At 39.3% G+C, this 51,301-nt stretch overlaps 4 protein-coding genes across 6 annotated transcripts; 1 reads left to right on the forward strand and 3 right to left on the reverse strand.

Moving 5' to 3' along the window:
• Positions 1-827: 827 nt before the first annotated feature.
• Positions 828-3,667, reverse strand: LOC140309504 (nuclear factor 7, ovary-like). Its single transcript, XM_072387395.1, has one exon. The coding sequence runs from the start codon at positions 3,512-3,514 to the stop codon at positions 2,105-2,107; it is 1,410 nt and encodes a 469-aa protein (XP_072243496.1). The 5' UTR covers positions 3,515-3,667; the 3' UTR covers positions 828-2,104.
• Positions 3,668-10,199: 6,532 nt separating this feature from the next.
• Positions 10,200-12,541, reverse strand: LOC140309505 (nuclear factor 7, ovary-like). Its single transcript, XM_072387396.1, has one exon. The coding sequence runs from the start codon at positions 12,519-12,521 to the stop codon at positions 11,112-11,114; it is 1,410 nt and encodes a 469-aa protein (XP_072243497.1). The 5' UTR covers positions 12,522-12,541; the 3' UTR covers positions 10,200-11,111.
• A 2,170-nt stretch (positions 12,542-14,711) lies between these two features.
• On the reverse strand, positions 14,712-17,372 carry LOC140309508 (retinol dehydrogenase 14). The gene is made up of 4 exons (XM_072387400.1): positions 16,978-17,372; positions 16,535-16,777; positions 15,408-15,710; positions 14,712-15,216 (listed from the first exon to the last, which is right to left on the reverse strand). Exons 1-4 carry the CDS (start codon positions 17,096-17,098, stop codon positions 14,957-14,959), a joined length of 927 nt encoding a protein of 308 aa, XP_072243501.1. The 5' UTR covers positions 17,099-17,372; the 3' UTR covers positions 14,712-14,956.
• Positions 17,373-17,442: 70 nt separating this feature from the next.
• Positions 17,443-35,442, forward strand: susd2 (sushi domain containing 2). 3 transcript variants are annotated; one of them, XM_072387398.1, is made up of 15 exons: positions 17,443-17,762; positions 17,861-18,059; positions 18,605-18,753; positions 19,154-19,502; positions 19,957-20,158; positions 21,112-21,197; positions 21,299-21,567; positions 22,136-22,279; positions 22,579-22,632; positions 22,833-22,985; positions 24,415-24,666; positions 24,882-25,160; positions 25,435-25,611; positions 32,557-32,653; positions 34,250-34,804. In XM_072387398.1, exons 1-15 carry the CDS (start codon positions 17,621-17,623, stop codon positions 34,287-34,289), a joined length of 2,592 nt encoding a protein of 863 aa, XP_072243499.1. In that variant the 5' UTR covers positions 17,443-17,620; the 3' UTR covers positions 34,290-34,804. The 3 variants fall into 3 exon arrangements, with proteins under 3 accessions (XP_072243499.1, XP_072243498.1, XP_072243500.1); XM_072387397.1 differs by lacking the exon at positions 34,250-34,804 and adding an exon at positions 34,812-35,442 and having other exon boundaries at positions 17,446-17,762; XM_072387399.1 differs by lacking the exons at positions 22,579-22,632; positions 34,250-34,804 and adding an exon at positions 34,812-35,442 and having other exon boundaries at positions 17,449-17,762.
• Positions 35,443-51,301: the final 15,859 nt, after the last annotated feature.

The raw sequence follows: 51,301 nt of genomic DNA on the forward strand, positions 1-51,301 counted from the left end.
CATCCAAATATGTGTCTTTTCGCAGAGATCTCACACCCTGTAATGGTGTCTCAGCTCCGTTTAACAAGCTTGAAAATGACCTTTGTCCTCTTTTATCTCTCAGTGACGTGTTAACAGTCAGACAAACTGCTGTGATATTTTATCTCCAGCAGATATTGCTGTCAGGACATGTTTCACAGGTGACCTTTTACTTCTGTTTGATGCAGAGAAACTGAACAGATGTTAAACTTAACTGCATTTGATTATTTTCATTTTCCTTGTTTTGTTTCATTTGAACACAGAAACTTTTTTTTCTATTTGTTGGCTACAAACATGAAAAATTTGAAAAGTTTGTGCTTCAGTCCTCCAGTGATCAGGAAACATTTCAACAGGTTGTTTCAAAGCTCACCTTCAACTAGTCGAGCAACATTTTTTTCTTCATGAGCTGTAACAGGAAACATGTTCTGCCATCATATCAGTGTGAATGTGCTGATGACGTCATATCATTTAGTTTATTGTGTTTAATAAGTAAGTGATTATTTCATTTGTATTTGCAGCATGTTTCATGTTAAACATTACACAGACTTTTCAGTTGTTATTCAGACTGCAGTATTTGGATGATTGCCACAGTGGTTCCTCCCTGTCTTTGTTCACAGAGGGACAGTTTTCAGTGGGACACACGCTGCTGTAAGTAGTGAAGCCAGTTGAGTGACTGCTGCTGGCATTTAATAAAGAAATTTACAGAGAGAACAACTGTAGCCCACATTTCAGGTCCAGTCTGTGAGACTGGAGAAAGCTATCCAGCAAGAAAACACAGTTACAGAAACACAACAAGACTGTAGAAAATGTTGTTCAAACAGGTTTTTAATAGGTTTAAATTCATGTAAATCATTTAATCAAACAGTTTCCAGACAAGTAATGAATCCCAGCTGATTGCTGCCCTGAACTTAAATGATCAACAGTGCTTGAACACACATTGATCAACAAAAAGGTTACTATGGGAACATTCAACATGACCCGTCTCTTATTGTGTCTCACAAGAAAATTACATCAAATACAAAGATTTATTCTCAAGGATTCGAATGTGTTGATCGGTAAATTAAAACAAGAACAATCTCATAAAATATAATAAAATATAGAAATATGTTTTGTGTAAGTTATTTGTTTTCCAGTTTCCTTCAAAAATCACCTTCAGATGCTTTTTAAAACCCACAAACAACCAAAGATATCAGTGAAAACACAAGTTCATCAGGTAAGAAAACAAAGTTTAAATGAACCCACTGGAACAAGCAGCAGCTCAGAAGTGGGAAAGATAAATGTTGCTGTGCACTCACTGAAACAGACGTCCACAATTTAGATGTTTAACTGCGAGACTGAGGAGAGAACAATGAAGCATTGAAATCATTTTTACAGCCAAACCTCCAAATGTTTCCTCTAATGTGAGCCTTTGCTGTTTTTATCTGGTCTTCTCTATAGTTTCTGATATTTAAATGACTTAAAGGAGCCACAAATTCATCAGAAAGAGTCCAATTGTTGCTCTGTTCAACACATTCGGACAAGTTCTTAGTCGCAGTCATTTGGAATGAACTTAGAGCAGAAACATAAACCGTCTCACATTATCAAGAAAGTTCTACAGATGATTTTCAGAGTCGACTAAACACAGGAATGCACTTTATGTTGTGGGCTGTTTGCTAAATGAATTGAATGTATAGAACACAGTATTCCCAGTTCAACAGTGATCTTCACTGACGCCAGATAAGTAAATAACAGCTTCATGAGGAAGTAAAGCGAGTTTTAAAACTCAAAGGATTCATATCAGTGATTCACTCTGAGACACTGAGATAAAGAAGCTGTTAAAGTAAAAATAAAAACATGATCAGAGAAGCTTTTCTGTGGGTGGATTTAACATTAAAGCCTTTTTTTTACTTCTCTGAACCCTATTGCTCAAACGTGATGTTTCACTTTTTAAAAAGATGTAAGAACTACATTTATGATTTAACATCTTTTGTTGGTGCTTTAAGGATACATTCTGTAAATTATACAAGCTGATTTTCTTTTATTGGACTTAACCAAACTATTAAGAGATCCTGATCATGATCATTAAAAAAAATACTTCTCTCAGATCTTATTTTTTACTCATTTTGATTTCAGAAGTTTTGGCATCACCAGCTTTTCCAATGCTGAAATATGGGAAGAGCTTCTCAGTGAAAGTGTCTCTGTAAGTGTAGATGTGAGTCTCGCCTTCAGAGTTGTAGAAGGACACCTCCCCCCTGTCATAGTCCAGCTGGACTCTGATCCTCTGGAGACTCTTCTTCACTGTGACAGTCTCACCAACACCATTAGTGTATTTTCCATCACCATGCAATAAACACCAGATTCCATATTTTGGTGAAGCAAACACCTCTCCCTTCCTGTCAACTGACTCTTTAACCAAACCCACATTCCAGTCAGGATGATCTCCCACCTCCACCTCCCAGCTGTGTTTCCCTGAGCTGAAGCCCTCAGAGCCAAAAACAGTGGTGGATTCAGTGTTTCTCTCTGGATTGTCAGGAAGCTGCCGCTTTAAGTCTCCATTTCTAACACTGGTCAGATCATCAGAGAGACAGAGACGGCCGTGTGCAGTGTTTGGATCCAGAATGACAGAACTGAAGTGGACCTTCTCCCTCATCTTCTCCCACACTCTGAAGGACAGGTTGCCCAGGTGTTTGGCCACATCTGGCAGCGCTCCTGAGAGCAGCTGTGGATCTGACAGTGAGCACTGGGCTCTGGCTCTGCTCTGAGTGGGTTTATAACTGCTGAGGAATGGCACGTTGTCTTTCTGCAGGTTTTCTTCAACAGCACAGATACTGTCTGACAGAGAGGAGATCTGCTCCTGAATCCTCTTCATCTCTCGGCTGACAGTCTTCCCCTTCTGCTCCTCTTCCTCCCTCAGAGCTGCCAGTCTGGACTCCTCTTCCTCTTTCAGGAACTGGTGGAGCTTGTTGAACTCTGCTCTGATCTGCCTCTCTGTGGACAACAGCTGCTTCTTGGAGTGTTGAATCACATCATCGTATGTTTTCTCCACTTGTTTGTATTTGTTCCTCTTGTCCTGCAGAGACTTTAAGTCAGATTTCAGCTGCTCCTTCAGGTCACCGACTGCTTGTTCTATAGGAACCACTTTGTGACTCTGGTGGAGAGAAAACTCACAGACAGGACACACAGCTCTCTGCTCGTCTTCACAGAACAATCTCGGCTCTTCTTGATGTTTACTACACACCACCATTAATTTATTTTCTCTTTGTTCTGTCTCAGATGATTTCACTCTGCCAGCAAAAGAATCAGCCAGTTCTTTCAGTGAAAAGTTCACCCGTGGAACATCCTTTGAGGATTTTCTTTTACAAATGGGACAGTTTTTGTTTCCAGCTTGTTGCCAGAATTTCTGCAGGCAGCTTGAACAGAAACTGTGGCTGCAGCTCAGAGACACAGGATCTCTGAAAGTCTCTGAACAAACATGGCAGCTCAAGAAACTTTCAAAAAGTTTCGTTTTCTCAGCCATTTCTGCTAACTACGATTAAAGAATAAAATCTATGATAAAAAAATATAGTCGTATCGACTTACAGTTCCCCTTTAGTCTGTTCTTCAGTACAGTTTCAGCTCTTTTATCGAACTTCGTCTCCGCCTGATCGATGCTGTTAATATTTCAGTTTCGTTTTTTAGTGTCATGGGTGGAGCTGATAGAAATAAAGTGACATTTGACAGAGACACCACTGGGTGGGGCTGTTTGATTATGAGGGAAAAGATCCAAGTACTTTTTTGCAGATGTTGTAGCATAATGTGATTCCATTTTAAATATATCTGTTGTAATTACTCGTTTTTAGTTAGAAATGTTAGCTTAGCTTAGAAGAAGCTAATAAAACACTTCAGACAAATCAAAAACTAAATGTGACATCTTTTGATAAAAATGACAGAATCAAACGACCATTCAGAAACAATTTAATATAATGAATAGTTTTAATCTGATTAGGTCCGAACTACTTTCTGGTTCTGTTGTAAATTTAAGCTAAATTCAGCTGCCACCGTCTGAAATCTAGCTTCACTGTTTACAAGCTGTTAAAACCACCAGGAGATGAGTATTTGACAGACAGTTACTTCAGCCTTCTTTGGAACAACATTTTATTGCATTAATAACTGTGCACAGTGTGTTAGCTGCACGTGTTTAACATTTCGGGCAATTCTGTTTGTAAAGGAAAAAAGATTTCTACTATTTAAAGAAAACAAAATTGAAAAACTTGTTGCACGTCAGAACCAGTCAGACCAGAGCCTGATTGAGAGAGTTACGACACTCTTTGAACTAACCAACACACGGTCACGTGGCTAACGAAGCCCTCAAAAGCTCCAAACAGCTCAGCTGTCAATTGGTTTGAACGGGATGCAGCACAAAAACGATTATTTTCCCCACCATTTTCAGTAAATTTTTAGCGATAATGTGCATTGATTACTACTCTGACTTTATTTTGTCAAAGCATTATTTTTGGGAGCAGCAGACACATTTATCACTGTTCTAAATTTTAGGAAGCGACACTGCAAACACATCATTGAATACATTTACAGATTCTATTTAGCGATGAAAAATAAAAGTTAGTTTATGCAATATATTCATCAATATAAGCATGTCTGCAGTGGATTATAATAAGGTTATACACACAGAGGAAAGCAGGCACAGGAGGTATAACACCCATTTTAAAGCTCTTTCTGTTGTTCTCTGCATGCCAACACGGGAATGCTATAACTTGTCCTCATATATACTTAAACATGTCAGTGGTTCAGTGCTCTGCTCAAGCTTACCTTCAGATCTACATCCTTCGACAAAGCAGCGATATTACCGTCTGTCCCCTGGATTTACTCCTATTGTCCCAAACACCCCATCTGTAGAAAATATCATTCAGACTGTCTGTTCTCTGCCTGGTGTCAGATGGAAAATTAGCTGAATGGCAAAGCTGAGATAGATAAGTTATTCTAAAGAAGCTTTAAACGACTTGGAGGTAAATATGTGGCTGTAGCTGCTTTGACTGATCAGCTGGGATTAATTCTTCTTTTCTGTATAAGACATAATTATTCAATATTTCATGTTTTGCTTTTAATTTGAACTGAATACATGTATCTGTAACCCTGTTTATTGTGCTTCAAGCCAGAAAACTAATGTGAAATATTAATTAACTGATTTAAATTTTGATCTAAATCAAACTTTTTCTGGATAAAACGATATTAAAAGAAAATATAAGTGTCAGTTCTGCAAAAAGAAGCAGCTTTAAACCAAACATTTTATGATACAAAGTCATCATGGAAAATGTATAATAAAACTTAATAAAGAAGTTATTTTACTGCTATTTATGTTGTTGAGTAGTTTAATCTGCAACAATGAACTGTATTTGATCAAATTAAAGGGTTTTCATTGTAGAATCCATCTGCTGACCCCACTGACAACAACAGAGAAACAATTCATTATCACAGGTGCAAAGTCATGCTGAAAAAAAGTGGCAACATGTGTTGCTTTGAAGGAATTAACTCATGTAATCAGAAGAAAATTAAATACACTTATTAAAAGGGAAACCTTTACAATTGTGGGTCATTTGTCTCTATAAACTGATAGTTTCATAGCTTTTTTCTTTCCCCCAAAGGTGATGAAGCTTTTCAAATTTCTAGCATTCAGGACAAACATCTAAGTTTTAGTCGTGTCTCCATCAGTAGTTTCCAGGATCCATTCTTTAAAATCCAACATTCAACTGACTGAACCTTGAAACAGGATGAAACAGCTTTACGGTCCAGTCCAACATCAGGCAAATGTTTCTGCTTTATTCCCCCTGTTCAGCTACAGATGTAGAGGTCCCCTGAAGATGTTCATGCTCAACTCATTCAAATGAGAGAGCACGCAGTACACAGCTCCAACCAGCTAGCAGCACAGCTGGAATTATCCTTGTATGATCACAGGACAGGTGGTTTGGGGATTTTATTTCTGAATGCTGGTAAACTCAACCTTTCTCTATTTTCTCAGCTTTTTAAATGCATATAACTATTTTTGTCTCAAGAGGATATAATGAAAATGATTATGATGATGAGGATTATTGCATTAATGACTGTGGCACTAAGGATGACTATGAGGAAGTCCACTTTGATGATGGCTGTGGCTGCAGCTCAGAGACACAGGATCTCTGAAAGTCTCTGAACAAACATGGCAGCTCAAGAAACTTTCAACAACAGCAATTTTCTCAGCCATTTCTACTGACTGATATTCAAAAATATTTAACAATCACAAAAAAATAGTCGTATCGACTTACAGTTCCCCTTTAGTCTGTTCTTCAGTACAGTTTCAGCTCTTTTATCGAACTTCGTCTCCGCCTGATCGATGCTGTTAATATTTCAGTTTCGTTTTTTAGTGTCATGGGTGGAGCTGATAGAAATAAAGTGACATTTGACAGATACACCACTGGGTGGGGCTGTTTGATTATGAGGGAAAAGATCCAAGTACTTTTTTGCAGATGTTGTAGCATAATCTGATTCCATTTTAAATATATCTGTTGTAATTACTCGTTTTTAGTTAGAAATGTTAACTTAGCTTAGAAGAAGCTAATAAAACACTTCAGACAAATCAAAAACTAAATGTGACATCTTTTGATAAAAATGACAGAATCAAACGACCATTCAGAAACAATTTAATATAATGAATAGTTTTAATCTGATTAGGTCCGAACTACTTTCTGGTTCTGTTGTAAATTTAAGCTAAATTCAGCTGCCACCGTCTGAAATCTAGCTTCACTGTTTACAAGCTGTTAAAACCACCAGGAGATGAGTATTTGACAGACAGTTACTTCAGCCTTCTTTGGAACAACATTTTATTGCATTAATAACTGTGCACAGTGTGTTAGCTGCACGTGTTTAACATTTCGGGCAATTCTGTTTGTAAAGGAAAAAAGATTTCTACTATTTAAAGAAAACAAAATTGAAAAACTTGTTGCACGTCAGAACCAGTCAGACCAGAGCCTGATTGAGAGAGTTACGACACTCTTTGAACTAACCAACACACGGTCACGTGGCTAACGAAGCCCTCAAAAGCTCCAAACAGCTCAGCTGTCAATTGGTTTGAACGGGATGCAGCACAAAAACGATTATTTTCCCCACCATTTTCAGTAAATTTTTAGCGATAATGTGCATTGATTACTACTCTGACTTTATTTTGTCAAAGCATTATTTTTGGGAGCAGCAGACACATTTATCACTGTTCTAAATTTTAGGAAGCGACACTGCAAACACATCATTGAATACATTTACAGATTCTATTTAGCGATGAAAAATAAAAGTTAGTTTATGCAATATATTCATCAATATAAGCATGTCTGCAGTGGATTATAATAAGGTTATACACACAGAGGAAAGCAGGCACAGGAGGTATAACACCCATTTTAAAGCTCTTTCTGTTGTTCTCTGCATGCCAACACGGGAATGCTATAACTTGTCCTCATATATACTTAAACATGTCAGTGGTTCAGTGCTCTGCTCAAGCTTACCTTCAGATCTACATCCTTCGACAAAGCAGCGATATTACCGTCTGTCCCCTGGATTTACTCCTATTGTCCCAAACACCCCATCTGTAGAAAATATCATTCAGACTGTCTGTTCTCTGCCTGGTGTCAGATGGAAAATTAGCTGAATGGCAAAGCTGAGATAGATAAGTTATTCTAAAGAAGCTTTAAACGACTTGGAGGTAAATATGTGGCTGTAGCTGCTTTGACTGATCAGCTGGGATTAATTCTTCTTTTCTGTATAAGACATAATTATTCAATATTTCATGTTTTGCTTTTAATTTGAACTGAATACATGTATCTGTAACCCTGTTTATTGTGCTTCAAGCCAGAAAACTAATGTGAAATATTAATTAACTGATTTAAATTTTGATCTAAATCAAACTTTTTCTGGATAAAACGATATTAAAAGAAAATATAAGTGTCAGTTCTGCAAAAAGAAGCAGCTTTAAACCAAACATTTTATGATACAAAGTCATCATGGAAAATGTATAATAAAACTTAATAAAGAAGTTATTTTACTGCTATTTATGTTGTTGAGTAGTTTAATCTGCAACAATGAACTGTATTTGATCAAATTAAAGGGTTTTCATTGTAGAATCCATCTGCTGACCCCACTGACAACAACAGAGAAACAATTCATTATCACAGGTGCAAAGTCATGCTGAAAAAAAGTGGCAACATGTGTTGCTTTGAAGGAATTAACTCATGTAATCAGAAGAAAATTAAATACACTTATTAAAAGGGAAACCTTTACAATTGTGGGTCATTTGTCTCTATAAACTGATAGTTTCATAGCTTTTTTCTTTCCCCCAAAGGTGATGAAGCTTTTCAAATTTCTAGCATTCAGGACAAACATCTAAGTTTTAGTCGTGTCTCCATCAGTAGTTTCCAGGATCCATTCTTTAAAATCCAACATTCAACTGACTGAACCTTGAAACAGGATGAAACAGCTTTACGGTCCAGTCCAACATCAGGCAAATGTTTCTGCTTTATTCCCCCTGTTCAGCTACAGATGTAGAGGTCCCCTGAAGATGTTCATGCTCAACTCATTCAAATGAGAGAGCACGCAGTACACAGCTCCAACCAGCTAGCAGCACAGCTGGAATTATCCTTGTATGATCACAGGACAGGTGGTTTGGGGATTTTATTTCTGAATGCTGGTAAACTCAACCTTTCTCTATTTTCTCAGCTTTTTAAATGCATATAACTATTTTTGTCTCCAGAGGATATAATGAAAATGATTATGATGATGAGGATTATTGCATTAATGACTGTGGCACTAAGGATGACTATGAGGAAGTCCACTTTGATGATTGGCTGTGGCTGCAGCTCAGAGACACAGGATCTCTGAAAGTCTCTGAACAAACATGGCAGCTCAAATAACTTTCAAAAAGATCACTTTTCTCAGCCATTTTCTTCTGAACTTTTTTTTTAGTCAGAGGACTCACCAAATTCTCCACCCTGTCAGTTAAATTCCTTGAAATGTGTTTTTCAGCAGAGATCTCACACCCTGTAATGGTGTCTCAACTCCGTTTAACAATCTTGAAAATGACCTTTGTCCTCTTTTATCTCTCAGTGACGTGTTAACAGTCAGACAAACTGCTGTGATATTTTATCTCCAGCAGATATTGCTGTCAGGACATGTTTCACAGGTGACCTTTTACTTCTGTTTGATGCAGAGAAACTGAACAGATGTTAAACTTAACTGCATTTGATTATTTTCATTTTCCTTGTTTTGTTTCATTTGAACACAGAAACTTTTTTTCTATTTGTTGGCTACAAACATGAAAAATTTGAAAAGTTTGTGCTTCAGTCCTCCAGTGATCAGGAAACATTTCAACAGGTTGTTTCAAAGCTCACCTTCAACTAGTCGAGCAACATTTTTTTCTTCATGAGCTGTAACAGGAAACATGTTCTGCCATCATATCAGTGTGAATGTGCTGATGACGTCATATCATTTAGTTTATTGTGTTTAATAAGTAAGTGATTATTTCATTCGTAGCTGCAGCACCTTCATGTTAAACATTACACAGACTTTTCAGTTGTTATTCAGACTGCAGTATTTGGATGATTGCCACAGTGGTTCCTCCCTGTCTTTGTTCACAGAGGGACAGTTTTCAGTGGGACACACGCTGCTGTAAGTAGTGAAGCCAGTTGAGTGACTGCTGCTGGCATTTACTAAAGAAATTTACAGAGAGAACAACTGTAGCCCACATTTCAGGCCCAGCCTGTGAGACCGGAGAAAGCTATCCAGCAAGAAAACACAGTTACAGAAACACAACAAGACTGTAGAAAATGTTGTTCAAACTGGTTTTTATTAGGTTTAAATTCATGTAAATCATTTAATCAAACAGTTTCCAGACAAGTAATGAATCCCAGCTGATTGCTGCCCTGAACTTAAATGATCAACAGTGCTTGAACACACATTGATCAACAAAAAGGTTACTATGGGAACATTCAACATGACCCGTCTCTTATTGTGTCTCACAAGAAAATTACATCAAATACAAAGATTTATTCTCAAGGATTCGAATGTGTTGATCGGTAAATTCAAACAAGAACAATCTCATAAAATATAATAAAATATAGAAATATGTTTTGTGTAAGTTATTTGTTTTCCAGTTTCCTTCAAAAATCACCTTCAGATGCTTTTTAAAACCACAAACAACCAAAGATATCAGTGAAAACACAAGTTCATCAGGTAAGAAAACAAAGTTTAAATGAACCCACTGGAACAAGCAGCAGCTCAGAAGTGGGAAAGATAAATGTTGCTGTGCACTCACTGAAACAGACGTCCACAATTTAGATGTTTAACTGCGAGACTGAGGAGAGAACAATGAAGCATTGAAATCATTTTTACAGCCAAACCTCCAAATGTTTCCTCTAATGTGAGCCTTTGCTGTTTTTATCTGGTCTTCTTTATAGTTTCTGATATTTAAATGACTTAAAGGAGCCACAAATTCATCAGAAAGAGTCCAATTGTTGCTCTGTTCAACACATTCGGACAAGTTCTTAGTCGCAGTCATTTGGAATGAACTTAGAGCAGAAACATAAACCGTCTCACATTATCAAGAAAGTTCTACAGATGATTTTCAGAGTCGACTAAACACAGGAATGCACTTTATGTTGTGGGCTGTTTGCTAAATGAACTGAATTTATAGAACACGGTATTCCCAGTTCAACAGTGATCTTCACTGACGCCAGATAAGTAAATAACAGCTTCATGAGGAAGTAAAGCGAGTATTAAAACTCAAAGGATTTATGTCAGTGATTCACTCTGAGACACTGAGATAAAGAAGCTGTTAAAGTAAAAATAAAAACATGATCAGAGAAGCTTTTCTGTGGGTGGATTTAACATTAAAGCCTTTTTTTACTTCTCTGAACACTTTTGCTCAAACGTGATGTTTCACTTTTTAAAAAGATGTAAGAACTACATTTATGATTTAACATCTTTTGTTGGTGCTTTAAGGATACATTCTGTAAATTATACAAGCTGATTTTCTTTTATTGGACTTAACCAAACTATTAAGAGATCCTGATCATGATCATTAAAAAAAATACTTCTCTCAGATCTTATTTTTTACTTATTTTGATTTCAGAAGTTTTGGCATCACCAGCTTCTCCAATGCTGAAATATGGGAAGAGTTTCTCAGTGAAAGTGTCTCTGTAAGTGTAGATGTGAGTCTCGCCTTCAGAGTTGTAGAAGGACACCTCCCCCCTGTCATAGTCCAGCTGGACTCTGATCCTCTGGAGACTCTTCTTCACTGTGACAGTCTTACCAACACCATTAGTGTATTTTCCATCACCATGCAATAAACACCAGATTCCATATTTTGGTGAAGCTTGTCTCTTTCCCTTCCTGTCAACTGACTCTTTAACCAAACCGACATTCCATTGAGGATGATCTCCCACCTCCACCTCCCAGCTGTGTTTCCCTGAGCTGAAGCCCTCAGAGCCAAAAACAGTGGTGGATTCAGTGTTTCTCTCTGGATTGTCAGGAAGCTGCTGCTTTAAGTCTCCATTTCTCACACTGGTCAGATCATCAGAGAGACAGAGACGGCCGTGTGCAGTGTTTGGATCCAGAATGACAGGACTGAAGTGGACCTTCTCCCTCATCTTCTCCCACACTCTGAAGGACAGGTTGCCCAGGTGTTTGGCCACATCTGGCAGCGCTCCTGAGAGCAGCTGTGGATCTGACAGTGAGCACTGGGCTCTGGCTCTGCTCTGAGTGGGTTTATAACTGCTGAGGAATGGCACGTTGTCTTTCTGCAGGTCTTCTTCAACAGCACAGATACTGTCTGACAGAGAGGAGATCTGCTCCTGAATCCTCTTCATCTCTCGGCTGACAGTCTTCCCCTTCTGCTCCTCTTCCTCCCTCAGAGCTGCCAGTCTGGACTCCTCTTCCTCTTTCAGGAACTGGTGGAGCTTGTTGAACTCTGCTCTGATCTGCCTCTCTGTGGACAACAGCTGCTTCTTGGAGTGTTGAATCACATCATCGTATGTTTTCTCCACTTGTTTGTATTTGTTCCTCTTGTCCTGCAGAGACTTTAAGTCAGATTTCAGCTGCTCCTTCAGGTCACCGACTGCTTGTTCTATAGGAACCACTTTGTGACTCTGGTGGAGAGAAAACTCACAGACAGGACACACAGCTCTCTGCTCGTCTTCACAGAACAATCTCGGCTCCTCTTGATGTTTACTACACACCACCATTAATTTATTTTCTCTTTGTTCTGCCTCAGATAATTTCACTCTGCCAGCAAAAGAGTCAGCCAGTTCTTTCAGTGAAAAGTTCACCCGTGGATGATCCTTTGAGGATTTTCTCTTGCAAATGGGACAGTTTTTGTTTCCAGCTTGTTCCCAGAATTTCTGCAGGCAGCTTGAACAGAAGCTGTGGCTGCAGCTCAGAGACACAGGATCTCTGAAAGTCTCTGAACAAACATGGCAGCTCAAATAACTTCCAACAAGAGCAATTTTCTCAGCCATTTCTACTGACTGATATTCAAAAATATTTAACAATCACAAAACATAGTCGTAACGACTTACAGTTTAGACTTTAGACTTTAGTCTGTTCTTCAGTACAGTTTCAGCTCTTTTATCGAACTTCGTCTCCGCCTGATCGATGCTGTTAATATTTCAGTTTCGTTTTTTAGTGTCATGGGTGGAGCTGATAGAAATAAACTGACATTTGACAGAGACACCACTGGGTGGGGCTGTTTGATTATGAGGGAAAGACTAAAAATCTAAATACTTTTTGTTACAGATGTTGCAGCATAATCTGATTACATTTAAAATTATGTTGTAAATACTCGTTTTATGTTAGCAATGTTAGCTTAGCTTAGAAGAAGCTAAGAAAACACTTCAGATTAATCAAAAGCAGCATTTTTACATCTTTTGTTAAAAATTATAGAATCAAGCGACCATTCAGAAACAATTGAATATCGTGAATAGTTTTAATCTGATTACATCCTAACTACTTTCTGGTTCTGTTGTAAATTGAAGCTAAATTCAGCTGCCACCGTCTGAAATCTAGCTTCACTGTTTACAAGCTGTTAAAACCACCAGAAGATGAGTATTTGACAGACAGATACTTCTGTACACAGTGTGTTAGCTGCACATTTTTAACATTTCAGGTCATTCTGTCAATAAAGGCAAAAAGATTTCTACTTTTTCAGGAAAACACAATTGAAAAACAAGTGAGACTTCCCTGAGTGAAGTACATTGTTAACACATTGTTAACTACAGCAACAGTGTTTAAGTGTTGAAATGATTCTACCTTCATAATTAAGAGGAAATCAATCTGAACATTAGAGACAGAAAGACTGAAGGTGAATTTAGATTCAAACAAGGTTATATTGTTAGTCATTTGTCTCTAATTTGAGATTTAGCTATTTTTTTTCCTCCTTGTGATGAAGCTTTTCAAATTTCTAGCATTCAGGACAAACATCTAAGTTTTAGTCATATCTCCATTAGTAGTTTCCAGCGACTGCCTTTTGTTCGAAGCTAAGAGAATATGAGGAGCTTGTTGTCCATCAGCATCGAGAGCAGCTGCTAAGTAAAGTGTCCTTTAGAATTCAAAGACTTTGCATAAGTCAAAACTGTAATTTTTTTTTGGACATACACTCTTTTTTGAGTAAAACACATTCGTGCAATTTCAGCATAAACTGAAAAGCAGGAAAAAAAATTGTATTTATATCTGTTTTTAGCTTGAATTCAGTCCATCACATGGCCACACAGAGACAAACAACCACACAAGCACTCCTAAGGACAATTTAGAGACAACAATTAGCCTTACTCGCATGCTTTGCATGGTGGGAGGAAGCTGGAGTACCCAGAGAATCCACGCATACACATGGAGAACATGCAAACTCTACACAGAAAGGCCCAAAGTGGGAACTGAGCCTGGAACTCTCTTGCTGAGACAACGGTGCTAACCACCACACCACTGTACAGCCCGACTAATCAACATATTAATCAGAAATTGTTCTTAGCTTTAGGAGCCCAGTGGGTTTCTTCAAATTCTTACAATGTGTATGATTTAAAGTATCACATACAAAATCTGGTCATACGGACAGTACAAACACATTCACAAATTTAGCAAGAATGCTTCAAATACCTAAATTTTCATTTACGTTTTGGCACCTAATTCTATACCCATTGTATATTTACAACAAAAACTAATTGAGTCCCATGATGACAAACAATGACAATTAAAAAAGATTTGAGGTTAATTTTCCCCCAGAGTCTCCCAGAATTCAGAGAAATTTAAGTTTGGCTTATTGTGATTTCAAAAGTATTGGAACAGCTGCTTCTTGGAGTGTTGAATCATATCATTGTATGTTCCCTCCACTTGTTTGTATTTGTGCCTCTTGTCCTGCTGAGACTTGCAGCTCAAAGAACTTTCAGGAGGAGCTATTTTCTCAGCCATTTCCTCTAATATACGAGTTACTTTTTAGCCCTTAAACTCACTGAATATCTGTGCCCTCTACTTTCTGCAGCCCGATGGCACTTGGCATTTGCTTTATTTCAAAACTTCCCATGAAGTGACCAATTGTTCCTTGACAAAAAGTTGCACTCAATTAATTAAACTTTTTAATGCCTTTTTAATACCACATTATATCAACTTTTATTGCATGCCAACTAATGTGTTTTATGCTAAAAGTATTCCACCAGGAAAACAGAAAAGTGTTTTATTTGTGCAAGGAAACATGACAACAGAACAATGAAAATAAAAAAAAGAAGTTCCACCACTCTGAGAAACCGTTTGCTCTTCAAATACTAAAGCATATCAAATAAATATTCAACTTGTATTTTACAAAAAATTAAATGAAGACCCAAACGCAAAATTCATAAAAATGCATAAAAAAGCTGATGGGGTCATTGAACATGACTGCTGAATAACCCTGTTCCCTCAGCTTGCATCATGCCAGTTTCACCAGTCTCTCACTGGCCTCCCACAGTTTTTTCGCCACACCGGCGTCCCGTGCAAAAGGTCGCAAAGTGGCGGGTCGGCAGTCGGCGAAGTAACCCCCGCTGTGCTTGGCAGCTTCATCTGACACAGCGGTGTAGATGACAGTCTGGGCTCCGATCTCACATGGCACAAAAAACATCCACATGACCACCTGCATCAGCATCCGGAACAGGAAGGAGAAGTGGCACGTCCAGCCACTCTGGACAAAACCTGGTGTCACATATGCAGAGTGATAATCAAACCGTCAAAAATACTCTATGTACACTTATCTAAACCAAGTCTGGTTAACTGTGTAACAATGAAAGGCAAACACATACATCCATATCATTAGCTGTCCTTCAATCTTTTCTGTAACAGAAGCCTTTAGATTTAAGCTGAGGGTCATTTAAAAAAAGTCTCACCAGGGTGCACAGCGTAGGAAGTCACTCCTTTCCCTTCTGTGATGCGGGCCAGCTCCTGGCTGAAGTAGATGTTGGCCAGCTTACTGCGGCAGTAGGTGAAGAAGGGAAGCAGGTTGTAGTTGAGGTCCTGGAAGTCCAGTTTCTGGTATTTGTAGCTGGAGCATGTGAGCGTGATTACCCGGCTGGGGGCACATTCCTTCAGTCGAGGCAGAAGCAGATTGGTCAGAAGGAAGTGACCTAAGTGGTTGACACCAAAACACGTGCTGAAGCCGTCATCCGTCCAGTCGAGAATACTGGGCATTCCTGAGGACGCAACAAGAGGGGAGATAAAGATGTCAAATACAAAGAGGTGGAAGAAGCTTCAAGCTGCTGATGCTTGCCTTTACATACCCCGATGGTGACATTGCAACAATTTGGTTTGTCATTTCTAGACAGGGTTCAGAGTCTGTCTTTTGATATATAGCTTCAGTCAAACATGTTGTTCAGTCTTATTTTTTTCACAGCTTAAAAAATAAAAAAGGCTATTTTCTTTTAATGGATGACTTAAAAAAAAAAAAAAGTTGTCAGTTTTTATCTTGACAGCAGTAGTTCACTATACTCAGGTATCAGTCAGGGCTCTCTCTGTTGTCTTAACCAGTTGAAAACACTGCAGCCAGAGTCACGACTGTGACAAAGAGACATGAACACATCACTCAGGTGCTCGCCTCCCTGCAATGGCCTCCTGTTAGACTTCATGATGATTTTAAAATCTTACTTAAAATTTCACGTTCAAAGCCTTAAATGGCCTTGACCCCAAATACATCTCAGTCTTGTTGACCTGGTATGCTCCCTTCTGACCACTGAGGTCCATTGAGATCCAAAGATACTGCTGACTATTCCCAGATCACAGCATGTTTTATATTTATATATATATATATATATATATATATATATATATATATATAGCACTCACTAAAGATATATATATATATGTATTAATGTATGTTGTAGACATATATGTATAACGTACAAATACATTTTTCATTTAGTAGAGGAAATTGTTTATATTTCGAAAATTACGCCGTTATTTAAAAAGTTCTCAAAATACCAAGAGATTTCGATTTTGTAACAGAGACTGACACACCCACCTGCATTATTGATCAAGATGTCAAGCCTCTTCTCTCTCTGGAGAAAGTTCTTACAGAATTCCCTCACAGAGCGCAGGTTGGCCAAATCCAGCTCCATGTGGCCAACGTTGAGACTGTGACTCTTGAACTTGACCTCTCTTACAGCTTTCTCTGCCTTTTCAGGGTCTCTGCAAGCAATGATAACACGGGCCCCTCTCATTGCCAGGGCAACAGCTGTCTCTTTGCCAATACCAGAATTTCCACCTAGGACAAAAAATAAATAAACAGCACAGTTTAAATGCTGATGTGAGGCTTATGACTTGAAAAAGACAGAAACAGTTTAGTTTGCAATGATCTGATCACCTGGCAGTGGTGTTTAGATCAAATGTCATTCAGCAATTCAAGTCAGGCTCGGAATTAAAACCACATCAAGTCTATTTGTTGTAAAAATAAAATACCATTACCTGTAATTAAAACCGTTTTACCATCAAGTCTTTTCAGGTCCGTAAAATATCTCCTCTTTTTCATCCATTTCAAAACAAAAAAGAAAACTAAAGATGCGATAATCGTGTAGAGAAAATACATTTCCCTCGACTTCCAAAACTGATGCAAGCAGCTTGTGATGCTACTGGATATGCTAGCCGCTTAGCTTGCTAGCGGATTGTCAAAAAATGGCATATTATCCCCTTTATTCATTACAAGAACATTCTGGTCCTTGTAGCGGTAAATCACTGTGGAGTGATTCAACACTGTAAATTACATATATATCATTAATATACAGGTGACAATTCCCTGCAATTCATTGTCGAGTTGTTTCCCAGGGAGTAGCGAAGTGCTCATGCGCTAAATGTCAAAGTCTCGCGAGAGTATATGATCTCTATTTCCTTCATGAATTAAAGTAGACGTTGACCGTTAAGTTAAATTTGACTTGGAATATAAATTAAAAAAGGGTGGCGAAATGCAATATACAATCGTCAAGAATATATGGCATTTGTTGGTACCCTGTGCGGTAAAAAAGATATATCCGACTGGCGTAAAATTAACGTATGTTGATTCATATTTAGTAACTCATAACTTAGACTCGTGATCAGGTTTGTTTCCTATCTTATGACCTTTGGTATACTTTGCAACTCTGTCAAGAGTTTCAGCCAAGGATGGTTTGACACGAGTGTTATTTTGTTACTCAGCATGAACATGAGAGAGAGCTTTTTTTTTCTGGGAATTCTTATTTTGTCATCTAAAACAACTGGTAAGTAACGTAAGTTAACCTTGCAAAAATGGTATTTGGTCATAATTTTTTACCCTTGAGGGTATTATGTGTAACTCGTTGATAAATATTTGCACTAGGTCAAACATGCAGGGGAAAGTGTGGAGATGTACTGGAGGAATGCTCCTGCCAAGCAACCTGCGTGTCATTATTAAACTGCTGCACAGACTACAACCAGTTCTGTTTTCAGACGTCACCTCAGTCCAGCTCCATGCTGGGAGGAAGAGCTCTCAAGATCCTCAGCTTGGTCCTTCGTCCTGATGGACATTTTATCTGCAGGTTTGTCCATAGGCACGCATGAAATTACATTTCCACAAACTCAGAAAGGGATTGTTGTAAACCAGTACAACAGACCTATCGTGCAGGGAAGTTTAGGATGACACTATCAGAGAGATGTCAGAGATATGTTTAATGTTCAGGACATACAGTACCGTGCAAAAGTCTGGGGTCACCCCTCATTTCTCCATGTGTATATTTCTATATTTATATTTTCAATTGTGCTCCAATAGCTTCTCAAGTTGTTTCTTGGACATTAGCTGCTTTTTCCTCTAATTTTCTGTCAGGTCCTCACTATTTTTTTGGGAAATGTTTTTTTTCAAACCTGATTTTCAGTTACTATGATCTCAGATGTTTAAATGTTTCACATGCAGAGCTTTGTATGTCACTAGGAGAGAAATGGTGATCTTGTGCCATTATGTATATGTAATGTAAAGCATTTAAAATTGTTTCCATACTGACAATAAGAGTGCTTATAGAAGATGATTGGAACAACGTTTTAGTGTTGTTTAGCCAGTCAATAATCAAATAAAGTTTGTCTGTTTCAGGTTCAAAGGTGAGATTGAGCGTGAGGGATTTATTGATGATGAGGGCCATGCATGCTGCATCTCCCCCCTGTTGTATGAGACAGGTTGGATACCATTTGATATCTCAACAGATGGAACCAATTTTGACAGATCTGGAGAGTACCTGTCAGGTAAGTTGTTGTGCTGTCAGTGGTATAGTAGGATTTATAAATCATCTACAGTTAAACTGATTTAAAAAAAAAAAAAAGATTCATTAGTTGCTAGTCCAGTCAAAGTCAAGCTGTTGAGATATTGGGTGTACTTAGTTTTTCAAATGCTGCTTCTGCATTTCTGATTAGTTTTTAACTGGTAAATGTTTTTGGGAGTTGTTTTTCATCTGAGATTAAAAAGAGAGTTCTCCCCTTTTTCCCCCCCCATGACTGTTCAGGATTAAGAAATGTTCTTATAAAAGTGGCCTTTCTGTTGCTCTTATTACTTTTCATTTCAACTTTTGGTTGCTTACATGAGACCCGGTTAACTCTGTGTTGCCTTAACATTTTATTTTATTTTACTTTTCTTTAAATGGTTTAGTCCGTCCCAACAAAGCTGACCCCGCTTTTGAAGTCACCCTGGTGAATGCAACAAAGTGGCAGAACTATGGCACGCCAAATGTGGCAGGACAGCTTAAGATGACCTGGAACAGCTCTGTAATCAAAACAGAAGAGGTCAACGTAGAGCTGTGGGGTTACAGAGAGGTCAACAGGAGCTCAGTGGCAGAGACGTCCTCACTGCAGGCTGAGCTGAGCTATCTGTACTCCCTCGGCAGGAATCTGCCCAACACTGGTGTCTTCAGCTTCCTCCCTGAGGCCAAAAAGGACTTTTCTGACTGGGAGTTGGGGAATATCCGCATCACTGCTGGTTCTAAATCAGAGGGAGAAAGGTATCCGTGAGACCTTGCAATCCTGAGGCATCATGTTACATCTAAACATTTGGTTGATGTGGACAAAATTGCGCATTCAGTGTAGTGCGACTGAATGATGAAGAAATGCATCAAAACCATTAACGTGTACATTTTAATGTAAGATAAGCATTCACTAAAGCTTTTAAAGTATATCAAAAAGCATGATATTGGGTGTTTTTGGTATTTGTTCTTGTCATGGTGAGTTCATTTGGATTTAATTGGATCCTCTAATTTGCCTAAATCCTAAAATCCAGGATGCCTTACGGAGATTATAACCACCATAAAAACTATTAAGCATCACCTGTATATTACATTGGTTCAGGATCTTAGCATTTGCAGTATTGGTCAGACCACAGGTAGCAGAGGCCAATCATTGACTCAGAATTGGATAGTCAACCATTTGCTGAGATGTGATCCTTTTGTTTATCCACAGGAATATACAAGGACTCTGGAGTCGAGGTCACGTCTTAGCGTGGCACCTGGAACAGGCTTTCAGAGACGACTCTTCGTCCTGGGCACAGAACAAGTGTCTGCAATGGGACCATCTGGAGAGCAAGCTGCCCAGCTTCCTGAAGGAGCTTGTTGACTGCCCTTGCACGCTGGCCCAGGCCCGAGCAGATACAGGTAGATTTCATGTGAGTAAACCTGCCGCAATCCCTATTGTTAAATTATGTTTTTAGATCACTATTTTTAAGATTTTAGTAGTGGAGATAGCCAAATCAGTATTTCTCAGCTTACTTGTAACCAGAGAAAAACAAAAGTACCACAAATGGACTTTGTGAGTCTTGGCTTTGTTTTGCTGCCAAAAACTGGCATTTTCCCACAAGAGGGCAGTGTTGAATAATTTTGGTCAAAACAAATCAATCCTTTGTCTCTATACTCCTTGTTTTAAAATTCGATGTTCGAACAATAGTGTTATGACAAATATTATGTGTAGTTTTGTTACACGGAACATATTCTCTTTGTCAGTCTCAGTAGCATCTAAAACCTCTTGACCTCAGCAAACTCTTGTTTATCATGAAGGACACAGAGAGACGACACAAATAGCTGTGTGCCCACTTTTAACCACAGTATTTATCCTCAGACGTATGTTTATGTATTTAAAGTAAGGTTTTTATGGCACATAATGCAAAATAATTGCCATGGTTCGCCAGTAACCCTAATGGCTTGGTAGTTGTATGAAATGAGCAGGAGAACCTTAGTGATTCATTTGGAAATTAAAAAGCAGATATGAATTCACCCATCTGCTGCTAAACAAATAAAAATGGTCAGGATGAATTTCTGGAAGCTAGTCTTTGAAGCAGAATTTATAACTTGGATAAAAGTCCTTCTTGTGTTCTAAATGCAATGCAAAAAATCTATAAACCCTGAATTAAAGCAACGAATCAGAGCCAGGGGGTGTCTCAAACCGTTGTCAGTCATTGACACTTTTCCAGTTTCCAGTTGCACAGCAGAGAGGGGCCAGAAAGTTGTATCTGTTCAAATTTCCAAACAAAGTCCATCTTCTTTTCAAGGTTACCAAATTCTGCTTTAAGTCAACAGGAACATTCACAAATCGCAGCTTTTCTTCTTTAATGTGTCATTCCAGACTGATTACAGTTGTGACATTGAGAGGGGCAGTGTTTGCACTTATCACCCTGGCAGTGTCCACTGCGTCAGAGCAATTCAAGCCAGGTAGGAGTAATGAAACAACAGGTCCAGTTTAACCTTTAGAACATTAAAAACACAGGTTTTTTTCCCCCTCTTTTATGCGTTTTTCCTTGATATGTTTACAGTCCAAATCACGCATCAGGGCAGCAGTGCTGCTATGACAGCGTGGGTGCTCTGGTCCTGACAGGAGATTCGATTGGTGGGAGCACCCCAGACAGGGCTCACGACTGGGGGTCACCTCCTTACCGGGAGCCCCCTCGGGTGCCTGAGTATTCCCATTGGCTTCGTGATGTCATGAGCTTCCACTACTGCTGCCTCTGGTCTGACTACTGCCACATCTACTTCAAACATCGGCCTTCAAGTGGATGTCGCAACTACAGGCCACCAAAAGCAGGTTAGACCAGTAAGGAGTTGAATAAGGTGCATTTACATGTTTTTTCAATATATTGGAAATTGTAATGTCAAAGCACAGTGACAGCTATGTCTACAGTAAGATCTTAATTTGAATTTGATTCCAGTATTCTGCTACTTGTGCGCATCATTTTCCTGAATCTTTGCTGTGTACTGCTCTTTAGGGTCTTGATTCTGCTTTCTTTCGCTTAATTTGTAATAAGAATAAGGCTGAAAAGTACATGGGAAATAGGGAGAAGTAGATAAAGCGTGTGAGTGTGTGTGAATTTGTAATTCTGTATCTAACTGCCTTTGTGTTCATGCACATGCGCAATGGACCATATAGCAGCAGTGGTACGAGATCAGTTTGCAGCTGAGGTAAATGAATTACAAACTGGAGCAGAGAGTTAAGATGTGGAAAATATTAAATCATACAATTGACTGCCTGCTCACCACAGAGTGTACTGATATGTTTTGATGAGCAAGAGTACATAAATAAATGCGTTTGTGCTGAAATGTGTGTATGAGTTATGTGTATCACCATCTTTTTTTTGTTTCTTGATGCCTCACAGGTGTTATCCTTGGGGATCTGCATTTTGTAACATTTGATGGCCTCAGATATACTTTCTGTGGCAAAGGAGAGTATTACCTCATGTTGTCACCAAACAGGGAGCTGAGTGTTCAGGCCAGAACAGAGCAGGTGAAACTTAGGAATGGTGAGTCTACTTTTGATGTGAATGTCCTGTCTGTATCCTCTGTTTCATCCCCACTGTACTTCTCTTTATTATAAAGCTTTGTTTAAAACTTGTTCCAGGACTTCTTTAGAGAGATTTCTATTATTGGCCTTGATATTTCATGTATAATATTGCCTTCTGTTGCTTTTACACTTCTCTATAAGAACATTTAAGATCGTCTCTTACGTTTTTCGCAATTCTGGGAACTAGCCATGTGAGGTCTTTGCTAAATGTGAGGGTAAAGTGACACCCTGCTTCCTAACCTTTCTCTTTTCCTTTAGCTCAGTGTCTCTTGGGATCAGATATGGTAAAGAAGGACAGATGTAGCGTCAGTGGTTAGAATTTAAACTCATTACACAACAAACATGGCCCAAGTGACTGTAGTTGTCTTGATGCCATTAATAGATAGTTAGGTCAAACCTTTAGATCATTTTAAATTGCACAGACTCAAGCAATAATTAAAAAAAACATTGAATTCTGAGTTCATATAACATCATATACAACAAAAAATAAGATGTTTCTATTTACCACTAAGGTACCTTGGCTAAAGCCACGCGACTGTCATCAGTGGCTATGAAGGAGCGGTCGTCCAATGTCATCGAGGTTCGCCTAGCAGGTTACCGTCTTCAGGTGCTGAGAAACCAAAAGATTCTACCTTTCACTGAGCAAAGATGGATGGATCTGCAAGGTGAGATGCTTCAAGTTTGTTTTGGCTTCAGGATCTTTCATCAGGGACTAGAGACTTTAAGAAGAGTTTGTCTCTGACGCTCTTTGTTTCAAACACAGACACGAGGGACTAAACAAAGATTTGGTGAGATATTTCCTCCTTATATGGCCCAGTTCAGGAGTTACTGTTGAAGCTTGAAGCGCTGAACATTTCTGATTGGTTGACTACTCCCAGCATCCTATTTCCACCTTTTGGTTTCAGTTATCTTCCATGAAGTTGTATCAAAGTGGGGAATCAGAAAAATAAAACATAAATTCAGATTTTTCTTTTCTTAATTTTAATGTACAAGTAAAAGGAGCCAATTTGAATCAAAGCCAATGCAAAACTTTTTCATTTTTACTTCACAACTATTTATCCATGTTCTGTCGTCGGCCCGAGTGCTTACACCAGCAAGGAGAGATGATGTTTTTACAAACTCTTGAGGCTTGATTTGCCCAGTTTTTGCAGGATTTTAGACCCCGGTAGAAATGTTTAAAACCCTGTTGGCCACATCTTGTGCCCATATTTCTCCTCAGTAACCTATTTAGCTTGCCAACACATGCCAACACGTCAACCATTATTTTGTTTGATAAAACGAGAAGTGATGTAAATCCTCCCTGTTGTAGCGTTGAATTAATTAATAATTGATCATATTTATTAATCTGATAAATGTTTTAATCCACCATGCATTTGAATCTTAATTTCGATCCTTTTGACCAGAACTCAGTGTAGAAGTAACAACTCTGATCTCAGCAGAAGGAATAATCTACGGTAAATAAACCCACGAACAGAAGCTTTGCAGTTATAGTAAAACAACATGTATGTTTTCTGTCACATTACCATGGGAACCATGCATTCAGTGGGTGAGTCGCAGCAGGTTATATGCTTTTATATCCTGTCCTGATTGGTCAGTAAATGTATTCCATGGTGTGTTGCTGATATCTGATCTAACACACGCTAGAAAATAGATTAGTTTAGGTTTGTAAATCATAGAATATTTAATCAATATAGTTTCCCGTTAGTTTGATCTATAACTTACATAATTGTCAAGCTATTATCTCTGAACTAAATGTACTTCTTGTCAGGTTAAAAAATTAAGAACTTTATGTGCAGCTGACATGACTAAACTAACTTTTTTTTATAACTTTTTTTTTAACTTTTCAAACCTCACCATCAACACAACCTGCTACTCTTAGCTCACACAGAGCTCACTTTAAATAATAATCACTGCTGTGATACTCGTAGCTCAGTGGAGATTTAGATTTAGTTGAACCAGCTAACACAAAGAAAAGTTAGTTGTGAAGCAAACAGCACAGATAGCATCGTTATCAGCATTTAACTAAAGAAAACAAAGGCACAACCAACACCAGACCATCTGTGTTAGAAACTCAACCAAAATCTCTTTTCCCAGGTGCATTTGTGTTCGCCCCCAGCCCTCAGAATGTGACGGTAATGTTTTCCTCTGGTGTTGGCGTGGAGGTTCGTATACTTGACGGGACCATGGCAGTCACTGTCCTGCTTCCTCCTGAGTTCTCCAACCACACCAAGGGTCTCCTTGGCCTGATGAACTCTGACCCATCAGATGACTTGATGACGCAGCTTGGAGAGGTCATCCCCTCAGCCGATGCCACGTTGGAAGAATTCTTTACCTTTGGAGCTGGATGTGAGTGTGAAGGACTGTCATATCATGTATAATCAGTTCTCTTTTCTCACTTCAACGCAACATAAAAAGATGGTTTGTGAAAAGTCACCTGTCACTGCACATGTGAAAATAAAGAAAAACAAGGCACATGCACACAGAGAAAAAACTTCTGCCTTGTCAAAATGTATTTACAGAACATGATAATAACACAATATGTTGTTTATTTCCACCCACAGGGAACATTTCAAAGACATCCTCCCTTTTCACCTATGACACAAAATACCTTTTGGATTCATACTATTTCCCTCCAAGCCATGATGCTGCTTTTGTTCCTGCCTTTTCTCTGCCTGAACGACCCGATCACCCATTGGTAGCCGACATGTTGTCGATGTGCAGGGGAGAAGGGGCCCACTTCTGTAAATATGACACCCTGATTACGCGGAGCCTTGCTGAGGGAAAAGCCACACTCAGGGCCTACCAGAGTCATCAGGCTTTAATGGAAGCCCTCAAGCCAGGTACGGCATCCATTCAAGCATCAATTTGTTGTCTTTTGTACACGCAGTGGTGACACATTTATGTCTACTTTGTTTGTGTTATTACTTAGAATCAACAGCATGATTCATGTACAATTACAAGTTTACTCTTTGTTGTTTGACTAAATAATGAGATTAGATTCACATGGTGCGGTAGGAAAACTTTACAATATAAACAAATTAGTTTAGGAAGTTATATACTGCAAAAAATTGTCTCTAGCTGATATTAATTTTTGAAGGTGTTACTGTTCCGTAGTGGTGTCATGCGGTTGGCTTCCCTCCCCCAGAAATGGGAAGAAGAATGGTTCACATTACCTGCAGGGGAGCACTCTGAACTTCACCTGCAATGAAGGTTACATTCTGTACGGTTCAAGAGAGCGAACCTGTGTGGATGACAGCTCCTGGACGGGAGAACAGCCTTACTGTTTTACAGGTTGGTTGCAGAATGAAACAAAACAAAGGGCTTTCCCCCCTCACCCAAACCTTCATCAGTTGTGTTGAAGGTGGGAAAAGAACCGTTATTATTACCACAAATGAACAAGTAGTAAATACTGCCTACGGAACAACTATCTTACAAAACTCAACGTAGAACACTTTGAAACTTCATTTTATTGGGGCATTTACTGATGATTTCATGTCAGTTTTGAGAGTTGGCTGCAGGATGACGTTGCACTCATAAGCAGAGGACAAACAGGAATTAGATGCTGTGATTAGATCTCGTGAGTTTGATCAAATTTCCAAATGTCTTTAAACTGAGACAGACTTCAGAACCGTCACCCTCCTCCAGTTATTATGTGCCAATAATTAGATTTGTAAAAAGAATAAAAAGCATCATTACGATACAAAGATCTTTTATACTGTCTACTGTCATTTCCATAAGTATAGATATTTGATATATTTTAGACTGGAGTTAAAGTATGTGAATCTTACATTTTTCTCCCTCTTTTTTAATGTAATTCTAAATTGATTTAACTAATTTTCTCAAAAGATGATCAAGTTTCCTCCTTTTCAGACAAACATATTTATCACTATTTCCTCACATATTTTATATTTGTAGAATTGTCTGCTATCCTTTTCATCTGCATGCAGTCTCTTTCAAAGCAAAGATCAAGTGGAAGCATCTCGGTTGCTCATGCAGACCATTAGCCAAAAAAACTATAAAGATCCAAACCTGGATTGGCTTGGCTTTCTGTCTGTGAATTGAAAACACCTGGGTATCAGTAATTGTTTCAGTCCTTACCCCAACCATGAACTTGCAGTGGGTATTGCTGTATTTTTTAGCTGTTGCCATCAGGTGACAGTATTTTCCACTGAATGTGGAGTCTTCTGTGTTTTAGGCAGTGGAAGTAAATGCTTCCTTTTCTCCCACTATGTAACGTTATAGATTGATTTATTGAAAACTTGGAAAGAACTTTATTAAATATTAAGTGTTCCGATTGCAGTGACAGTAGAGTTGATGAGATGAGTTTCTAAGCATTTCTTCATCGGTTTTAGTGAAATTAGGAAGCAGCAAATGGAAACCACTTGACCTGAAATCCACCTCTACTTTCACCCCAATCCTCCATCCTGTCCTTATTAAAGCTGCAAACAGAGACTTCCTCTTGATACGAATCAGGGCTGTATTAACTTTGAAACCCAACAGAACAGATTTGTAACAACTGGCCAGGTCTAAGCTGTTGTTTGAAAAAAGTTTGTTATGAATTTTTAGCCAGTGCAGAACTGCTACACCCGCTCATCTAATTTCTATGGTGTTATTACAGTGACTTCACAGACCAAGTGTTAAAGGGATCTACAGGAACTAGAAATAGTCTCACTGACACATGCATGCATCAATAGGTACATGTTCCCATTTCACACAAGTGCACACACATAAACACAACAGACTTTTTTAGCTACAGTATGTGACAATGATTACTCTTGCTCTGAGGTCCTCATTACACAAATTAGAGCTAACAACTGTCAACATTGCCTGAGGTGCTCAATGGCAGGTGTTGCATGAGCCATTTCACCAGCCATTCCAATGTAACCCCTAGCCAAGTAAACAATACTAAATACAGGCTGAGCAGGGTGTACTCCTCCTCCTCTTATATGAATCACCGCAGCGTGATGCAGAAGCAGAGCAGAGAACTGAAGTCTAAGTTGAGATGAAAGGACGTGCTGCTGAACAATAAACACCACATCCAGTTTGACTTCTTGTGAGTAACTTTAACGAGCTGCTGTTGAAATGGTTTCTGTCAGCAGACGTGACAGGAAGTCTGAACCATCACAGGTAGATTTCTGAAATAATTTGCCCTTTGGGCGCCAGGGCGCCCCACGAACAGCAACTGTCCGGTCATCTGAACCATTAAACTGAACCGTTAAACTCCGGCATCAGGGCTCTGATCATTTAAGGTTTTAAGAATAACCAGTGAAGTCTAAAAATCCGCTCTGTAACTCACAGCAGCCGGTGAAGGGCAGCGAGGACTGGTTTGATAGCCTCTCTTCTCTTTTTACATGTTAAAACCCTGACAGAAGCATTTAGTAGTAGTTGAAGTCTTTGTATTATTCGCCTGCTGATACCAGAATATTGTGCATAGCAGTAGAAAAAGCCTGATCTTTGAAAGCTGCCTCGGTTGTGCAGAGAAGGACCACAGCAGTTTGGTTTGTCAGAGGACAACTCAGAATCAAATATGGTACCCAGATTGCATTCCTCTTTCTAGAGCAGATGGGGGTAATCATATTCTCTTTGAATTTTGAGTCATTGAGCTGCAGAAAATTTCAAGGTTGATATCTTCTAATGGAAAGATGGGAGTGCAGGAGAGGTGAGGGCGTGGTGTTTCTGGGAGATGTACGAGGGAATGCAATTTACTAGTTTGGCTGCATCTTATCACAGTTCTCTGAAAAAACAGTATCCCTGTATGAGTGTATGAGTTGCATACCAAGTTCGCCTCACCTTAATAGCTTCATGATATTTATAAAAGTCCCTACACAGAGGATAGGAAAGTGATTAAAGGGAAGGTGACAGCTGCCAGAGAGACATTTTCACTGGAGACGTGCGTTGCAAGCGAAGCCTCTCAATTTTCTTCCAGTAGTTCCCTCTCAGATTCCCCTGAGATAAAAGCAGCTGAACACCGAGACACACAAAGTAGTCGTTAAATGAAAGTTGTCTAGAAGAAAGAGTTTCAAATGCCAACTGGGAGAAGCACGAGACTTCAAATTCAGTCACGTTTCTCACTTCTTTGTGTTCTCTTTGGCCATCTCTGGCTTAGGAAGTCCACTAATGAGGCCTTGTTGTCTGTGAGCTGTGTCACCTGTGTTCTGTTCGGACGTTCAGAGATCAAGAGTAAAGGAGAAAAAAATAGTCACTCCTCACATATTTATTTTACAGCGGCTACAGGAAAGAAAATGCCACTTTTCTCCACTGGCTTTGTCTGGGTTAGTTTATCTGTCCTACGTGGCTATTTTCTCCTCCATGCTTTTATAAGTAAAGTCCATTTTTACCATATGACTACAACGTGAGCTGCAGCCAGAGGCGCAATCATAAGCACCGATTAAATTTTGATGGTCAAAGGTCACTGTCTCATAACAAAACACATGTCCAGCCATAACTTTGGAATATATTTCCAACGTCTAGTAGGATAAAATGACAAAAGTTCCTCACAATGTTCTTGTGCTCTGTTCTTGCACAACGGACAGAAAAGAGTAACTTTGTAACATTGTGAATAACTTTTGTCATTTTATCCAACTAGACATTGCCACATTGTAGAATCTGTGCCCTCTATACAGCAACATCCATGTAGAGGCATTTCTACTCTTGGGTTGACACCTTTGTCATGAATCAGACAGGGGGAAAATGTTATACATAGAAGAAATGTTGTTCTTTTTTTCAATTACCTTGCTAATACAGTAAGCATAAAGGAGAACAAGAACAAAAAAGCTAAACCAGCTGTGCAAAGTACATTTAACTAACAAGACACGTGTTTAAGATGGATGGATGTGCAAAATTAAACCACAGAAATGGAGTTGTTGTAGGTGTTCAGTGGTCAGAGATCACAAGAGAGGTCAGCTGCTGAAGCTGATTATTCCCTAAACTTCCAGAGCTGCTGCTGTTGTGAGTAGGTTGCATACTTACACTCTCCTGTCAGAGTGTCTGAGCGTGAGAGTCCGACCAAGGACCGAGGCGGAGTACAGGTGCAGAGAAAAGTAACGTTTTAGTTGGCTTCTGCCTGGCTTTGTGTTTGTTGCAGGTGAATGCATTTGAAGTTTGTATGTGGAATACTTGATGACTGACGTTTTCACTTAATATATGTTTTGAATTCCAGGAATACTTGCAGTCATCCTGCTAAGTCAGACAGGGTGAGATACTCGCTTCAGATGACAGCAGCAGCTCCGAGCAGAGACGCGTACCAGAGAGAAAAATCAGCAGAAGTATTTTAAGATTACATCAGCTCTGTCTAAAAAAGCTTTACACAATAAGATTGTTGTTCTTGGGTGTTGTGACAAAGTCATTGAAACAGCCTTTGCTTTCTGATTTGGTTTTTCTTTGAGAGGAACAAAGGAGTGGAGGATTTTAGTCTGTGAGAACAATGATAAACTCAGAAAGCTTTGGTTTTCCTATATGAATTTAAATTGATAGCTTGTATTTTTAAACCTTAATTCTATTGGCATCAAAGTACAGATGACACAGATGCAGTGTATGCACCACCATCTCGTAATGAATAGAAAACACCTTCTTGTCTGGACTGTCAGCTTGAACTTGTTCTGTTGAACTCCTTGATGTCTGTCATGAGGAAATGTGGTGGTTCCAAACTGAGTGCTGTTCCTCCCTAAAGCCTCACATTTTGACCAGGAGAGGTTGGTTCAGCGGATCAATCGAAAAGGCTTTGAGCTTTGCCAGTCACGTGCTCCAAGTACAATTATATCCAGGGCAGCTTGCAACATTGATGCCGAATGCTCCAGTGTCCAGAGGTTTAGTGACAGCCTTGGATAGTTTTTTAGCAAGATTTGTTTGTTTAGAAACTTCTATCAAAATTTGTACATGGACCAGCGTGTGCAGCATCTGCCAGGCACTGATATCAGTCACACTTAATGTGCTCTAATCATTCATGATACAGTGAAATAAAACCACTAATAGATAAAGTAAAAACCAGTGATTATGTTTTCACAGGGTGTTGTGGGTCCTGGTGATCACATGGGCGTAACTTTGACACACACCTAAAGAAAGTTGCAGGCCAAGTATTCCCATAGTGTTGTGAGGCGAGAGTGCTCCTAAAGCAGCGGTCTACCCCAGCAGAAAAGTGTACCCAGGACACCCCAGAAGTCCCTTGTTCATGCCCCTGAGGGGGTCAGAGGTGTTTTGGCAACATATGTGTGACCTACATATTATTAGGTAGGTCGTTTTAATATAGTGGCTGAAAAAAGTAATATAGCTAAATAAATGGCAGCCCGTTTTCCACATGTTGTTTCTATTAAAACACAGGCGGATGCAGGGGTGGAGCCAGAGGGGCACATCCCCCTGCTGAAAACTGATTGGTCCCTGAAGTACCCCTGTCCAATCACTGGCTTGACTCTTTACACACTTCTTACATCTATACTGATGCTGTGTTTATATTGTGTGAGAAATAAGATAATAAAGGACAAGAAATCAAAGTGATTATGAGTGAGAAACTGGTTTTGCAGCCATTCCAAATGAACTGGAATGCAACATGATCATGAATTTGGAAATCAGAATTTTTGAGTCCGCAGTCAGTCAAATCTATCGTTGCAGGTTTTTTTTCTTTTGATGTACACAAAGTGCTTTAAGAAAGGTCAATTAGCAAACATGTACGCAAAGGTAGGTATATACTGACATTTAAAAAATATAAGAGTAAAATAAGTGTAAATGGCTGCTGAAATGTTTATATACCTGACTGGAAAATGATTTGTGTGTGAATATATCCCAAGATCCACCACTGGCTACAACTAAAGTAGAGGGGCCCTTAGAGTGCACATCTTACAATATTTATTATTAAGGTAGTTGTTGTGGTCCACACCAGGATTTAAAGCCCACGCTCCCACTTTCCTCTGGAAGAACAGCAAGAAATTGGTTATCACGAGCCATACCATGACATGGCCTGTCAGTCTGATTAGTGGTCTACTTCAGGCCTTCACTACAGAGGAAATTGAAAAATCTTCAGTGCCAAGATACACTGGTTGCAGAAATATCTTTGTAATTATGTACTGTGTGTATTATTAAACTTTTGTCCACTTTTTGGATTGTTTCTACAGCTTATATTCCATTTACCATGTTATGGGTTTATAAGTTAAAACTGGCTAAATGTATAACAACAGTGCAATAGAAGAGTGTGCTGCAACAGATAATGTGATTATTTGTCAGTTAAGAAGTAACAGGAACCCATCTTTCTCCTTTCCAACTGAAGTTTAAGTAAAAGAAAGACACTCTTAGTAGGCTGACTTGTCTTTGCAAATTTTCATTACTAACTTGACAGGCATCTTTCAGATGGGTGCTATAACGATTATTGTGTTTTCATTAACTAAGATTGTAAAATTTACTGCATATCCAAAGGTTTGAGTCTGATGTTTGTGTTTTTTAAGTCTCTGGAGCTTTTCTTACATGTTTTGATATGGGAATATTGTCTTGTTTTCAGTTTACAGTAGATTACGTGCAACATATTGAAAGAGCTGTCATAGGGTGACACACTATTCTGACAAACAACTATGTTGTTACTCAGTTCATTCTAGGATAAAGGCTTAATGAGTGTAAGCACACACTGAGGTGGCGCTAGACATACACTGTCATCTGCTGCGTGGCTGGAGATATGAACGGGGTGTGATGACAATATTTATAGATTTCCACTCCACCTAAACAAATATAGAAATTTACAAATTTGAGAAGCAGATGAGTTTTTTGGGGATTGATAACTGCTGCAGTGGAACCTAAAGCTTGCTTAAAAGCCAATTGTTCCTTTTTAATCTGTTCCAGATTAATATATTGATCATTTTTGTTTGTTTCTCTGCGTAAGTATTAGTAGAGTGACAGTTACATTTTGTAACATCAGAAGTAATTGTGAGGTGTTACTACTGAGTTCTTTAACAGGTGATGTCACAGAGAAAGTATGTTTTAGTAACCATCCTGCACTCCTCAGCCTTGTTGGGGATAAATGAAATGAGCAGCAATGATTGCACATCCATGCGCCAAGTTAGATGGTAACAAGAACTGCAACTTAGCCTGTAGTCGCCCTTTGAGGACCTGTCACTTATGGTATAAGAAGCATTAGATGCAAAACTGATTGAACTGGCAAGGTACACTTCAGGTACACATCAGTCCTTTCCTGGACTATATATGAAGGCTCATTGTCTAAAGATAGTGGCTAATACTATGTTGTCATGATTTTCACAGAGGATAACGTTGGATTTGTACTTGGTGCTATTGGGTCCATCTCATCACTGGTGACAATCGGGATAATGATCGAACTACACAACAGAAAACAAAACAGGTTGGTTACACAGTTTTGACTGAAATGTGTCCCTTTGTGTTTCTGCTCCAAAAAGCTGTCTAGGAAACATTAAAGATAGAAGAAGCCAATATTGATCGTGGTTAGGACTTGCTTTCTTCAGCAGTCTTCACTGGCAAGTTATATAAAAAATTTTATTAACACTGATACCAGTCGGAGAATTAAACAGATTTCTGTTTATCTCTTTGTCCTTTCCATCTGAATCACCAATGTTCAAGTCTCCACAGAACAAAGGCACAATCAACCGTCTTCTTTTTGTTTTGCAGACCTCAAGACAAATCTACACTTATATCTTTCAATTTGTCTTTCAATAGTTAAAAATCAGAGCAACCTATTATCTCGTGAAAATGGTACATAGCAAGGGGTCTTCCTTCCTACCCATTTCCTTCCAGTCACCTTTTTTATTGTGTTTGCAGAGACACATAAAAGCTATGAATCCCACCTGCTCATTTGATATCCAACATGCCCCAGCCTCCTTACTGTTTCCCATAAATTTCCTCTGTGATCAGATCAAACCAGATACCCTGTGGGATCATTCTCATGACTGCAGTCCAGAGAAAAAAGAGGCTAATAGTAGCGCTAGCTCCTGGGCAAATATAAGCAAATTAAAGGCCTGTTTTATGGACTCATAGACTTGATTTGGGCTTTCCCCTATCATAACTCTGGCAGGAGGGGGGAAAAGATGAATGTTAGAAGTTGAAGGCCTCTTCTCGCTCCCAGTAGCTCTTGGATTAAGTGCTCAATGGAGCCGCTATGTCTTCAGGTCATGAGGGCAAGGAACCTGCCCTCTTTTGAAACCTTGATCACAGGAGGTCAGGTGTAAAAAGAGAATAGTCAAAAGGTCTGCAGATGTGAGGGAGGTGATTTCACACACACAACATGCTGGTGCACATGCTTGCATCGTCATCCCGGGACACACACACAGTCAGGAAAGACACGATGCATACAGTAGCCGAAATGTGTCCGTAGACATCTAAAATGTTCCCTGAGTGAGTGCTAACTTGCTGACATGCATGAACACGCACACAAAATACACACTTTCCTACTAACAAGTGCAGACACATTGATTCCTCTGCAACATCAGAAGCACGGCAGGATGGAAGTAGCAGAAGTCTGACTGTGTTTCAGATGTTGTCTGGGTTGCGTGTCTGGAGGAAAGCAGTAGTGATACGAGTGTTTGTGTGTGCGCCTGCGTGTGCACGTGCGACAGGTTGATGGTGAAGGCCTTCTGTGCTTGTACTCTTCCTGTCTCAGACTTGCAGGGGTACTTTCCACATCTAGGGTTACTTAGCAGGATTCAACAGGTCGACTGGCAGCTCACCACAGGAGTCATTACACCATAAAGTTAGACTATGTTTGTGTGTGTGTGCACCATCATGTCTCCTCTACTGCTATATGAAACATCAGAAGGTGGATGGGGGCTTTGACTGAGGAAAAAGGTTGAGAATAGATAAAAGGAGAGAGGAGGGGGAGCACAAGCTCTGCAAGTGTTTGTGCTGAGTTTGGCAAGCCTGTTGCAACCTTTCATCATGCATTTAACTTATTGATTGGGATCCCTGAATGTTTTCTTTAAATTAGAATTCCAGCAGAACTGATACAAAGAAGTGACAGGAGCTGACACAGGCCAGTAGAGCTGACGAGTTGGAGCCGACTGGGTTTTTTGGATGGTGGCCCTGCCTCTTTCGCTTCTGATTTAGCAAGAAACGTCTAAATATGGGGAGAACATTTGTGCTCCACTGTTTGTTTAATGGTGACCTAAAAGGATGGGATTACATGTTTGTCTTCAAACAGTGCACAGGTGTCCTGTATGCTCTTAAAAGTTTCTGTAATCATTTCTGTTCATGTAGGCAAACGCACGATCCCTCTCTAATATTGTTCCAGTTGGTATAAATGATAGATCTATGTCTGTGTTCCCACATGCATGCAGTCACATAGTTTTTTCTCTCCTCTCTACGTATAACATGTTCAATGTGAATAGTCTGTTCTTGTCCATCTCGTGTTACTTGTCAACCACACGACAAGTTCCTTGCAAGGGCAACATGCAGGGTGAAATAAAGTGATTCTGAGGTACGGTCTGGCTTTCTCACTCTTACCTCTTATTTTTTAAGATGTTTCAGTGACTTTTTTTTTGTATTTTCAGAAAGAGAAAAGACGAAACACATGAGATGGTGACCCAAGCACAGAGTTACTGAAAACTCTAAAGCCATCTTGGATTATGGAGCATCTGTAAAACCTTTGTCAACAAATACATTTTGAGCATTTGGAGATCACATGCAGTTGCACTGCACCTTTGGATGGTCTTCCTCCTTTGACCTGTTGACCTTATCAGGAAAACGTCAGGCACCAGGCTTTCGGCATGTTGTTTGGTCCAATGTTTTCCCCTTGTTTAGTCTGGAAAAGCTCCAGGTTGTGCTAAATGGCGCATGGGGTGACGATTGAGAGAACTGAAGTGAGGGGAAAACGCAGTGATTGTTTTTATATCCCCATTTTGCATGACTGAACATCCACTCTTCACCAGAAAGATAATTGTATGAATACTACACAGAGATGTTGTTGTTGCAATCAACACTCCTTTCTCCCTTTCAGTTTAAAATAGGACCAGATGTGTTCATGCTCATGTCAAATGTGAAGTGAACCTGATCGTTTTTCGGTTGAAAAACTTTGAACTCGTATGCAGCCTTTGTGTGGGCTGATAGCCTTCAGTCAAACGGAGGGTTTTGCTGAGTGTCTAAGCCAAAAAAATCCTCAAATGTTGAATAAAGATAAACTTTTACACCTTATGAACTCTTGGTTTTCTTTGCACTGTTTACAGCCTGATTAGATATTTGCAACAGAAAGTAACAAGTGAGCAAAAGTATTTGTACATGTTTTAAAAAATTAGTGAGGTAGTCAATAGTGTAGTATATGTTTGCCTTGTGGTGTGTGTGCACACACTGCGAGCTCAGGAATTAAAGAATCATCCCACTGCAATGCCTCAGGCATCAGGCACAATCTGGCACAACAGCATGCCCCGTCGGACAGACCATCATCTCATGTTACCCCACAGTTCTTTCCTTTTTGAACCTGCTTTGAACCTGACTCATTTCTCCGAAACAAAGCCCTTGGGTGTGTGTGTGTGTGTGTGTGTGTGTGTGTGTGTGTGTGTGTGGGGGGGGGTGATAGTAAAAGGAAATAGAGTGACAGGGTCCCTTGTGGCTGATCTCTGGAAGTGATAGGTGGGGGTCCAGCTGGAGAAGAAGAGCAGCTCTTGTTGAAAACTAATTGAAATAAGATGGTCTGCTGCAAATGAAAGGCTTTTAAGTTCTTACTGCATGTGAGGGCTGTTTCCCAGCTAACGTTCTGTAATGCTGTCTTCATTACTTGCTCCTGCAGGCACTGACTGTTGCTGTGCTGTCCTTCCTTAAAGACCCTCTTCTTATACAGCATAAAGTCACGTGTTGTGTTGTTACCAGGTAATGAAACAGACCTGAAAGCCCCACAAAGGATAAGAAAACCTCCCTGCGTGTTGACGTCTGAGGTCCGCATTAGCACAGATTTGACTCACTTGCAGTATAATCTTTGAACCGGGTGCAGATTTCCTTGCTTTCATGTGTCAGTCAGTGCTTACAAGAGAGGCAATGGAGCAAGCTGCTGCGTCTGTTTGCAGAGTCAGATTCTGATTAATTGCGTTTGGATGAAAGTAGAAGGTTTTTCATCTCGGTGGGGGCCTGCTCTAACCCCGAATGTTTACGCTCGCTTAACATCTCAACAACCCGGCGTAATTAGTTCAATCATATTCAAACACGAGTAAACGCTAATGTTCTCTGTGGAAGCCTGTTGCTTTCACATGGGACTTTTCCCATTTCTCAGATCTGCCCTGCATCCCTGGATTATGAAGAAAGACTTCTGAAGAGGCCTTTTGCTGAGGCTTTCGTTTTGAATGTGCTTTTATGTTTCATGTCAACTCCAGCTTTGCAGGTGTGCTTTGTCGCTTACCTCCTGATACCCCTTGGCTAAGCAGCACCTTCTGATGTTAACCCCTAATTTTAAGGCATAGGTTGAAATAGATTGATTTTGGGATTAAGGTGTTTACCCAAACACAAAGTTGTGTCACTAGGAATGTAACACTTAATATTGGGGAAAAGACTGTAGCTTAGTAAAATAATCCCAGTGTAGATTAAAAAAAAACTTTGTGTTTTATATGCGGCAGTTTCCTTTAGACATTTTGTTTTCACAAACAACATACAGCATACATGTAAACACATTTATATATAATCAGATCTGTAATATCTGTACCCTGACGCAGAATTTATTCTTTGAGCTGCCAGCACAAAAATACATTAAGTTGGAGTTAATGTCATAAATATTAAGTGTAGACTTTAACTTTTAATTTGAGTAGTCGCAACCAAGGAAAGGTTTGATATTTATGTGGACTGTAAACACAAGGACTTCACTATGCAGTTAAACTGTGAAGTATTTCTATTGATATTTTCTCCCTGCTCGCAGTGCTGGCATTATCAGGTAAACACAAGGTTTTTTTTGCTTATGTTAAACCTTTCCCATATATACTGTGTGTATACATATATATATGGGCAGTGTAATAGTTAGCACCATCGTCTTCAGTAAGAGGGTTCCTGGTCTGAATCCCAGCTGAGGCCTTTCTGTGTGGAGTTTGCATGTCTTCCCTGTGTATGCATGGGTTCTCTCTGGGTACTCCAACTTCCTCCCACCTGCCAAAAACATGTATGTTAGGTTAATTGGTGACTCTAAATTGTCCCTGAGTGTGCATGGTTGTGTGTCTCCTTTATCTCTGGGTGGCCATGTGATGGACTTGCAAACTGTTCAGGGTGTACCCTGCCTCTCACCCACTGACAGCTGGGATAGGCTCCAGCCCCCACGCAACCCTAAATTGGAATCAACTCAAGTTCTTGAAGCTTAACTGATGAAGAAATAAAACAGGAATAGCCTTCACTTGTCCACAAAAAGTTTTTTAGTCAGCTACATTTGAGGCTGGAAGATGAGGCAGCATCTACAATAATGTAGACTCTATACCTAAATTACAAAGCTTTCAATATACCAATCTAAAACCCACCTGGCACAAAGTTCACAGTCAGAGTACAGTCCTCCACATCAAAAGGAGCAAGTTGAGGAGGTTCAGGCCAGCCCAGTCGTACCAGAATTTTTTTCCACAGGTCTAATTCAGGGTTATTAATTGTGAGATGACAACATCTCAGAAGGTAGTTGTTTTGTGTAAGTTATGAGATGAGAATAACCACTAAGTTTTGTAGTCTGTGACAATATATTTCTTGGTAACATCTGAATCTAGCCATGTGCATTTGTTCCAACCATGACTTTGTACTCAAAGCAAAATAAAAAGAACAAGATAAAAACGGAATTTAAAAAGAGCAGAACTACTGAAAATGTAGTATATGACAGAATTTGAACTTGTGGTCTGGGGTTTTAACGTCAACTGTCAACTGTGGTCATGATCAGGCTGTGAGTTTCTGTGTCGTCACATGGTGAAAGGAGTGGAACATCGTCAGTAGCCCAACAGAACCTATATCGCTTTAGAGAACAGAAAAGCCTTATTATAGTCAAATTCATAAATATTGTTCTGTGGACCAACATAGGTATTGGTCATCATCACAAGATCACATTTGTCATCAATGGGAGATGTTTTAGACATGTTACACCAGGGGGAGGCCTCATGAAAGACTCATTATATAAATATATGAAAGAGCTGTAATATTTGCAAAGCAGAGACATGGCGATCTCTATTCAAACTGCTGCCTTTACAACTTGGTCCTGAATAAGAGTCTGAAAATGAAGAAACTTTTCAAATTTCCTGTAATTGACTGTGCTTCTTATGCTGTAAAGTTTCTTAATATTCTCAACATTAATTTACACAGATCTTAAACGATCCAGTCCAATCAGAGCTGCGACTACCAGCGTTCCAAACAGTCCATTCTGAAAATCCAACTCAAAGCTGAACCTGAGACGCTTCAAGAATTCATAGAAGTGACAATTCAAACCCAAACTGCTCTTGACATTAACACTCAGTATAACTTTATCACTCATAGGCCACCTACTATTGTTCCCGCTTCGCAGGCATCAACATCAGAGACTGAACTATGTCCCTTGAGGCGCTACAATTCAGCGAGCGACCAACGACTGTGAGGACCCGAGGTTCATTTTACATTGGAGTCAGTTCTTTTTATAATGAAGCACGTCATTCTCCTAGGCCACAGAAAAGGCAGATAGCTCAGTTTACTACACCGCAAAAGAGCAAAGCAGAGCAAAACAGACCCAACAGGGCCAATCCACCCTTACAGATGTGCGTCGTAGGCCATGCCCAACACAGGAAGCCGTTAAAGAGCAAATCAATCATCCGGCACTGTGGAAACTGGGGGACAAACCTCCATGGAAAGCTTGTGGAAGGGCACATTGCCAGAGAGTGAAATGCACTACGCAGCTTGTACCAAATATAAATTCACTGCAGGCTCTTGGAAACTTGTGTTTTTATGAACACAAGTACTGGGTGGAAGCGATTTCCTCATTCGGAGTTATTCGAATGCAAAGCAGTGGAGGGTTCTGACAAAAGATAAGTGAGAGGAGAAAATAATTAAAGAACGGATAATGTTCGCCATTTGTTTGCCTGGAGCGAAAATATTTTCAAAGCTCATACTCATCCAGAGAAATCATTTTAGTGGCGATAATCTACGAACACCAGAATTCTCCTGAGAAAGGAATGCAAACCATGGTCAAAATAAACTTTTATTAACTGTTTTCATGAATAAAGATAAGCAGCCTGGGACTTTTTTGGCATGCCGAGAAGAGGCTTTTCTCTGTCCTGGATGTTTGTTTCCCTTTGAATAAATTCTGCTCTGGCAAATATAAGCTCATCTCTGCTGTGACCAATTTCGCTGCTTTCCATATCTCTTTTCACTAATGCTAAAAGGCACTCTGCAACCATTCAGATTTTTCCCCCCTTTTTACTTTGATTAGATCAGATTTCGGCCATGTGGCTTACTTTTGTATGGTCTTTAATTAACTGTTTCATTTACAGCTACAAGTTTTGAAAAATATACAATCTGGTGCAAAGATTTAAAGCATTATTTGTAAAGTATGGACCTTGTCAGATATAATGCTTAAAGATTTCCTTTTTTATCAGACAACTTCATACAAATGTAACAATCAGGGGCAAAGAATTACACAAAATCAATGACCAAGCATTGCTTCATGAGTAGTAAAGATTTAGATACACTTGTGTAGTGGTATGATTGCCACCTTTTGTGTGGGAGATCTGGGTTCAAATCCCCTGCATGAAAGGTACTGTCTCCAGTAGGGGTCCTTAGGCAAGACCCCCTTACCCTATCTGTAAGTCACTTTGGATAAAAGCATCTGCTAAATGCATAAACTTTCTTACCTTTCATCTTATCCCTGAATCACACCTGATGATGATATCAGAGTCAGTACAAATGATGGAGTGCTGCTTCTCCATGAAAATATGGTATTTGTTTAGTAGTATTTAATTGTTTACTTTTTCATGGACAGGACAGATTAATCAACATAACTGCAAATGCTTCAGTGTTAGCCAGAAAGCTGTTAAACCCTGGCCAGCTTTTAGAATAGCTACAGTTAGTGTAAGACAAAGCAGAAGGAAAAGCATGGGCAGCTGAAACATAACAATATGAAATCCCATTACATGACAGGTGAAGTAAAGCTAAATGGGATGCAGACAAACAAAGAGGGACATGTTGCATATGACAGCAAACAGGGAAGCCTGCAGCAACTATGCTGAGAAAATGATTACGTCAAGGTTTTTCTGCAAAAGGTGGTTCAACAAAATGTTGAATTGGGGGTGTATTTAGGTTTTTTTGCACGCTCCTTCTGCATTTTGCCACAGTTTCTGTCAAATAAACAATCGCACGCAGCAACATGTCATGTGCTGCTCTGCATCTACTTACCTAATTATAAGACATAATAAGGTTCGGGACAGGTTAACAGGAAGATGTCTTATCCAGAGTAATAAAAAGTATGAGAGGCTTTTTACATTACACAGATGAGCTGTAGAGGATTTATAACCGCTGGAGTGGCTCTTTAAAGCCTTAGACGTGAGAGAAGATGGACTTTCTGTTTCACAGGGCTCTATATTTTAATCCATATTAATGTATTATCTGTGTATCATCAGTTATTCCATCCAGAATTGAAAAATATTTTTGTTTCTTCCCTCTAAGTCTATTATTTCTTTTGGACATGTCACTGCTTGACACTAAAATACTGGCATCTGTCCGAGTAAGAACCTTCAGTCTGTAGATATAATCTATCAAAAGTAACTTTAGCCCCATATACTCAAAGTCTCAGTATGTAAAGCTGAGTCAGTAATTCTCTGACTTTAGATTTATGATAGCACCTGTCTGTTAGCACAGATAAAAACATTTCAAAGCAAACTGTTCCAGCAGACACGGGAATTCCCATCGAATCCAACTCCAGAATCCCTCAGATCATCAGGAACTTTGTTCTTGCCATCAGAGATAAAGCTCTGCAATCCTCACCAACCATTACACTTAATGATCTGCTTAACTAGCTGTGTTACGCCAAAGCTAATTCCAAGAAGAAAGACAACTTCAAAAGGCACATATTCCTTTACGCTTGGTTTGTGTTTTCCCCCTTTTTTCTCCTTATCACGCGGTGTGGAACTTGTACGATACACAGATATGATAAAGAAAGAATTAAATCTCTGTTCTTTTCTGTGTACGTGGAGTTTTTTTGTTTTTTTTTAAAGATCTGCCTTGTGTCTGGGTGGGTGTGCAAACAGTCTGAAACCCTGTGAGTAGCACCACACATATACAGTGTACATATCTTTCAGATGAAACCATAACACTTGGTACTAGCCCAGACTTGCCTCCTGTCTCATCTTTGACGTTTACATTTTCTTAATTAATACCATCTTAATGTTCAGTTATTGCAGCATACAGTACTTTTCCTCCATTGCCTAAACTGCTCTGCTGCCATATTTATTTTAATGTATTAATTCAGTTCATTTACAACAGTTCATTTATGTTTGCTCGCTGTTAAGACTGCTGAATTTCAGTTTTGTATCTAGTTTGCCCACATTCTCAGACCCCAGAGGCAGATCTTGTTTACTGTCTAGACGCGCTTGGTTGTGGTGTCTCTGAGTGTTCTTCACCGTTTGTGTCTGTGTTTATACCTGCTCGTGCGATTAATATCACTGAGGCGTTGAAGGCCCTTTATTTTTCTCACTGCCTCATTATGAATTCTAACTGCCGTGATTCATTGTTTGTTCTCCCTTCCTCGGTGCGTCTGAATGCACAAGGTCAAAGATCTCATAAGTATTCATTTCCCTGTCCTCACTGAGCTCCGTGCAGCTGCTTTCAGCATCATCGGGATGATTTCTTGTTATTCATATTTATTTACAAGAAGAGGAGTTTCACTGTGTTTCAGCCCTAACATGAAGAACTTCTGAATTGAGGTGATTTTTGTGCAGAAGTTACTTGACACTCTTACCAAAGTACAACTTCACTGTACTTTGGCTGAAAATCTTCACAACTTAATGAACTACACAGGTGTTAATGAATTACTAGATTGACCTACAACAAATGTGATGATCATTTAATCACTGCATTCATCTTCTGATCTGACATTTAAAGGTTGCATTTCATCAAATCTAATTTCATTCATAAAACAATAAATCAAGAAAATAACATTGTTTTACTCAGTGTCACACCATGGTATATTTTTAAAGCTTTAACTTTTAGGTTGCCATAGGTTTATTTCATACTTAGATTTGTCTTTTAAAAAGTTTAAATCAAGCCTTCACACATAAGCATCTGAATTATTCCATATAAGCACTGACTGAAGGCAAATACTCACTAACATTACTCATGTTACCTGCTATAAGCATCCCAAATCTGTTTTGTGTACCCTAAGTCTGACAATCTATTTACGTTCGGCTTTATGATTTTAAGAAACAGCCTAACGTTTTCGGAAAAAAATGTGTTTTTCAACTTTTTTTTTTAGATTTACTCTCCTGGGTCCAAATCTTGAATCCTTCTATTGTGCCGAGTGGAATTCTTGTTTTTACTTTTGCTCTGCTCCAGTTCTGAAACCGTGGCAAAACAGGTATCTTGGCATAGCTACACATCTCTGTGGACTTGAAATTAAAGAAAATGTAGGTGGATATGTGGTCCCTGGTGACTGGTTTGGAGGAAAATTAATGCTCTCCTCACTCAAATTGGAGGCAGTGCAAGGTTGATGCTGGAAAAATAGTGTGAGAACTTGACAGTTCTGTCTAACATCACAAAGATATTTGCATGAGAAGCATGAGACCAAATTTTGTCTAATAAGTGGTTGGCGCTTCCAGCAGTTTGTTAGCTTACTTCAGACACTGGAGTGAGAGGGGAAGCAGGGTAGATATTTAACATTTGAAATGAACATTCATTGTATTCAGGTGGTTATGTGCTCTGTCATTTGAGAAATAAAACTCCAACATAGAATGATGAATTGACCCTTTTAGCTGATACTTATATCAAATCAATTAAAGAGGAATTAGGCAGGTTGATTTTGGTTATCTGTAAAGGGACAGTGTATATAAAATGGTTTAGTAGAAGGTGTCACCAATGTATCATGTACAAAAAAAACCAAAACACTGTTATCTGTGATTGAGAACATACATTTGGGTCTCTCTCATTACCAGCCCCCCAAAAATTCCAAGATATCACAGTGAGGACTTTAAAAAAAAAAAATCAGAAATGATGTAATTCAGTGAGTCATTCAGACTGGAAGGGTGAAATGATATCATTTTCAAGGTTATCCAACCTTGTCTTTCAAATGAGGAAGTCTCGATTTAGAAATCCTAATGTTTCATTTGTCAATGAATGCAGCATCATGTTAGCAGCATTACAGAGACAAGCACTGGTGAAAAAAAATGTCCATATAAGTAGCAGTTCATACAGTTAGGGACACAGTTAGCTGCTGAATAATTAAACAAAACACAGAGAAATGGGGTGACTGTTTATGAAGATCATATGTGCCAGTAATTATGACTTAAGTTCTCAGTGGTGTTATTAACCAGCAAGAAGCTGTTATGTTCTTTGGTGTGTTTTTTTTAACAACTTAGGCCATTCAACACATCTCGAAAGGAGACTGTGCCTAAAAGAGGGATCAGTAGCCTGCCTGCTGGCCCACCAACATGTCAATTAATGAAAAAAAGGAGCTGCTCTGCATTATTTTGATCAATGTATGTGACCAACATTTCATGGAGACCTCAGGAAATTGTACAAGCTTGTGTAAAAAAGGGCACAATATGTCTCCTTTAACAGAGATGGTACTTCTGTCATGATGTACCAGCTCACCCACCACAAAACCAAAACTGCATGTCATTTAAACTTAAAGTAACAGAGAATGTAACACCACTGTCATAAGAACAAATCTCCAAGTGAGCCTTGCATATGTACAGCCATACACATGCATTTCTTGTTTTGCTGAAGAGAAAATGGAATGACTTGCAGAAATGTCAAGCAAAACACTGTGATGCAGGGTTGGAAGCCAATGCCCTGGAATATATGTAACAAAGATCAGTGTACTTCAGAACTCAGAAGCACCCAATTTTAGAGTTCACAGACTTCTCTAGTGTTGCTCTAAACATGGGGAATAGTGTTTCATCTCCTCGTCACTTAGTGATGCTTTCTTAGGAACACTGAGAATGTTGAAAGGATGCATTTTAATGCAAATCATTGACTATTTCTTTTCCTAACAAAACGGTGAGTGAGAACAGCATTTTCAAAAGAAAAGACTGAAGCCACATGTGCATGCTTGTTTGCTTGTCGGTAAAGCATTTGACAGTGTATGTGGTCCCAAAAATCATATCCATTGTTTCTGGATTAATGAAATGACAGTCTTTGACAACTGGGCTGGCTGTGCACATTTTTGTACTAATATCGACTCAAGGGGTGCTTAAATCAGTGTAGGATATGTGTAGACACTGCTACAGCATGAAAATCATCAAACAAATAACCTGCATGATTATCTGTTGGATAATCCATCTCAGCTTGCTGCTGCTGGGGATCAGGCCTCTAGGCATCAGCGCTTTGTGGAAAGATTGTGTTTCGTGAGGAAGCCAACGATCATGTGAAACAAAAGTAAGCCATCTTTCAAGTATAATATATCAGGCCATTATAAAAAAGAGTAATCACGTTCATACCAGGTCTTAAGACTACCTAAATACAATCTCAGATGAACAATGCACCGTGTTTTTATTTATTTAACAAATCTTGGCCAAAATTGCGGAAGCAGTGAGTAACAAACTCACCCCACGATTCAACAGCTTGTAAGGCCACCTTTAGTAGGTAGAACTTGTAATTCTTTTTTAATTAATCGCTTGTGAAGGAATTTTGACCCACTCTTCTTTACAATGTTACTGTATGTGAGTTATACAGCACTTCAGTTCTTTAAGGTTTGAGGTCTCAATGTAAGCACAGCTGTGTTCGGGCAGATTCACACATACTCATTTCAGGCGTCAGCGGTCTCGCTTCCCATTCATGTCAAATGGGGTGTATCTTATGTTGCCAAATTGAGTTCTGGGTCTGTTGCTTTGTTTTACCAGTGCTTTGCTTGTGGCTGTGAGTTGAGAAAAGTTTGATTTTTTTAGCAGTAGTAGCAGCAGAGGCGCCAACCAATAAAATCGTGTGTCTGACCTCATGACGGATGGCTGCTACAATTCTAAACATTAGGCCCACCCACGGTCAAAGGTTAACGAACCACATCCATGTGAAATCTGCCCACCAAAGCATTTCAATTAGGTTTAGGTCTGAACCTTGATTCTTTTCTTTGTTCACTCATTCTGTTGTAGATTTGCTGCTGTGTTTGGGATCATTGTCCTGTTGCATGAATCACTTTGATTCAAGCTGTAGCTGCCAGACAGATGGACTCACATTTGACTCTAGAATACTTTGGTATACAGAGGAGTTCATGGTGGACTCAATAACTGCAAAGTGTCCAGGTCCTGTGGCTGCGAAACAAGGCCAAATCATCAGCCCTCCACCACCGTGTTTGACAGTTGGTTTGAGGTGTTTGTGCTGATATGCTGTGTTTTTCATCAAATGCGCTGCTGTGCATTGTGACCAAACTAGTCCACATCTGTCTTGTCTGTACAATTTGTCTGGATGTGTTTTTATAACCTTTCTTAGACTGATGGACAGCAACAATTGCTTCTCTAAGATCGATACTGATGTCTTTCTTCCACTGTGTTAACACGCACTTGAATGCTCCAGACCAGCAAAGTGACAAAAGTTCTGCTTTTATAGTAGTGCTCACGATACTTTTTACATACTTTTTTTTACAGACTTTTCACATTACTGGGCTTTTCTTAAACTGTCTCCCATAATACAAATACTTTCTAGTAAGCTTGAATGCAAACTGAAATCCTCCACTTTCTTTTCTTCAGTTTCAGTCTGATTTGCAGAGGAAAAGAATACCATGCTTTGTGAATTTAGTGTGAGAGGACTGCACTGAAGACACAGATTCCTCGGCTAGTTTGATTTCAAATCAGGACTGAAATGCAGTGGAAGAGCTGCCAAACATTAATAAAATATATTAGTGTGGACTGTGCACCAGATTGCCTTGTTTATAGGTTGAAACATAAACTGGCACATATGCATTTACCCCTGCATGCTGCGGTTTGAAACTGGAATCATGGATTGTGTTGCTGTAGACAAGTGACATCAGAGAACTGTGTTTATGTTTACACTTGGCCACACAGTGATTAGCTGATGACATTAAATGTGACGTCAAGACTCTTATTTTGAATTACACTCTTGTAAACAATGTCGTCCTCCCAAGCAGTGCATTTTCAAAGTATGTTTCTCATCAGCAGTTTACATTTTGCAGGGTGGATGGCAGTTCTCTCGTTGCCTTCCCTGAAAGGATAAAATTAAAAAAGACATCTATTGTAGGATGTTTGCAATGTTGTCAAGTCTGCCATGGAAAGAAAGGAGGCCCAGTGTAGTCCACAAAGCTAAGCCCCTCGAGTTGTTTGTGCTCAAAAGGAATATTTGAATCAAGTTTGATTGAGTGTAGGGATGACTTTCTACAATCCTCTGAAGACTTTCTGAAAACTGAAGAGAAAATGCCACAATTCCAAGTCTAAAAAAACGCCCTGATGATTCTGCTTGTGTTAAGCGTCATTCCAGCTCCGTGTTGTTCCCCTAGCAGATGTGAGATATTGCAGATAGTTGCCATCCTGTGAGTCAGATGTATTGTTGTCATCAGACCACAACAAAGATCCATCACAGGATGATTCCCAGAAGCTGGTGTGCTGAGTGGAGACATTATGGCGAGAATTATTGGCCAGCAACCCTCTGGCTTTTTGTCTTGGTTTTTGATGAGTTAATGCAAAGATATTTTCAAGCATGAGATGAGCTCTGTGATTATCTTTCCTGTAAACCAGTGTTGAAATGTCCCTCAGCCCTCCATATTCACTGTCTACTGAGTTTAGAAATTCAAGCAATATTCTTTCAATTAGCCTCTCTGTCAGAGTCACGATGGCAGCAGTAGAGTGGCATCTCCAACTCAACTTTAACCGCGAAATACACTGATATACCAGACATTGCCTGCTTTTCAGGGAAACATATCTATCCCACAAGTCTGATCTTTTCACATTGATCTTGCTCTGAAAATCAGCCAATTTTATATTTTTATATAATAAAATATATTCTATTCTATTCTATTCTATATATAGTTTTATAGAATTGTCTAAACACAACAGTTTCAGGGTTAGCCACACATTTCTTTCAGAAGTAGATAAACAGTTAATAAGGAAAATGTTAGTGTTGACAGGTCATTTCGATGGCCTGAATCCGCCTTTAACACAGCTTTAAATCCATATCTGAAAGCGTCTACTATGAAAATAAGAATCAGCTGGATGTGTTAGCAAAGGTAACGAGTGTACACTAATACATTCATGTTTTGGCGTCATTCAGTGGCCATCTGTGTGACTCCAGAAACCAACTATTTTGTATTTACACATTTTTTCAGCACTGTTGCTACTGGTCCACCCTTTCCAAGTAAAAAGTATTGCATCACCAAATAAATCACTCACTTTTACAGGATTTTCTTAAATAAGAATGATTACTTATGCAGGGCCCCAGCTGTGGTTCAGGAGGGATGCTTTAGGTTTGGTTTTTGGTTTGGTCACAAACTCCTTAAGGTTGATGGACAAGATGCAAGTAGCACGACAAACCAGCCTTTTCTGGAGCTAAAGCAGTGGTGACTGGGCTGAGGTGCTGGCAGATTGTTCTCTCCTACCTACTTTCAATGCAGACATCCAAGTGTTAAAGAAACATATCAAATTGTGCAAGATAATTTGTCATAAAGTATTACTGTGTTTCCTCAGACAGACAGCTGATTAAAGCTAAATACTGAACGCTTCACAGAAGCTGAGCAGGTGGATTCTTTATGTTGTTTTTTGCTCTCATTTCTCACCCTTCTGTACATTCCTCATGCTGTGGGATACATGAATATTTCTTTAAGACTTAAATCATTCCTGTTTGCAATAATGTGACAGTACTTGCTACATTACCCGCCAAAATCTCAGATTACTGTCGTACTCCTGAAAGGAAATCTGACTGCATGAGAAACTCAAGCTCTGACCAAAAAAATTAAGAAGAAAAAAGTAAAGATGCCAAACTTATTACTCAGACTGTCATTGTAAACATACATCAAAGTCTAAAGACAGAACTGTCTGGTAAACACACTTGCCATAGGACAAAGTTCTTATTAAATGTTACATAAAAAAAGGTTTCCAAGAAATAATAAGTAACTGTTAATGATGATTATAATGAATAAGAACTTGTTCCATCCACCCTCCTTCCTCCCTCTACATCTGCTTTTTTTTAACCTCTTTTTGTCTCTTAAAGGAGATAAAGCTGAACGATGTTACAATAAACATTCCAGAGGGTGTCACCCACCCGTTACCTAATTAGAGACCCAGGAGGTCGAGGAGTAAGATGGATGAATGCTGTGTGTGTCAGTGGAGAGATTTGGAGGAGGAGGGGTTGAGGTGGTGCAGCGGCTGCTGGTTAAATGCAGGTGGCTGGATGTAAGTGTCAGCTTTTATCTTGGCTTTGAACACAGGTAAGCTCAGGGGCTCGTACAGGTGTGTGGGGGGGATGAGAGCTGGGAAAGGGTGGTGTTTTTTTTTTTTTTTCAAAGTACAAAAAAGGGCCAGAGGCGGTGATTTGTCAAGGTGAGCCTTCTATGCGGGGCTTTGCTGGGGTCAGAGAGAGACACTATGAAGTGTATTGTGTGTGCAACCACTAATGATGAAGATCATATAGACGCTGATGTGGCCGTGCAGAGGGTTGCTGAGCAGGTCACACAGACTTCAAACAACAACCAGATGCTTTGGTTGAGTAATCGCTTTGACTCACAGTGTCCCCCATAGGACCAGACACCAGAAGTTCTGCGTCAACGTGTGTGCCCGGGTGTTTTGTTTTTAATTATTGTAATGAGCCGAGTGATTATTTTGGCACTGAGGAAAATGATCCAGACAGCACACAGTGATTCAGTGCTGATGTCAAAGAGGGAGACAAAGTCATCATCTTTCCTTTGTCACTTTGCTGCCAAAAAAGAAAAACTGACAACTTTCCTTGTCCCCTGAATTTAGCCTCCCAAACATAATGTGCTCCTACTGGAGCGTGACATTTGCTAGAACTAGTTCCAAGTTAGAATGACTGAATTATTTGCTGTACAAATATTTATCTATTCATGATATTCCTGCTTTTTTTTTTGCAACATGGCATTTGATTGTTTTTCAGCAGTGAGTCTTCCCTAAATTGTTATTGTGGTGGTCAGTTTTCATTAGAATTACATTTACTTTGTATGGATTTTCACCGCTGATCATTTCATCAATTATTTTCATTAGTTTCACGTTTTTATTTTCTCATGTAAAATTCCCAAAGGTTTTGAAATACCTGTGGCAATTTCTGCAAAACTAACTATCAAAAGCACAAGGACCAATCATGAAATGTTCATCATCTCCAACAGAATATATTTTTAAATGTATAAAAGCATTTTTTTTAGACACACTAGCACTAGATTTAAAAAAAACATTTCTCATTTTCAACTTTTCCTTTTACTAAATTCAATTCGGGGTTTAAACTTATTTGCACACACTTTGATTCTGTCTTTATCATTTACCTTTTTAGTCTCACAGCGTGTTTTGGTTGAGATCAGAGGAGTTTCTAAATTACTATCTTTGAAAAGCAATGCCGTTGTTACGTTTTCCCATTTCACTTTTATGCTGTGGGTACAACAAATGAAACTTTATTCTCCTCCTATGTACTTAATGACTATCAGAAATGTCTGTGACAGAGAAAACTTGGAGTATTTCACAAACCCATCTGCATGGTTTAGCAACACTCAAGGAGATTTTTTTCTCCTTCTCCTGTTCCAGCTTTTTTTTTTTTTTAGCATTTTTATATTGAAAAAAATTTGAAGAGGCTCTCTAATGCCAAACAACACTGTTCTGTCAATTACCAAGAAGAAAAAGCCTAGAAGGAGAAACAGTTTTGCCTACTAAGAAGTGAATTGAGGCCTTAACATTCAGGGCTACACTCTTGTGTTGATCTAAGACAGAACAAGGACGTGACATAGTCTTGGCTCCTGAATTTGTGAATTTAAAGCATCTGGGCCAACTTCTAAGTCAGCTATACATAACTTCCCATTGGCAGGCGAGTCAGGGATGCTGAGGTACTTTCTGATACATCTCAGTGGATCATTCTCATTGTGACCTCCAGCCTCCACCTTGCATAACTCAACAGGCAGGACTCACTGATGGCCAATGCCAAGTTTTGCACATGGTACTGTGAGAGCAAAATTTTTCCCCTTAAGACAAACAGTCAAAGTGTGAATTTTACATGTGAAAATGCCAAGTTTAATCTGAAAAGAGAGAAAAAAGAGGAAGAGAATTACAGTTACTCCAGCGGACCACGAGGAATGTGGCCAAGCAGCGAGTACAGACAAGCCCAGCGTGTGATCACACACACACATAGAAACAGAGACGAAGAAGGACAAAGGAAGCCTAGAATACTGCACAACATCACTGACTCCAATTTTGATTCATTTTCATATGGGCACACATCTGCTCTGTGTGAGGACATACCCAAAACAAGTCACATAGTCAACTGCAATTACAGAAGTCAGTGGGGAGAGGAAGTATTCAGCTCCACATTCACCAGAATAGAGTTTCAACTGAAAGAAGATTTCTTTCTTTTTAAAAAGTTGTTGGAAAATGACTCAAATGTGTACATTTATACAGTATCTGAGCAAATGTACTCTGTTGTTCACCATTCGTAGGATATTTGATACCCTTATGCATAGCTACATTCACAACTAGCTGTCATGCAGCAGTGTGATTCAGTAAGTCTCTTGTAAACATTGCCATAGTAAACTGTCATCATAAGAAATGTCTCTCTTTCAGAAGGTCTCAGTCTTTGAATGTAGCACAGGCAAAGCAGCTAGCACCTCAAGGCCATGCACTTAGAGTGCTCAAAAGGGCACACGTCACGCTAGATTACTTTCCCAGTGCGCCCCATCGCAATCCCGTCGGTTTTGGCAAAATAAATGTTGAGC

Source organism: Leuresthes tenuis, unplaced genomic scaffold (assembly GCF_036924035.1).
Source record: "Leuresthes tenuis unplaced genomic scaffold, fLeuTen1.0.hap1 SCAF_6, whole genome shotgun sequence".
Lineage (NCBI taxonomy): Eukaryota > Metazoa > Chordata > Actinopteri > Atheriniformes > Atherinopsidae > Leuresthes > Leuresthes tenuis.

Bases quoted from the DNA above. Each gene is read 5' to 3' on its own strand.
- LOC140309504 (XM_072387395.1), bottom strand. From the start codon at position 3,514: ATGGCTGAGAAAACGAAACTTTTTGAAAGTTTCTTGAGCTGCCATGTT.
- LOC140309505 (XM_072387396.1), bottom strand. From the start codon at position 12,521: ATGGCTGAGAAAATTGCTCTTGTTGGAAGTTATTTGAGCTGCCATGTT.
- LOC140309508 (XM_072387400.1), bottom strand. From the start codon at position 17,098: ATGTATTTTCTCTACACGATTATCGCATCTTTAGTTTTCTTTTTTGTT. The intron at 15,711-16,534 runs GTGGGTGTGTCA...TTGCGTCCTCAG, and splicing joins CATCTTGATCAATAATGCAG to GAATGCCCAGTATTCTCGAC. The intron at 15,217-15,407 runs GTGAGACTTTTT...ATGTGACACCAG, and splicing joins TTCCTACGCTGTGCACCCTG to GTTTTGTCCAGAGTGGCTGG.
- susd2 (XM_072387397.1), top strand. From the start codon at position 17,621: ATGACCTTTGGTATACTTTGCAACTCTGTCAAGAGTTTCAGCCAAGGA. The intron at 17,763-17,860 runs GTAAGTAACGTA...TATTTGCACTAG, and splicing joins TTTGTCATCTAAAACAACTG to GTCAAACATGCAGGGGAAAG. The intron at 22,280-22,578 runs GTGAGTCTACTT...CTTTTCCTTTAG, and splicing joins GCAGGTGAAACTTAGGAATG to CTCAGTGTCTCTTGGGATCA.